The sequence below is a fragment of the Sceloporus occidentalis genome, unplaced genomic scaffold, assembly GCF_023333645.1.
Source record: "Sceloporus occidentalis isolate IW3139 unplaced genomic scaffold, rSceOcc1.0.p SCAF_47, whole genome shotgun sequence".
NCBI classification, from domain to species: Eukaryota; Metazoa; Chordata; class Lepidosauria; order Squamata; family Phrynosomatidae; genus Sceloporus; species Sceloporus occidentalis.
The window spans coordinates 2,688,730-2,760,818 of NW_028317027.1; the positions used below are offsets into that span (position 1 = coordinate 2,688,730).

General features: G+C 39.0%; 2 protein-coding genes and 1 pseudogene across 2 annotated transcripts in view; 1 reads left to right on the forward strand and 2 right to left on the reverse strand.

Annotated features, from left to right (window-relative positions):
* Nucleotides 1–4,629: 4,629 nt before the first annotated feature.
* On the reverse strand, nt 4,630–30,920 carry LOC149289206 (LON peptidase N-terminal domain and RING finger protein 2-like). Its single transcript, XM_089490870.1, has 12 exons — nt 30,155–30,920; nt 17,491–17,609; nt 14,491–14,613; nt 12,106–12,267; nt 11,334–11,529; nt 10,898–11,003; nt 9,440–9,554; nt 7,761–7,882; nt 6,519–6,677; nt 6,180–6,342; nt 5,386–5,535; nt 4,630–4,788 (listed from the first exon to the last, which is right to left on the reverse strand). Exons 1-12 carry the CDS (start codon nt 30,918–30,920, stop codon nt 4,630–4,632), a joined length of 2,340 nt encoding a protein of 779 aa, XP_089346996.1.
* A 632-nt stretch (nt 30,921–31,552) lies between these two features.
* LOC149289207 (transcription factor 15 pseudogene) lies at nt 31,553–50,159 on the reverse strand (annotated as a pseudogene).
* A 4,883-nt stretch (nt 50,160–55,042) lies between these two features.
* The window catches only part of LOC149289208 (transmembrane protein 255B-like), a 22,756-nt gene continuing 5,709 nt past the window's right edge, over nt 55,043–72,089 (forward strand). Inside the window, exons 1-4 of the mRNA XM_089490871.1 lie at nt 55,043–55,085; nt 58,666–58,808; nt 60,711–60,773; nt 67,011–67,100. Coding sequence (XP_089346997.1) covers nt 55,043–55,085; nt 58,666–58,808; nt 60,711–60,773; nt 67,011–67,100 — 339 coding nt within the window. The remainder of the gene's footprint in view (nt 55,086–58,665; nt 58,809–60,710; nt 60,774–67,010; nt 67,101–72,089) is intronic.

Genomic DNA, 72,089 nt, shown 5'->3' on the forward strand with positions numbered 1-72,089 from the left:
ATAGCTTGTCAGTGCCCCAAGCAGCTCTTATGTGCCATCGTTGCCCCAAACAGCTGGTCTGTGCCACCATTTCCCCCCAAACAGCTTGTTTGTGCCATTGTTGCCCCAAACAGCTGGTCTGTGCCACCATTTCCGCCCAAAAACTTGTCTGTGCCCTATTTGCCCCTTGCCCCCCTTCCAACATACACTCTGGCACACATATGTAACCACACATACACAAATTACATACACTTACTTATGCTCACTAACACACACTCCATCTCACCCCACCTACATATCCATGCTCACATACAATTACATATCCATGCTTATATACATACATAAATATAAACATACATACTCCCCCCTCCTGCCCACCCCCACTTACCTCTTACCACTCCTGCAGCTTGCTATCCAGCTGCTCTCAGCTCACCTTAGTTTCACCATGGGGTAACGTGACCCGGAGACATTCCAATGCGGTCCAGGTCAAAGGGCCTTTTCTAAACTATTTTGAATCAGTATGAGGAGACAGGAACAAGGGGTCGCCCTATTTATGCCACTGATACGATTTGATTCCACATGGTTTGATCACGATTAACAAAACTGTAGTCTCTGGTCTCTGTATTCAGCACCATGGTACCATAACTTTCCAAACCCAAATTTACTATCATGGATAAAGTAACGTGTTTGTTTATTTTTTTCTTTTTCTGGCCTCTCTTGTAAAGCCCAGCTGTGGAATGTACATCTCAAAGTGATCATATGGACAGATACCTCAATCTCAGCTGTGGAACTTTGCAGCTCCTTCAGCGTTATCTTTGGTCTTTTTGTTGCCTCTCTGAATAATGCCCACCTTGCCTGGTCTGTGGGTTTTGGTGGGTGGCCATCTCTTGGCAGGTTTGTTGTGGTTTATTTTATTAACTCCCACCTTAGTATGCACAGGGCGAGGGAAGAGCATGGGCAAATATCAATCCCCATTGGTTAATAGGGAACCCTGTGAACTCTAGTTTCTTTTTTATTATTTAAATTATGTTTTACTTATTTTAAATGTGGACGTGGAGGTGTAATCTGTCCATGGCATGGATCCAGTAGGCTCTGTTTACTGGAACATACTTAAGGCCTTTGAGAAAGCTAATTCATCAAAGTATTATGTATAGGTAGGGCTGGTCCTACCATAAAAGCAGCCTAGGATGCCTTGGACACTGACCTGGCAAATGGGGCACCACCTGGATACTCCTATTTTAGGAAAGAGGGTCATGCAGTAGGACACATATGTGAAAACAACTCTTGAATAGCCATCCTTGAAGCTAACACAAGTTATGTATACAAGGCAATTCTGATGCAAAATGCTAAAACTGATTGTTCTTTATACATACTCTAGAGATCAAGATCTCTTTTTTTAAAAAAATGAGTAAACTCAAATAAGCCCCTTACCCTCAATACAACCCGGGTGCATGTACTCATAGCCCTTCGTTCTGTATTCCCTACTTCCTAACAGACGGGCACAAGGACCAGCATTATGAAAAGGTGAACAACTATTGACTTATTTTCAATACAATGTTAAAGTAGAGTTAAAACATGGAAAATCTAAATATTTTATGGCTACCACCTCTTGGAGAAGCAGTACAAAGATTAAATATGTTAATCTTTGGAAACCAGTTGATGCCCAGCAATTCTCTATAGGTCTCTTACCGTTGCCTGATACAAGGGTGTAAAACAAAAATAAAAAGAGGCAATGATCACACCATACTTAGAATGACAACCAATTTATTGTCTCACTGTGGCAAAGACTGACCGACATTTATGTTTCCCTGACAAAAAAATTGCACATTATTATGGTGAAAAACCCACAGATAAGAAAGGCCAGGATTTATTACACGATAGGAAGCAAGACTTGGGGTTTAAAATAGTGAAGGTGAAGACAGAATGGGATGAGGATAGAAAGGAAAAAAGATTGACAAGACAGAAACATGATGCAGAAGTACTGTATAAATTAGAATAGATCACATTTTTAGTGCTAGGAATGCGTCAATTATATAGGCTCAACCAGAATTAATAGAATGTAAACTTCCTGGGTATGCCACTTTAACATACGTCCTAAATGATCACTGGCTAATCTTGGCTAATTTCTACTTTACTGATCAAAGGTAACTGTAATGATTTACATTAAAACAAACACCTACCTTCCAGGTTTCTGACACACACACACCGACGACAAAAATGTGCCTCTTTCAGACACAGCGTTTCCCCTGGAATAAAGGTGTGTATGTATAAATCACAGATCCCCTTTAATCCTGTATACATGGAAGTTTGCTATTCTTTATCAAGTGAGGAATATGTCTGCAAATAATTGGGCTGCTCTTTGGATTGAAAGATTGGATAGTAACTACCTATTTGGTTTAATGCAATCCATCAGTAGGTGCTGCTCTTAAATGTGCTTTGATTTAGGGTTTATATTTCGTAAAGCTGGACTGCAAATTACTTTTGAGCATTTCTTGTAGATTGATATCTCAGTAGTTTTTGTTTAGGCATTTGTAATCCTGTTGGGGCAGTTTATGTTACATATAGAATTACAATATACCATTGTATGGTGCTTTATAAATAATCTATGATCCAACCCTATATCAGACCAGTATCAATATATCACTTTGCATAACCAATATTGATATAGGGTACTCAAAACAGTAGACCTTTTTTATGTCGTCAAAACTATGTGTCACTTTATATGCAGAGGTTATCCCTGGATCTGATATAGGCAGACTGATATATTCACAAAAAAGATGCTCATCTTCTCCCGAAAAAAAGATGAGCAATGTTATTAGTTGTGGCACCCCAAGGACATGACCCTTTCCTTCTGATATGCTTACTTTACCTTGAGCTTTTGTATACCCATTTTGTAGCAAACATAAAACTGCTGCAAAAACTTTTTTCTATCAAAAAACCCAATTCAGGTAATAAGCGCTTGCTCTCCGACACATCCAGTGGGTGTACGGTTTCTACAACCAACTATAGTCCACCTAGCATGACGTGTCCACTCTTCTTCCATAGTCATTCATCATTGCTATAAAATTTATAGATAAGTACAAACTGTAAGCAGTTTCCGTTTGCAGGGTTTATGGCGATAGTAACTCTTAGTCCACTGATGCTGTTTTGGTGATGAAAACGTGCTTTCATAGAACATTAGGTTGCGATGGCAAGCACATGGTGGATTCTCCTCCTTAGTCTTCCAGCTAGTAGTCAGGAAGACAAACTGAGGACCCTCTGAGATTTCCAGAGGGCAATATTCTACAATTCATTTGGAACACAAAAATGATTATAGTCAACATTTACAAAATAAACGTCCACATATTTTCTACTGAATGATAAAGGCTGGTCAGAGTACTCAAATTTATCAGCAGTAAAAAGGATGGAAGTAAAACCATTACATTGCAAGCAGTGGTTTGTGTGTCCATAGTCAGCATTCTGAATGTATGGCTTTGTGTATATATCCTATATCAATACACATGTATAATTTACATATTACATACAAAATATTAATTTCAGACATGGACAGAGGCTTAAGTATTAGAGCAGGCACAGAGTTTGGTAAATTGCTGGTTTTTGACAGAGCACTAGATTTTTAGTAACTCCAATACATGAAAAGACTAATGACTAAAAACTGTCATGTTACACACAACGAGAGAGAGAGATACATGCAACAAGTAACTGCCAACCAATGGAAGCTCAATTAAACTTAGAGGTAAATGTAAGCGGAGAGTTTCTCAAAGAGATTTTTTGTTAATGTGAGCGCAAACTGGGTGTCTCACTAGTCTGAAAGCAATGCAGCATCCAGCATCAGATGTTTCAGAGTGTCAACATTCTTCTTAAACCTGTATAGAACCCAGACATCTTGATATCAATAAGCTAATTGCGCATTTAATAATGTGGCTTCCCTTCAATATTGTAGGTCTGTACAGCATGTCCGTTTCACATAGCAGTTTTTGCTTTGATGTCATTTTAGAGATTACGAAGCAGATTCCAGCCGTTGTTCACATATTTGTAGTACAAATCTGACAACGTAAAATTGCCCTGGCAGTGGTCGAGACCAGCTGCCAACATTTAATTAATCAGTTATTGAAACTACAGCCTCACTAACAGGATCATAACAGCAGGGACAGTTCCACTGAAGTTAATATTGTACTTGCCAACTATTGGCACTATCAAGTCTATTTAAGCACAATGATGTGCCATAGCAGGGCAAAGGGTTGTTGAACAGTTTGATCTCTCCCATATGTGTTTTGCGTCTTTGCTTACATGCATATATCAGTACGTACACATCTGAGATGTATGACAGCTTCTGTAATAAGGCACTTCAGGTTCTTGGTTACCAGCAGTTGATCTGTTAATGGAGAGATACTCTGATGGTAACCAAGCGCCTGTTTAGCGCCAAGAGGCGAGATTATAAACCAGGTAGAAATGTTGCTCATTCATTGACACTGTGTGGTATCTTCAAAAAAAAAAACAAAAAAAAAAACAATAATTAACAAAAATAATAATGTTTTTAAAGTGTGTCTCACTCTAGAGAAAAAAAAAATGTCTTCTTATCAATGGAAAAAATGAAGCAGAAGAAACCCCATCTATGTATGGCATCCAAACTCCAAGTTTAAACCTCTGTCATCTGGGTCTCTTACGGGTGACAAATATTAAGACACGTCTAATTGCTAGTAGGCGATCTTTCAAGGACGTCATGGCCAGGATTGTCAACTGTGCCTTGTTTTCAAGCGGCAAGACTGCAAGCATCCACCAGCACCAGGCTGGACCACTTGGATTGCTCTGGAAAAGAGAATATTGGCATATGAGACAAATTATTGTTGTAGGCAACATTAACCACCTAAGTTATGCCTTAATGTGCCAGTGCAAGACCACAGCATTCATGCATAAAACAGCTGACATAACATACAAGTTAGCAGTGGGTCACACGAGATACAGGTTTTAGGCAGTATAACATTAAAGCTAATATAATAATGAGACAGTATCAATATATACTGAAATGTCTCACAGTTTGAGGGGACTTAGACAGTGATTTCACACTTAACACATGTACAAAATAACATGACGCTGTATGCAAAGTTTCCTACAACTAAAGTCTTTAGCATGAGGATTTCACATGCGTGCGCATTTGTCTATCTTTCCAGCATAACACGGTTATGCGTATAGTGTTCTGAACAGCACCAGAACCCTGGGGACAACTTTGGTTCCTAAAGTTTGCTCACAGTGAAAGTGCGTTTAGTGGTGTGGAAGAGTGTTTCAAACTACTCTTTGCTGAACAGGTTAAGCAATTTTAATCATTTTCTAAGTAGCAATACAGTCACCGAGAAACCTGTGCATCAGAGTTACTAAAACGTAGGTAGACAGAAATGTAGAACTAACCTGCAGCTCAGATTCCTTGCTTGGCATTGGACCAAAATGGTTAAGAATTTGTGCTTTCAGATTGTCCTTAAGGGAGGTAAACCACAGGAGAGCTTGATCATACACAGAGTTGTGAAGCACAAGTAGCTCTTCGTATTCCTGGCCCTCCACCTATGTATGAACAGTAGGACAGGGTGGCTTAGTATACACTTGCACATTTTGTAACTAGCTATGGCAGAATTCCATGGGCAGGGGAAGGTTGCCACTTTTTGGCCTGTAGGCAATAAAAGCCAAGGGACCCTGTGGCCCTTGTTATGCATATTACATGACAGGAATCAGTGTTCATATTCCATCTGTAATATCTGTATGACTTTGTGTTCACTTGACAGTTTAACTTGTGTGTACATTGGAATCATTTAAAGGGGAAGATTCAGTAAATGGACCTTGATGGTATCACAGCACTTGTAACTTCAATGTTGGATCATTAAAATTGCTGTAAACTCACAGGAAAACACAATTTTCTGTCTACTGACAGAGAAACACAAAGCAGCACAAAAATATATGAGGGAAGCAAGTACACACAATGAGGGAGACAAGGCATGTTCAGGGAGACGCACAGAGAAAAGTGTGCGACTTGTTACAACAAGAATCTACTTTCCACGACAGCTTATCATCATTGTAGAAGGCAGCATTAGACAAGATTCATTGTCTTGCAACCTCAAAACTCCCTTGCTTAATTAAGCAAACCAATAGTAATGTACATTTTTAGTTTAATAATGTATATTTAACGGAACTTCCATACTTTAGTTTATTACCTTCTTGTCTTCTAGATATTCTATATTTGCAGTATGGTAACCATCTCTCTGTCCATGGCTAAGAACCTTAAATCGACTCAAGCCAACAGTGTCAACCACTGAACGACCATCAGGGAAAAACTTTACATCTCTGACACGCAACATACACCCATAATCTGCAAACCTGAAATAAGAACGACAAAAATGTTAAACTCAGGGGAGGAAATTATATCATAACAGCGGGTCACTACAGTATGTAGGAAGTGGGATTGATAACCAGCCTCTAACTACATCAACCAAATTGATTTTCTATGATTTGTATAAATCCACAGAAGTGAAACTATAAATCAAGGTACATACCCTTTTAACTCATCAGCAATGCACATGCCAAATTGTTTGGTGCCAGTTTCCATGCTCCTCCTGATCATCAGGCGATAGCGGGGCTCGAATACATGAAGTGGACATGGAATGGTAGGAAAGGCCATTGTGCACACAAATATGGGAACATCCTTATTCAAGCTGTGTTTTGGGTTAAAAAAGACTTTTAATTAAGCAGCAATTCACAGAAAGTTTCATTAAATATTGCCTGATCTCAAAGTAAACGTTAGAGGTTGAAGATGGAAACATAGAATTTGATGGTTTTAAACACCATTCGGTCCATCTAGTGTGCCTTTTCTTGATGTAAAGACTAAAACCTTGATCAGTCCTTGGTCTCAAACTAAATCAATTAACCACAGCAATCAAGCTGAGCAGTGGATTTACTGAAGTGCCATAGCCTCAATGAAGCAGATCGGGAGATATACACTTGACGCCTTAGCACTTATGATTGTGTTGCTGCAGTTCATCGATTTTGTTGGTTTATTGCGGTTGGAGTCTCCGCTGCCATGTGCACTGCTCAGTTGGTTTTGGAGTTGATATCCTGGTTCCTTTAAAGTTTTTCCTCCATCTGAGTTTGCTTATCATGTGGTTTTTTCATAGGACTTCCTATTCATGTTTTTATTCCCTCACTGTATTACCCTCTACCGCTTATGCTGGGGGCTGTTACTTTAATGAGAGGGTGATAAATAAGTGTAAGAAATCCTTACTTTACATTTAAGCCTCTGACACTCTAAAGATACAGGACAAAGCAGTGTACAACAGCTAATTACAATTCTAAATTATAGAACCACATGAGGAAGGTTTTATTTACGGTGTGAAGACCGGTTGTTAGAGTTCCACTGATTTTGTATTGAAATAACGTGTATACCCCCGTGACCTCTTAAAAAAAACAAGTCTCCCCAAAATACACCCACAACTCACTCATGAATAAACCCTATGCGTCTAAAGGGTTAGAAGGGGAGTCGAGGTCAAGTAACATAAGAGGTGATGGGTAAAAAGGCTGACATGATACTGCTAGGAGTATCATTGTGAGAATGATCCCATGTTAAGAACCAGTGCATTGGGCCTTTACCTTTGCTTGTTTGTGTAACATGATGAGTCTCACCAGTAAACGGAGAAGGGAAAATGATTTAAACAGCCATTAAGCATATTATAACCAACGCCAATATGACAGCTGTGAGACCTACAAATGTCAAAGAAAAGCATAACATCACAACAACTTACTTTGATAACTCCTTCATTTCCTCATCGTATATTCTCTTTCGATCACTGTGCTCCTCCTGCAGGTACCGCGTTATCAACTCCTCCGTTAGCTGCGTCTTTTTGTAAGCTCTGTTGGCCAGGTACTAAATCAAATACAGGAACAATCCTTCCATTAAAATGAATGCAAACAAAACTTTGCTTAATGTACCAGTCACTGAATTCTTTGTAGCGAGACTGATAAATAGTGTGCAGCAGCAAAACAAAGATTGTGTGAAGTTGTAGGTGTAGATACATTTATTTCAGGAACACAAAATCTTTAAAATTGTTAAACTTAAAAAAAAATTAAAAACACAACAATGCCGTTCCTAAAAACTATGAATGACCTCAGACTTTTGGAAGTACAAGCGCACACTTTAATTATGAGAACATAGAGCTGCATTATGATTTGACTGGCACGGTACAATTTAACAATGGCAATTCCTGAAAAAAAAAAAAAGTGCAGGTATAATTGTATTTCCCCATAATGTGCGGTTGCCGGACAGGGATGAACTCTTTTGCAAAATGATGTAAATTACACTGTTGCGTATATATAAAAAATTAAGAAACAAGACAAAAACCAAAGACATGTTTGAATTAGTGCAATAGAACGTGTGAATTACACAAACTTGCTCTACTGGTTAAGTTAATATTTAAACTGCAAAGCTATTCTAACAGCTTTCGAACCAGACAGGGAGGAGTGTCAAAGCCAACTACTATGCTACTACCGTGGGCATTCGCTGTTAGTTTTGGCATGGGGATATCCTATGTTATGTCGATGCACGGCCCTTGCTGGGGTCAGCACTCCATGTTCTACCAAGCAGGCCAGAATTAGACCATTCCATATAAGTACAGGTGGCACTAGACATCAGGCTCCATGTCTGTCTAGAGGCTCACTGACCTCCAAGTAAAATTCCGTCCGAGAATAATAAACAGCAAGGTCCTAAGTTGTAGCTACATAGCAAACCTGCCATAAGAACTGCTAGGATAAAGCAGCTGATCGTCTGCTATCTGTAGTCAACATCATTATAATGGATCCTGCCTCTTTCCTGACCTGCAGTTATGGTGGCCCAGTGCAATACCCATTTATTAATAACAACATACTGCCGAATATTGCATTCAAGGAAGCTTAAAATTGATGAATACATGTGTAATACTGTAGAAGCTATGGGTGATCACTCTAAAAAAAACCCCATAAAACAGTGTTTCTAACAAGTAGGTTTTCAGTTGGACAACCGTGTCCAAGCAGAATATATTTGTTTACTGAGGTCTATGACCTCATCCACCACAGAACAGGAAAAAAATAAGAAAATAGTTTGTCTATAGTACAAAATAAGCCCAATGAAATGTAAGAAACTGTAAAAGGGTTGAAGAAAATACCAAAAAATTTAACTTAGTAATAATTGTATTCCCTTGTTAAATATTACTATCCAGTAAACATTCCCACATTTAATTTAAACACATTGAAGATCATTTTTAAGTGCTTTTATTTTTGCTATTAGTGCTGTTTTATGATAACTAAAATAACTAAAAATAACATTTTCTTTATATGCCCTTTTCTACTGTATGTTTCACAGAATACTGCCACCTCTTAGCAAGTCTACCCCCTTAAATGGTGGCAAGTAATCTCTAAATATTATGAATATAACATTTCTTCCACTTACCGGTGATAGATTTTCTTTACAGAGTGGACAATGTGGGTTGTGGTCCAAGCATCTTTCAAGGCATTTGAGGCAGAATGTGTGTCCACAAGGAGTGGTTACAGGCTCATAAAACAGCCTAGAGAAATTAGGAATAAAGGACGGTGAGAATCATTTCAGCAGCATTTTGAAAATTGTGCAAAATTAACATGATCATAATCTGTGCTTGAGACGAACTATATACACAGACAGTAGTAGCTCTTTCTGAGTGTATAGATTATTTCAAGAATGGAGCAAATATAATTTATGCTTTAAAACAGACTTGTTTTAAACAATGCAGGTTTACACATGCCTACATGACCAGAAGATGGCACTCTAGGGTAGTAGAGACAAGCTCAGATGACCAAACTGATTTACCGGTTTCTAATTTGGAGAGCTGAAGCACTATTTCTTCCTCTGTAAACATACATGTGTTGCAATTCCTTTGAACTTGCTCTGTAAAAACCTAACAGAAGTACTTACTGAGGAAGACAGACCTTTATTCTCATTTACAGGACTCCCTTTTTTAACTTCTGTCAAAATATTCCTTTATATTTTCTCCTTCCAATTATATATCTAAAAAGTTTTATCACTTTTTTATTTATTTTTTTTTTACTAATCAGGTAATTTTCTTCTCTGTGTGCATTTAACAACTCCTCCCTAAGCTTAGCTTTGTATTTGCGCTCATCTTCTTAATTCTAATTTTGCATCATACATTACATACACCGGTAAAACATGTGGAAAACTGGATGCAGCTTTCTGTACATCCGTACCTAGTTTGCTCAACAACTTTTTAAGTAGAGTTATTGCACTAGGAAGAGACCTGAAGTAGGTCACGAATGTTGTAACTTTCTCCAAAAAAAACACAGCTCCCACTGTGATGTATATCCATAAAACATTTTAATAAAGCCCGTAATGCATCTGGGTTATAATTATGAAGCCCATAATATTAGGCAATACTGAACCTTTATTAATATCAGTTGTTTTGGTTTTTTTACCTATTACAATTTGCCTTTTTCAACAATTAAATAATATGAAAACAATAGGTAGTAATTACCATTATTTCCTTCAGGACACACAAGACAATGATCAATGTACAGAAAAGTAAATTGGCATATATATTGTGTTTTACTTCAGAAATGTTAAATTATATCCTAGTGCAGGGTTTAAGCAGCTTTTGAGTTTAGAAGCCGGACAGTCCAAAATCCCAGGATTAAAATTGCCTACCACACAGTACAATACAAAATATGTGCCAACATTATCCCTTTTTACCAGTTGTGGCTCTGCCAGCCTACACATGGGTGAAAAGCGCTGTACTAGCCAGCTACAAAAACAAGATGGCGGACAAGATTCACAATGTATAAAATAAGAAGGCACTATTGGACCAATTAAAATTCAATAATTTACATGAAATGCAACAAGTTTTTAAATATATAATCACACCTCATGCAGAGGGAACACTCAAAGTCTGATGCATCCACAAGAGCTACAGGAACCTCACTGATTCTAGGCATCGTGGCAAAAGGTTCACAAGCAGACTCAGCATCTGCTAACAGAAAAAAATGATTAAGAATAGAACAGTAAGAGGACATTATACAGACACTTGTTTGGAGCACCAGTGCATACTACCTCAAAAATGACTTAGAAATCTGTGATAAGCCAAGGGTATTAATCAATGCTCTGTGTTATCCACAGATTTTCACTCCTGTGTCTTTAGTCTTGGTTGTCTCCTTCGATCTCCACTTTCTTTATCTTATAAATCAACAACCAACACTAAACACACTTAAATTGCAGATTGCAATTCATAGCATGCATAATGTATGGACAATGATGCTCATCCATTTCTAGTGCTAAACTAGGTTGAATGGCAGGCGTATACCTTTCTTTATAATCTTGGCAGGGTTTTCTAGACTTTGAAGTTCCTCTGATGAGTTGGTATGTTTTCTCTTGTGTCCAGGACCAGGAAGACAGGAGAGAAACTTCTGTGACTTTTTAGCTGGCAGGTCCAGGAAATCTTTAGATTGAAGCACATCAGATTCCAGGAGAGATGCTTTGGTTAATCTGAAAAGGGAGTCCTGAAGAGCAGACAAAACGGTGACAGTCAATGGCACCAGATTCCTATTTCCCAATGTGGCATTTCAGAATTGGGTCCATTTCAGTGCAGGCGGTTATGTGAAAAAATCTATTGTTTTAAATACACGTTATTTACTTGCCAGTAAAATATACTGGCAGCTAGTTAAAAATATGAATAGAAGGCAACCAGAAGGAAACCAGGTTTTTTTTGTTTTTTTTTTTGTCATTTATGACCCTGGCACAGAAGTGAACCAGTGTATACTTTCTCCAGTACAGCACTGCACACACGTTTCTGTGTAACATCACAGCAAAGGCCCTCCCTTTGTAGAACAACTAGGAGCTTTCCGGCTGAATGAGATATTATAGGATTACCTTCTCTCACATTTCAAACCTATAACTCATTTAGATTTCCTGTGAAGTCATATGGAGGAACTATTAATACAAACACAGTGCAAATCTGTGTTATCAGTGTCAACATGATTAAACAACCTAGCTACACTATTTCTGCTGTAAATTCTTCAATCATACTGTGTAAGGAGTGACATAAAAAGGCTTTGTTCACAATTTTGATTTTGTACCTTTGAACATCCCGCCGGAGGGACATCTTCCACAGATGGTGAACTGCTGGTGCTGTTTAGGAAGGTTGATTTCAGCCTTGTATAAGATGCTGGAAAACAGAATGGCGTTCCTAGACTAGCCTGGACATTTTCAAATGCAGGGCACAGCATGTCACACATAATCTAAGAGAAAGAAATACATATATACATGGTTTAGAGGTTCTGATATACTTTGTTTGAAGTCTAAACACAAAAGAACAAAACTTTCAGAAAGCCTTTTTCCTATGAAAACAGTTTCTATGAAAAACAACCCGTGTGCTGGTTGCTTACGTTGCCTATGCCAAATTCAAAATGAAGTATCCGGACAAAAATTGAGAATAAGGCAAAATGTTACTTGGTTAAATAATTTTTTTTTTTTTAAGCATCTGGGCATTCAACAGTCTTAAAAATTATGTTTATCTCTGCACTTACTTACAAAAGCGTTAACTTTGGCAGACTAGTTGCAAAACTACATTTACAGCGGTACAGAACGTAAACACATCAGCGAAAAATGGTCACGGTATATTGAAAACATTAATAATCTAAAAATAAGCTTTAATTTAACAACCAGTACTTGCTCAGTGGGACAGTTTTAGTTCTGATGAGCATATATGCATTGGGGTTTATCTATGAAAGCTCAGTTTGCAGGAGATATGTTTTCACATCAAAGACTTAACTATACTTACACATACTACCGTAGATAAAAAAGCCTGCGCTACCACGGATGGGATGATAATTCTTACATATCTGAAAATCTCTTTGTAAACAACATTTGGGGTATAAACATATGAGGGTACCAAGTAATCCTGAGTGAGAGTATGAAGAATTTTCAGCCTTTTCAGCTAAAGCGCTAGAAAAATTCACATACACTTCTCCTGGACTAAGTACAGGTTGGGACAAATATATTCCAATCCTACTTAAAGTCTGACCCTAACTTTTGTAAATGTTTCAAAATAAAAGGAAAATCACTTTCTGAGGGTGCCAAACGGACATGGTACCAACAGTCAGGTGAAGGTCCAACAGTCAGTCTGCAGGACGTTCCTGGCTAGCCCTGTATTGTGCATTGTTATATAGTTCAGTTCTTGAAAGCCTCCTCATCGATTTAATTATCCATTACACAGGGACTGCCATCTTTACTTTGGAGGCCTTTCACTATGCATAATGAAAACATTGGGTTGAAATCACAACTGTCTGCAAACTTTGGTTTTTTTTTATTAAGGTTTAATGTTTGATTTAATGTCCTGTCTATGTTTAAGCACGAATATTCTTCCAATAAATATCTCTGTGCGGCAACGGTCATCTACATTTTATCTCCATATAAATAAATATTATTTTTCTGCTGGGTTCTGTACTATTCTAACAAGCTAAGAGGAATAAGAAAGTCTTTAGATCTCTGCTAGAAAATAGAGGGCATATCCTTAAATGTGATGGTATGAATGAAATCTGAAAGCAACCTCAATGCCAAAGGAAATGTGAGACTTTGAATTAAAACCTATCACAGTAAAGGCCCATGGAAAGGGTAAAATTTACATATGCAAGCTCCCCGGGTACAAGAAGCTTTACCATTTAATTTAGAATCCCATACTCTTCTACTTGCAAATGGGAGAAAATGACTCAGAGGGGGTAAAACATACATTATAGACATGCTGCAAATGGTAAAAATGGCACAATCACCATGGTAACAAATAGAATGGTCCATTCTTTACTACTTTGCAGCAGAAATGATCCCTATGTGTCACCCTTCCACGTGCTCAATGGCTATAATCAGAGGGTCATATCTGCAATAGGGTAAGTTATGATTGCTATACACTGTGATTGCTATACATTGTGCTCACACATTGTGTGACGTATAGCAGAGGCGGTTTGCAAGGTCCTGCCTGAAAGAGCTTTTCAGTTAAGAACAAGATTGAATATAAAACAGGATTTTAGCTCCCACACAGCAGGGGGGAATCGCACATGGCTTATCCCAATGCTAGATCTATTCTCTTGCAGGAAGGTATTTTCCTAGAATTCTCCAGTAGGTAGATTAACCCAGAACTGTCAGGATGATTCCACAGGATCTACCGCGATTCTTACCTTGTTTTAGACTGACTGGAGAGGCCTGGTTAAATAACTTGGAATAAAGCCAACGTTTAATGGACCACTAATGAATGGCATGAACAGTATATATCAGCTGTGATAAAATCGTGTGCCCCCCAAAATCTGGAATCTCCAAATCTCAATTTAAGGGTTAATGAGACCTCAGCTGTGTTAAACATCAATAATACAGAGAATACATTGATTAAAATAGGTAATATAAGTGTAGCGTATGATATATTTATATACTTATACATATGTGTATAAGTCTATAAATCTATATTATGTTACCTTTTGTGCTTCAATCTTCATTGAACGCCATTCAGGGTTTAAGGCAACACAATACAGAAACTCCTTCAGCGCATCATCCGTTCTTCCGAGTCCAGAAAGAGCTTGTGCTTTCACGTAATGTCCCTGCATACACAGCAACGTGACATGCTTTAAAAGCGATTAACTAAACATCATGTACCACACTTTCTAAAAATAATCCTCTCTATTAAACTAGCACACAGGATTACATTAACTGCAAAGGACATGATGTTCTTAGGAGACAAAAGAAATGAGAATTAAGATGAAAAAGTATGAACAACGACTTGCTGCGTTGATAAAGGACATGGCAATATACATAGGTATATTTAGAAGGCAGAATGTCTGCCAACTGGTGTATTTATCTTGAGGGCAAATGCAACTTCAGAATGCTAGGAGGCAAAGGGCATTATTATTAAACTTGGTAAAAGCAACACAGGGATTACATTGATTAAGAAGGCATTTGTTTGGCACTCCACCATTAGTGTGTGGGAATGGTGCCATCGGTCTGCGTTAGTCCACTTTAACCATTTGGGCACAAATAAGTGTCACAACAGAAAGCAAATTAGAGTACTGTGAATATTTCTGCCACCAATAGAGAGAAAAGACATTAATGCTCAATTTTTTTTTCTGGCTCTCCTGAGGCCTCATTTGTTCTGGTCTTTTTGGTTAACCAAGCTGTTCACTCAGAATCACTTTTGCACATACTAGGTGGGCCAATGGACTCTAAGGCCAAAAGAGGCAGAGCCAAGAGGATCTGTATGCATATTTCACACAGAAGATAAGGATACTGTGCTAATGCTTAGATCGACCCCTCCCCCCAAAAAATTGGCATGACTGTTCCTTTAGTGGCTTATCTGATACACCTCTGGGTAACAAGTCTTGCATTCCATACCAGTATATACAAATAGATAGCTATATCTGGGTGCAATATCAGTAGTGCTCGCATTAACAGTAGAGCTTTCACTTTGAGCTAGCCTCGTTTGGTGGGTGACCTGGCCTGATGAAGTTGCTGCAGGATGAGCTGGATTAGGTCTACCCTGCAGAGCGGCACCAGTGGTTGAGAGCACTCTGCTATTGTTGACACTGTACCCTACAATTCAAGGAATTAAGGTTTTTCTCCATGGATCAGGACACACCCGTGGTGTGTATATTTTAATCTGTAAGCATCTAACATTTCTTTTCCAAGTTTCCAACCGTCTCTTCATCTCATCGATTCCTGGCAAGTCAAGATGGAGTACCCCAATCGTCTAACTCCGACTCTTATGCTTCAGTTATATTTTAATCAGCTGTCTGGCACACAGAGCAAATGCCTGCACAGCAACACAAACACCTGAGCTGCTGCTCCAGCCGGGTACGGCCAGTCGCACACTACATGAGCATAATAAAGTAACGTGCGGAAGTGCGTATCCAGCCGCGGGCCGCACTTTCATCATCAGGCTACTTTCAAGGTAAATTAATACAGTCAAGCTCATGCAGCTTTTAAAACCACAACTTTAGACACCCTATGTGAAAATTAAGTGATTCCTTAGCAAGCTTTTTTTTGACACACTATATCAAACATAATATGCCAGGGATGGTGTTACTCTTCCAATGGCCTGGATTGCCCATAAAAAGCTGTAATTCACAGTAATTACTAGTATAGGCACACAGTGCAGAGAGGGGAATTGTATCTCAGAGCTGACCTCTAAATTACATTTGTTCCAAGAGGCCCATAAATAATCCTCCTTTAATGACCTCCCTTGCAAGATAATTATTGCCAGAGGAAAGTTTAACACACTCCAGTCTTCTGAGGCCCTTAAATCCTTGAAGTGGACAGGGCAGAAAAAGCCAATAATGCAGATGCACTGATTGCCAGAAGACTACAAACCCTTTGACAAACCTAAAGTAAAAATTCGGGGGGGGGGGGGGGGGGGGGGGTTAACCTTTTTTCTCTAAGGCAATGCTTCCAGTTTTGTCTAGTCTATATGATGGCTCAACGATGCGATCAGGGCCGGCCCAAGGCAAAATGCCGCCTGGGGCGAATTTTAAAATGCCGCCCCCCCTTATCTACCCTTCCTCTCCCTCCGTCCCTGCCGCCCCCCCTTTCTCTACCCTTCCTCCGTCCCTGCCGCCCCCCCTTGTACTTACCTTTCAGCAGTCCTGCGGCAAGTCTCCCTGTTCGGTCTCGGTGCCGGCTTGTAATGCTGAGCGCCGGAAATCTTCCGGCACTCAGCATTACAAGCCGGCACCGAGACCGAACAGGAAGACTCGCCGCAGAGGGGAGAGAGAGAGGGGCGCCGAGCGGGTACTGACAGCTTGGTAAGCGAAAACCACTCGGCACCCCTTTCTCTCTCTTTCGCTTTAAAAAAAAAAAAAAAAAAAAAAAAAAGGGCTTGGTTGCCCCACTCGGCTCCATTGTCGGGCCGGCCCTGGATGCGATACCCCACTAACTTTAGTACTATTGTACAGAAGGTGCTCAACGATTTGCATTTATCAAGACTAAGAACGGCCCAACCCGAACGCCCAAGCGATGCAGCATCCTCAGACGAGCTGGAGGTAGTAATAAAAGAACTGCAGCCCAATGCCTCATATTCACTCTGTTTCAAACCTCTTACCGTTCATACCAGACCTACCTATATTAGGCCTAACTCCAATACGAGAGGTATAATTGAGAAAAAAAAAAAGAGTGGAAGATCAGCATATTTGCCAGCAATATTTTGTTGTCTTTGTAGTTTCGTAGGCAAAATGAAAATATCACTGAAAGGCATCGTAATAAATAGATGTAAAAGTTACTAAACCAAATGTATAATGCCATGTATAAAATTATATCACAAATAAGTAACAATCAAAAAGATCTTATCTGCTCACTAAAAAGATGCAACGGCACATTGCATCTTAATAGATTTTTTAATAAAAGATATTTGACCATTCAAAAGAAATGCCGAATCTGTAAGCAAATGCATTAAGCATTGCACCACCTGAATTTTCCAAAAACTGATTTACCTTAGGCCAGAGCGGATGTTTTTTGCACACAGTGTCTGCGTCGTACAAAGCTTGTTTGAAGTTTTTCATAGCGGAGTGAAGTTCTGCTCGTTGTACGATAAGTAGGGAGTCACAAGGTGCTGATGGGGGAAAAAAATGAATGTTAACATTAAACTTTGATGATCAATACAAAGGCAAGCCTAAGAAGACCCATAGGGCATCTCTAGATTGCAAACCACTTTGTGGATCATGATGGCGATGAGATTTATAATGTTTTCAAAGGATGACTGGTCTACTTTAAATGCCAACTATCAATCTCTTCCATGAGTACCAATGGCACGTTTTGAAAGTTTTACAGAAAACTGATTATTTGACCTTTTAAGTTCCTTGGATCACCAACAATGAAGATATACAAAAAATGCTTTGATTGGGGAGCCTGAAAAGAAACAGTTTCAGAAGTCACAAACTCACACAGTTTCGGACTGGCCAGAAATAGGCACATACTTCCCTATTATGAAGGAAAAACAACGTGCTGATCCTTTCAATCAATAGACTTTGTACAGAGCACACTGCCTTATATTTAGAAAAGCCTGCGGCATACTGGGTACACACAGCAGTGTTACTGTACACCACAGTGTGCCCATTTCTGCTTATGGCGGGCTTTATACTTAAACAATATTAGCATGAATGGGGCACAGCGCAAGATGAAAATAAATAAAACTCATGGTAATACAGGGAGGGGATCCATAGATAAAGTAAATCAAAAGTAATTCAACACTAGACCTGAGCTGGCCCTGTAAAATACATAAGCCAATGAGTGATGAGGTCTTGAAAAGAATTTACTAATTTAATTTAATCCTTGGCTAGCCAAGCTCTTAATGCAACAGGGGCACACATGCATATATACATATACACTATATGGGCAAAAGTATTGGGACACCTGACCATTATACCAGCAGGGACTTTGATGACATCACATTCTAAACACATAGGATGTTAATATGTAGCTGCCCCCCCCCCCTTTGCAGCTGTAACAGCATCCATTCTTCTGGGAAGGCTTTCTACAGAGTTTCGGTGAGACTTTTTGCCCATTCATCCAGTAGAGCATTTTGGAAGGGGGTTTATGTGTGGTGTGTTACTCTCCATCAGGTCAGGAACTACAGGACAGAGACCACTATGGGCAGTACTTGCACTAGGGCTGCAACTAACGATTATTTTAATAATCGATTAGTTGGCCGATTATTTTTTCGATTAATCGGATAAAAAAAAATGCAATTTTTTTTCAATTTAAAATAATGTAATAAAAAACGTACAATTTACACTTTCATCTCTTTATCACAATGGCCTCTCTCTATTCACCTTCTTATTTTACTGACATAATAATAAAAGCTACAAGAACCCAAACACGGTGTTTCTCAAACTAGGTTTTAATACAAAGTTATTAGTAAATATTAATTCATATGTTAACTATTTTTCATATTTAATAAAAACTGAGAAAAAAGCCTTGTTTAAATTTTTTTTATTTACCAAACTGCCCCCGGTTATGCACATCTGACCCCCAGCTTGCCACTCGGGGCAAGAGGAAGGGTAGATAAGGGGGGGCGGCATTTTAAAATTCGCCCCAGGCGGCATTTTGCCTTGGGCCGGCCCTGGGAAGGCAGCAGCATGGCCGATAATAACTGAGAGGTTTAGCAGTCGGAGCAGCGGAGGAAGCCGACTTTAGCAGATATACCGATTCAGGGTACTGAGACCCGTTACACACACACACACACGATAGCTAAATGGGAATAGACCTATACTAGCCTTACAATTGAACACTTTAAACAATTCAACTATAAATTAGTTAATGGAATCCATGTAATATCATTACTCTGTAAAATAATTATATTGCAAATCATACCCCAAAATGTGCCGTATGTATAACATGAGGAGGCTATGTTGAACAAAGGCAATATACAGAACTGCCAGAAATGCCTGTCTGTTTAATCCAGAACAGAGAGAGAGGTTCCGAGCACAGGAGCAAAGCAGCAGATTACAGAAAAGCCTTTACCAATCACTATGCCTCTTCATAAAGCTGTCTCCATGTAACCTCCTCCAGCCTGTGCCGGCGTTCCCTCTTTCTAAGGACACGTGTGGCAGATGGAACGGCAGGATAACAATCACGTTTCCAGGGAAAACGTGAACGCAAAACCGTACCGGAGTGGAAAGGAAAAAAATTTTCTTTATCTAAAATGCCCTTTTCAGATGTCAATTAGGGAAAGAGTAGCCTCCATCTAATCCTTTCCAGAAATAATTATTTTTTGATAATGTAATATTTTCTTCTGGAGATACTTAATTGCCATGTGATGCAAAAGCAGGCACTGATAAGTTTTACGCCATAGAAAGTGTGTTTCTGTGTTTTATTTTAATTTGATAAAATCAAGGTAAACAAAATAACAGTTCATTTGCTTAACATAACAGAGAGCCTACGTTTATTAAAGAATATACTTAATGACAATTTACTTGTTAATGTCAACAATGTCTTAGGTCAATCATATAAATTTGATTCTAGAAGAAGCACTTTTGCAGTGCTGCCAGTGCTTTCAAGATGTCCCCTTCTCATCTCATAGTGACATATAGACATCTAGGATCCAAACAACTATAACAGGTGCATTATACATTTTAGAATTTTATTTATTTATTTATTTATTTTTTTAAAAGCATGAACAAAACATTATAAAGATAATATTGTTTTACAATGTCCATCTCACATTCTGCTCGATAAGAGATGTCAAGTGACCCATTGTTCGGATTCTGAGCAAGAATGGTGAACAACCTATTTAACTTGGTACAGTTAAACATCATCTGTTTTTTTGTTTTTTTTTTGCAGGGCAAAAAAGTGCATTTTCAATTCAGTTAACCCATCCAAGCACATTTGGAAAATAATGCAGAGGACCCAGATAACCATAATGGGTTTTCTCTGTAAATTGTGCCTGCTTAATAATTTCTTATCTGACAAGCCTGTTTTGCAGCATGCTTTAAAGCTGTATTCCAGAATTATTGCCTTTGTGTCAGTCATTAGGACTATTCCAGTAATCCACCAACCTAGAACAACTATGTGTATACTCCATCAATGTTCTGTGGCCTAATCACACATTTAATCCTGAAGGTAGATGGTGTGTGCTGCTATGTTTATTAATAATGCTACAGTGCCCTATGCAACACCACCAACAAAAAAAGTTTAGGATTAAAAAAAAAGTTCTGAAAAATCACGCTGTGCTAGCCAGGTCCATATGAATATTTAACAAACGCACACGCATGATATCTTAACACATCAGCTAGAAGCAAAAAACAAACAATATGGTTAGGATTTTCCAACTGTTTCTCCAACATCCACAATCTTGGTGTGTCTTTTGAAATTTTCAAGGATACAGCAGGACAGCAAGTCTTTACTTAAATGTCCACACACCACTATTGGGGCCTTCTTTAAGGTGGCTACATTCAGCCCCTGGTGGCAAGCTCATCCAAATGACTTTCTCTGTGATATTCAGGAGCTCTGAGAATGCATACGTAGTTAGTAGATCCATGATCATGCAAGAGAAATCCAGACTTTGGCATGTTCGTGCTCTCAAGTATAAAAGGAGTTTAGCCAGGCAGCACCGCTGGGGTTAATTTAAAGATACAGTATAAAAGTAACATTGAAGCGGAACTTGACTGCTCCTGTCTCGCAAAACACTTTTAGGCAACAGTATCATAAATCAATCACCCTCACTTATTTTAGAAACGGTACTTTGTTGAGCGAGGAGTGAGGCACGGGAGGCCATTTCAGAAGCTTACATGGAGGATTGCCAAATTTCACTGCAAGCGTTGTGCCAACTTATGTTTTCTGCAAAACATTCCTCTGATTTAGCGATTACTGTTACAACGTACATGGTAAGACGTAGAATTAACCCCTCCTAAAGGGCAGCAAAGCTCTACTAATCACTGTACTGTTAACCCATTTACTGCTTACTTCAGTAAATGGGTTATCACTATTATTTCTTCTTTACTGAATAACATATTACGGGCTGATTGTAATTGTATTGTCAGGAATAATCAGAAGTAGGTCACTACACCACATGCAGGCAGAAATAAAGACAAATTATAAATAAACCAGGAATAACAAAGTATGTAGGACAAATCTGTCTCAGAAAAGCGTTGTTTTTTTAGTAGAAGCAAAGGGCGATTAAAACACGGAATCGTGATTTAAAAATAAAAACCTCCATCTGCTCTCACTGGTATACAAAAGGCAGGGAAGAAAGACAGAGCCGATGTTTGTAAAAGAGCTGTATCTGGGGCAGACAAAGGGACTGTGGTGGGTGTAATAGCAGTAAGTGAGAAATACTATACCAAGTAGGATTTATTGATAAATCTATCAGACTGCACTACTTGTTCAAATATAAATAAAACATTTGTATCAAATCTGAGTGTATGATTTGGATGCGAATAGCCCATGGACATGGCATAACAGGTATAACAATTCTTTATAAAAAGATAACATTAAAAGTTTTGCTTCTAGACAACATTACAACATTATGTAGCAGAAGTGCTTTTATTCTAGTTGACCACAGAAGCGGTCCCGTAGATCCACTCAAAAGCCACCATAGTCCCAACGCTTCCTCCCTAGAGACCTGCAGGCCTCAGGTGGCGAGCAGCAGGCGGCATGCCAAGGCGTTGGCTTGTCCCCGTAGCTGCACAAAACTCTACCTTCACTCAGGTGCTATTGCGCTTGGGAAGTCAACCAGGTTCTTTATATGCTTAAAGATATAGACTTGTAGATCCCCAATAAATATATTATTGTGCCTCCTAGTGCTGTAGAACACCGATATGTCATTTGTTCCTGGAATCTTAAAATATTCCCTTGTACTATCGTATCCACATATTTCATGAACAATCCCTTTTCTTGTCCAAGACCCATGTGTTAAATATATAAAAATAAATAGTTATGTATCCGTTTGTCTGTCAATTGTCATACCCCCTGGATATATGAAATATTACATATTTATGCAGAAATTTTTTTTTCTAAAGGAACTGCTTGTTGTTTTAATCATCACCAGCACTTTAATATTGAGTCTATGTTGCATGAACTCCAGTTCGTTTTACTGCATGCAAACATTCTTTAGTTATTGGCGTTCAACTCCTCCCCGGGCTGTCGCTACTGAAAGGAGGAAGCATACTGTTGTATGCTTCTTGTGCACCCATTAGAAGTCCTAGTCAATGACAGCTGAATTGAGGGAAGATTTCCAGTCAATATTTCTTAGAAACACAGACTGGTCTTGCGGAATTAACTTTGCAGCAGAACTGTATAGTGGTAACTTTTATTAATGTACCACATGCCGTGATATATAATTTAACTATGAAACACATAAGCAGAAGCTACTGCTATGTTTTTTATAAACTAATTTAGTTCTTTTAATAACACTGACAGATCCTTTTACAAGTCTCAGGACAGACTGGGAGATAAAGTGTTTTAGGCAGAATTAGCCTAGATTACACCTTCAGCACAAAAAAAAAAAAAATCTCATTGAGAAAATGTAATCTTTGCTAAATCACAGCATGTACAGTGTTGTGTAATGCATCTCACCTTTCAGCGGGTTCAGTCTCGGGATGCTAAATGGCTATAATTATAACTGCATGACTCACACTTAATTATAAAACACATTATCAGTCTGCTTTATATAAACACCACGGAACGCTACATTCAGCGGCAATAAAAAACAAAACAGAAACTCTAGAAACCTATAATCCCTCCCCTGTAATTAATACTTTTATTCATTAAAAGTCTAAATGCTAGATATAAATCTTTAATGTTTCATTTTTTCCATTAATGACATTAATAATGAAATAGTTTGCATCCATAATACTGTCTAAAAGAAGGCAACTCGCAAAAAGATGCCAGAAGAGACCTGCACTAGAATTCTACCCAACCAATAAAAAAGTAAGATTCACTGTCACCACTTATCCAGGCATACTAAAAATAATTTTTTGTTAATATCAGACTTGTGCATATGGATTTGCACAAATTTGTATTCACCCCACCCCCCCCCCTTAGCTTTTTTCCAATTTTTTTGCATTCATTACAACCAGGAATTAAAATTGATTTTTATTTGGATTTCATGTAACAGACATACACAAGTCCAAACTGAACGGAAGAAAATATTTTTTAAAGTTAGAAAAAAATAACAAAAAACAAACAGAAAAGATGTGTGTGGATATGTATTCACCCCCTTTGCTATGGAGCCCCTAAATAATATCTGGTGCAACCAACTACCACCACTGAGAAAGAGGCACCATGATACCACGAAGCTCTACAACCAAGGAGCTCTCCAAACAGGTCAGGGCCAAAGTTGTGGAGAAGTACAGATCAGGGTTGAATTATAAAATATAAATTTCTTCCAAGAAATGGCCACCCACCAAAACTCATGGACCAGGCAAACAGGGCATTAATCAGAGAGGTAACAGAGACCAAAGATAACGCTGAAGGAGCTGCAAAGCTTCACAGCAGAGATTGGAGTATCTGTCGATAGGATCACTTTAGATGTACATTCCACAGAGCTGGGCTTCACAAAAGATAGGCCAAAAAAAGCCACTGCTTAAAGAAAAAAAAGAACATGCTCAATTTAAGTGCGTTTTCCATGTAAATCCAGGACAGAAATATGGCTTCCAAGGCATGCAGAAAGCAACAGTTTTCGCTGACCTTAATACCTTAAAACCAGTTCTAACCATCACAGTGAGAACAAAAAGCAGCTGCCGGTGTACTGGAGACCAGTATCTAGCGAGGATACAGAGTTACACCTGCCTGTCACACCTGCCAAAGCTCCCCAAATCCATTACCTGCTCGAAGTTATTTGATTTACTCCTACTGGACGAGTTTCACGACGCAGTGATTTAAAGGTATGCCTATAGTGTGCCAAATACAGGCCTGGCCTTCTATTCTCCACTGCTGTATGAAGCTGGCTGTGGCAGGGAATGAGACTAGTTACAATGTAGAAGAGCAGGCGCTTGTCTGTCACAATTATGACAAATGGACAAAATGCCTAAACATGTATGTTGCTTAACATGCCCCACACCCTTATACAAATACTGGCAGTGCTTTTCCACCTAATACGCTGACACTTGTAATGATAACTTATAATGTGAAAGATTTGGCCTGGAACATTTAGTGAATGTTTGTTGCCATGGAAAGTGAAAAGGGGTGGGGGTGGGGTTACTTCAAATTAAAGGGATAATCTGATTCCCCATAAACAAAGAAATGATATTCAAACAATATGACTTTGTTACCAGTATGGAAAAGCCATTAATGCTGCAGCTCTCCCACCTGTTTTCCAGGGTTGCCTGCTTGAAGCAGCCAATCACTGTCAGGAAAGCTCTCCCCATGAAATCAGAGCTTTCTGGGCATAGGTGGTGGGTCTCGACAGACCCCCTGGAACTCTTTTGCTTAAGCCAGAGCTGGCTAGCACCAGGTATTGGATACATACCGCAAGCGAGAAGTGCATTCTTGTGAAGGACACAGAAAATAATTAGCAAGATATAAGGCGATGCTCAGCTATCATATGCAAAGTGAATATGAAAGCTGGAGTGTCCTTTTAATTATGAGCTCTGATTACAGAGGTGAAGAAAGTTTGTTTCCAGGGTCTGTACTTTTTGAAAAGTATATAAATAACGTGTTTGTGATATATTTGCACTTTATCAGCCCCAGCTGTACACATAGATACTGAGAATCTTACCATGTAGAGAACGCAGACTATAAACAATTAGAGTAAACAATTGATAACACTATTGACATTAACTCCACATATTGCTTTAAACTAGGCTAAAGGTTAAAAAGTGTCATTGCTCCAGAAACCCATAACTCCACAAACACTGGCTAAGAGGTGACTTATTACTTTCATTCCTACAAGGACAGCGACAACACAAAAACAAGATGCAGATAAAGCTGAAATCTAACAGATTTAATTGTGTACGTAAAATCTATTTCAGGATGGAAAAGTAGCATCAATGTCAAAACATGGTCAAGGGTACTAAACTGGCTAGCGATGCGAGTGGGAAACATCAGCACAAGATCTAGGACAAGGGGTAGCTGGAAAGTAGAATTATGGTTCTCGTGGCGCCAAGCCCAACGCAAATTTTTTGGGGTATGATGGCCCACCTACCCACAGGGAAATAATTTGGTTTGGAGATGAATAATAACAAAAAGAAAGAAAACTGTTCAGAAGATTAAAAAATATATTTACATCAGCCAAGAAAATGTTAACATTTCTTGCATGGTGCAAACTATCACTGGCAAAACGACATAATTTGGAGACCTTTAGTAATATTAATACTGCTGCTACTGTAACTAGTGATCAATGTCAAATCTGAAATATAATCTGTAATTTTCCCCAACCGTACATTTGCAGTTTAGGAAATAAACGTATGTGATGGTGTTTACAAATTAAAAGTATACAAACAACCCACACACACAGTCCGCAGTTCACTTACTCCACAAACACTGGCTGAGTTAGACAACAGAGGTAGCTTGTTGCTTACTTTTCTACAAGGACACAGACAACACAAAACATGATGCAGACAAAAACTAAACTTTCTGATATCCCCTTACTGTTGCCTACTGTAACTGGTGAGTAATGTCAAATCTGGATATAATCTGTTGTTTCCCCCCAACCTTACATCTGCAGTTCAGTTCACTAAATAAACCTATGTAATGGTGCTTAACAATTAAAATAAGTAAAGTATAGGCACACACTCAGGGTTTTGTTTGTGCTGCATTGTGAGTAAGAGCCATATGATTGAGCAAAAGCGAGGAGGAGGTTTGGGTGTATTATCGGTTTGTAGGTCAAAGCGTCTTTCTTCCTGTATACATGCAGTCTGCCAGACAGTTTAAATAGTACTGTTCAACAGGACACACCTAACACAGAAAACTAATCAAGAAGAAATATTTTGCGGGGGCAGAAACTCACATTTTATATGGGAGAACTGCTTCCTTTGGGTTTACAAAGGGGGTTCCCATAGGGGACTGAACACTGAGCCAAACTGACACAGATTTATACTTAAAAACTCTCAGCCAAGCAACTTAAACTCAGCCCAACCAATTTCAAATATGCATGGACCACTCTACATGAATGACCGTATGTATGTATGTATATATATACAGAAGGGCTTGACAAATTTGTTTTGAATCTAGGAGCAAGCTAAAAAAAGTTAGGAGCCATGATTTATTTTTTAAACTAACAAAGTTTTATTTTCAACGACAAAAATAACAGATCTTAAATTTACACGTAAAAAAGACTAGAACCAAACATCAAGGGCATTTAAGTTATGCAGTTTTATTCTTATGTGACACACCAAATTTTCTATATATTAGTGTTTTTCACTTGGCTTTTTGTGGCCATGAACATGCCTTTGTCATTGTATTTGTATTTGTCACTGCTTTGTCATTAACCCCTCCCTTGTGTATTATTGCCCAGCCGGGCCCCCTTTAGTATTGATTAATGTGTTCCACCCCACAACCTTGTGTATTGCCCCCCTTTGTGCATTTATGCCCCCACACCCTTGTGTATTGATTTATGTGATGCCCCAGCCAATCCCCTCCTTTGTTTATTGATGACCCCACCCCTTTTATAGGGGTTAATGTGATGCCTTCCCTTTAGTATTAAATTATGTGATGCCCAACCCTTTTGTCTATTGATGCCCCCACTGCCATGTGTATTAGCTCCAGCCACACACACACCCCTGATTTTGTGATTTCAAAACCCGGCCATCCCCCTTTTGTATTATTTAGGTTATAATGATGCTCCAAGGGAATCCCCCCCCCTTAAATATAGGTCCACTTTCCTCGAACCCCTATTTTTTATTTTTAAATTAAAGTGGCCGGCGTGCACACACGGCGGTTTTACCACCTCACCTCGTGGCCGCAATACATGAACGTTGGTCTGCCAGCCCACCCGATGGGCCAATCCGTGGTCCGTCAGACCAACGTTCACGTGGTGGGGCTGCGAGGTGAGAAGACCGCTGTGTGTACATGCCGGCCACTTTAATTGTATTAGGCTCACGTGGGCCACACATTGAAGTCCGGCGGGCCGCACGTTGGACGCCCCTGACCTAGGCGCCAGGACAAAATTCGCAGTCGCCATGGCCACTGGGATTTGTCAAGCCCTGAATACAGTATGTGCGTGCATGCATGCATGAATGTACATCCCTACTTGTTAAGAGGGGAGGGGCCAAGCCAGCAAGAATCCCCCTCCACTTCCTTTTGCGACCAGAAGTACTTTTGTATTGGATTATGGATAATGTATGCAAAGGGAGAGACTACCTTAGCAAGCCAGAGTTGTGGCTCAACCCACTCTAGATGGTACTAAAGAATATAGTTTTGTTTTGAGGCACAAAAATAAAAATGGGCACTCCAGTGTACACCTGCAAATAAATTCTGAATACTGTATAGGTTAATATGCATTTGTATATTGAAAGGAAAAAAACATTAAATATCACTTTTAGAAGAAGCAACACCTCCAGGCCCCCCCCCCGTTGAAGAATTTCCACACCTGTTTTGGCAGCCAATCACTGGCAGGAATGTGGCCTTGATTAAATCAATGAGAGCTATTGTGTGCAGGGATCTCGTTAGATCCTTTGGAACGCTCAACCAATTCAGTGTTGGGGCTAGCTGGCTGGTGTGTAGTATAGTATGCAAGCAGGAGATATCTTTGGCCTAACGCATTTCCTGGAAGCCAAAAAGCTAGGGTGTAGGAAAATTGTCAACGAATTCAGAGGGAATTCTGATTAATACCTTCATGCAGTAACAAGGAGTAAAGTGAAGTAAAGTGCATATAATGGATGGATTGTCCCTTTAAGCTTATTCCACTTAATTGCTACATAATGGTACAGAACTACCAGCATCTACACATATCTATGTGACGCAGCATCTTAGGATGGATGTAGTAGATGCAACACTGCTGTTTAGGATGTGAATTTGGTAAGTTATTTGGCACAAAACCTAATTTATTATACATAATATGTACCAAAGTATTGCAAGGCGCCTTATAAATGGTTGCAAGCACACACAAAAAAATAAAATAAAATAAACGTTGATTCCATGTCTGCATCAAACTACCGTCCAGTTTCCCCCATCTCCTCTTGGCATTCAAATCGCTGGAACTATAAACTTACAGTCAAAGTTTCTCTCTACACACTCTGCTTGACCCTCTCCGATCTGGTTTCTATCCACAGCATTCCACGAAGACCACGCTCATTAAAATTACTAACAACCTCCTAACTGCTAACACAAAACACCACTTCTCACTACTCTTAGACCTCTCTGCAGCCTTTGACAGAGTTAATCACCCGCTCCTTCTACAAATCCTTCATGCCCATGACATCATCAACAACACAGCTCTTTGCTGGTTCAAATCCTACCTCTTGGACTCTAGAGTTTCCACTAGAACTCTCCCCTACAGCTATCTGTTGGTGTTCCTCAGCAATCAGTTCTTGGACCACTACTATTCTCCATCTATACTGCATCCCTTGGACAACTCGTATCTTCTTTGGCTTCCAATACCACCTATATGCAGATGACACTAATCTATTTCTCCTCTCCCGATCTTTCACCATCTTTTTCTAAGCCAACTCACTGTCTTTCTAGAATTGCATCATGGATGGGGTCGCATCTCCATCACTTTTGACAAAGCCACCATCCAACCAACCGACCATGTTCAATGCCTTGGTGTCGCATTTAACTCTGCCCTCTCTTTCATCCCTCACAAAATCCTGTATTCCCCATTACTCACACAAGAAACAAAAACAAGCATATTACTACCTTCCTTTGTGATATCCCGTTTGGATTATTGCAACTCCTTACTAACTGTTCTCCCCTTCTCCCACTTTTCATTGCTTCAATCTGTCCTCAACGCTGCAGCTAAATTAATTTTTCTCCGTTTCTCATCTGCCTAAACACTGTGCCAATCACTCCATTGGCTCTGCATACCCTTCAGAATCAAAATTCTGACGCCTGACCTAAAGAGCCCCTAACAACTATGCACCCCCCTATATTTCTACCCTCCTTTCCAAGTACATGCCTATCCACCCTCTTTGTTCCTCTCATGGCCTGTGTCTCTCTTCTACCATTGTTAATTCTTCTCATTCCCACATTCAGGATTTCACCCATGCTGCACCCATTCTCTAGAATTAACTCCCTTCAATGCCCTTTCAGACTTTCTTCCTCGTACGCTACTGTCCTAAGCAACCTGAAATTTTTGAGAAGCGTACAACCTTTCTTCTTGACACTCTCAGCCAACATCCTAACCGAGCCACCTGAATGACCAACAACCTTTACAGATGATCTTGACTCAACCAACTCATCCAAGCAGCCTTCTGCTGTTTCACCATCCCCGATTCGATTGTAAGCTTGCAAGAGCGGAGCCCTCTTCTCCTTTTGTACTAATGTTTGTCATTTTAATTTTACTTACTCTGTTGTAACAGTGCTATAGAAAGATGCTCTTGCCAACAAATAGAATACATTGTTTAAAACAATGTTATTTAACACACATATACAATGAGCCTGAGCTATTCACCGCTACACACACGGTAAGATTCCAAAGCACTGTTTCTAGTACCATCAACTGAATGAATGAATGGAAATTAACACCTGTAGGCGTTAGTATAACATGACAAAACATACCCAATTCCAAGGCTGTGTTGAATTTCTCCAATGCCCCAACAAAATTCTTCTCCTGTCTCAAGTTATCCCCTTCCAAAGACAACCTTCTTATCCTGGTCCCAGCACCAAGCCATTTCTCCAGCAGGTTACACAACACCACATTCACCTTCAATCCTTCGCATGATGTTGTAAGCCCCTGAACCATATTGTTACACCTGCTACGGCAGCAGCTGCAGTCCAGTGGCTCTTTTTCACACAAGCATCTCTTACAGAAAGTATGTCCACAGTTTAAGGTAACAGGGTCCAGGAGCAGCAAATTGCACATAGGGCATGAGAATAAGTCCATGCCTAGGGATAATCCACATGGATCTTCTTGGGTATTGGAGTTGTGGGGGCATAGGGCTTCTCGGTAATGTTCATTAGGGTTATCATGGCCCCCCTTCACTTTAAAGCCTGGTAATTTAAGCTCTTTCTCTCTGATATTTAGAGCAATGCTACCTACCAACAATTCAAGATCTCCTGGGTGAAGCTGGCCCAACATCGCCGCTTTTGTGTAAGAGTCCAAGGCATCCGCAATTCGGCCAGCCAGAGCCAAGGCATCCCCTTTACGAAGATAAAGAGACCTCTCGGGCTGGGGGAGTTCATCCAGTTGAGAGCCATATATCTCTGCCGCCAGATCAAAATTTCCTGCTCTGAAAGCCTCCTCTGCCACCCCTAGCATCTCAGAACACAGGCCTGGGAGGTCAAGGGGCAAAGGGTCTGAACACTGCATGGATCTCACCTCCATTGTGGGAGACTGGGTCCAGGCCTTTCCCCTACATGATATCAGGACAGTCAGGAGCTTGATGGGAGAACAAAGAGCTCGGGGAGAATTGTCTTACAGCCACACATCACACGAAGCCATGACCGCTGTCACACAGGCTTCATGCTACATTCGTGTTACAGTGACAGAATGGTGCTGCTGTCGGTGGGGTTAGTCTATTGTTGATGAGAGGTGCTACCGGCACGCTGCTTTGTTCCCTGAGAAGTGCATGCTTAAAGTGTCAGAGAGCCAGCCCACGCCACGCTCCCCAGATCGGGTGCCAGCCGCTGCCCGTGCCACCCACAGACTAGGTACTCGCTATACCAAAGTTGGCACATGGTTATCAGAAGAACAGCCAAGCCTTCCCTGACACCCAGGACAGGTGGTGGCTTTTGAAGTGAAGTTTCCCTGGTGTGGCTTCCTCCCCGGAGTGTCCCGTCACTATGTATGGATGCTACACCCAAACATACATGTGCTGGAGTAAACAAAGCAACCCGCACACCGGCTTCACAATGGGGTATCTGTTGCTCCTCTAGTGCCAGCAAGTAGCGGGATGCCCGAAATACTGGGGAGCTGCGTGTGGATAAATTACACGGGCGCTACAGCCCCCACGCGCGTCAGTCCTCGCGGGCTCCACTCAGCGCGTCTTCTCCTCCCATCCCGGTCAGCAGACAGTGCTGTGAGCTCAGCTCGGGAGGCAGGCGGACTTCCTGGGCTCTGCCCGGCCTCTTAAAGAGACAGTAACACACATCGGCTCCCACACTCTGGGAAGAAGCACACGGGGACACGAAGAAAAAGGACACCGAGGAGGGGAGAGTACACCGAAGGCATTTACAATAGCATCAAACCATTTACGTGTATGATATCATATAAACTCCATTAAATGTCATGTATGCACACTGTAAGCATGACATGTACACTATGCTTTCAAATTCATTGCTCTAACGTATTAAGAGTCATGTATCATCTGTTATTATCTACCTGCCATATGTCCATGAAATATACTTCACATAGACATAACTCGACTTCAGTGAAGTCATGAAACTTACCATATTTTCATATTTTATAAATAAGTCTCTGAGCAGGTTCAGCATCCGGCTGTAACCATGTTACAGATTGACTGAGCTGTGCGTCATACACCTATACATGTAAAAAAGGCCAACATTCCTAATTCATAGGGCAGTGGTGTGTGTGTATGGGGGGGGGTACAGTTAACTCTTTGGGAACGGAAACTTAGTCACGTTATTCAGACATACCCATGTACATTCATAGAGAAAACTAGCAGCTGTCGATTTGTCGCCCCCGTGTGGTAATATTGTTACTTAGGCTCTCGGGTGACTTTGAGAACGTCACGTGATGCAGCGCAGGGATTCCCCCCCCGCCTAAGAAGGGGCAGTTTATGTAACCGGCTCTGGGATGTTACACAACGCGTGAGCTCCGGTTCATCCCGTTATCTCAAAATTGTAATAGACTGTGCTAAGTTCTTCGCGGTGGTCACCTGCACTTTAAACTCGTGTGTCACGTTGAAATAACCGTCCCTTTCTTTTAAATGACAAAGATTTTATGCGCCCAGAGCTCTCCCAACATATGCTGACTATGTCTCCTCCACATGCGGTTTAACACACAGTCACCTGCCTGCAGGCTCACACCATAGTCTTACCTCAGGAGCATCCATGTTTGCGAGGGAGCGTCCTTCTCTGAGGCGCAAATCTGTTTTCTCCTCTAATGCTTCTTTTGTAGAACCTCAGAATGTTTGCGGAGCATGAGTGCTCTACAGCCCTAAAAGAGTTACAATACTGTGTGTGAAGCCAGGAAACTTGTGTTTTAAATACATTTTTAATGAATATAGCTAACACTACTTATACTGCAACACAGACAGGCTTATACACTAAAGGGCTTTTCACTCTCACTTCATTATGCTCTTATTTGTAATACTTTTTTCACTAGATACCGTGACACACAAGCAAATTGCACACGGTAATATATTGGAATGCCATGGAGGATCTGGGTCCCTTCCTTGTTTTTTCTGGTTAGGAGGGCGCTAGGTAGCCCCTAAGGGCAGGCACCCCCTCCAAATATATTTCAGTGGACCAAGGAGATCCGGCCCTTCTGTGGCTCTTTTGGCTGGAGAGGAAAGTAAGGGGTCGCATATCCCTTTAGGGAGTGTGACCCCCAAAGAAGGGGATCTGGTGACCACCCTGGCTCTCGTCACATTTTGGTACTTTTTTTTTTCACAGCTGAGCCACTGACTTTGTGGCGTTAATAAAAGAAAACACCAGCAGGTTCCTCCAGCAAAAAGTGCTGAGCTGATTTAGTGAGTAGACAGCTGTCAAGCTGTTTTAGCGAGTAGAGTCTTGGTAAAGCCCTAACCACACCTCTAACTGCACCCCCATATTACATGGAAACTACTCATAAAGTGTCATCCTAAGCCACATTTTTCACCACACCCTCTAAGCCAAAGATGTCCCTCCTCGGCCATTTAAAATATTGGAAGCTATGTATATTATTAATGGACAACATTATTAATGTACCCACCATCCCGTTAGAGACTTTAGGATCCCTATTTAAAAAAAAATTTATCAGCCAGTTGTCATTGTGCATCACAGAGCAATGGGGTGTTATCCTAAAAGCATTTTGTGTTTCTGGCCCTCAGGATTGAATTTAGACACTACATACTTTAAATAAATGTGGCAATGGCAGAGCACGTTCAAAAACAAACCTAGGTTTAATGTACAAGTTTACTATCCAAATGTATTTTCATTATGGGTTTGTTTATTTGGCACCACATAACCTTACGCTTCCTGTTTTCAGTGCCTGGAAGTGATGAGTATACTGCATATGCATATTGGTAAGCAGGAGTTCGACTGAATGGTTCTCCTGCAACTTAAGATACTAGGAGGTTGAGAAGACAATGCAAGTGAATAGATGAATCCTTCTATGCATTTACATGGGGAAAATTTGTAATTTAATTAATTAAAGTGCATATGTTGACTGAGGAGTCCTTTTTGAGACATTAAACTTGACTTATAACATAAGTGAAAATGCTCTATACATATAAATATCTTATGAAAATAAAGTAAAACAGTTTTTCAGTCCGTAGAATCTCATAAATAAATGATCTCCAGCATTTGCAATAATCACAGGTGGATCTCGCTTGTTGTAGATCTGACCATCTAAGTGTTAAAGGAAAGTGACAAGGGTACCAGTACCAACAATATAGTGATATAGTAAGTGTATAATAAGTGTATAAAGGTGACCATCTAAGTGCCAGATCGCTCACCAATGGTAAGTATAGACATTGACAACTGGTTCTGATTCAGGTAGTAGCTGGTGAGGGCTGGGAAACCATGGTTCTCTTTTCCTGTGTTTGTCTAGTTCCAGTGTTAATCCTTGTGTTTCTTTTCAGGTTGCTGTAGATGTTCACCACTTCCTGTTGGTCCTTTCTCTTTGTAGCTCCTATTGACTGAGCCTGTGTCTGGTTACTTGTCTCTTACAGGTAAGAATACCCGGCAACTTCTCAGTAGCTCCTACACTTCACGGAGCTGGTGGATCTTAGAGACCTTGCACTCCCCCACCTTCCGTTTGAGGATGCCCCACAGATGCTTAATATGGTTTAGGTTTGGAGACATGCAGAGTGTCATTTCTTCAGTGTTGTCACATGAAAAAATATAATAAAATATTTACAAAAATGTGAGGGATGTACTCACTTTTGTGAGATACTGTATATATATATATATATATATATATATATATATATATCTGTGGTTTTGGTATTGAGCACTGGTAACTTTCCACTGTTGTTTATACAAATGATTATCTAACCATTTGGCCTGTTATCAAACGTTATCTAATTCAGGAGTTGGCAAAGATTTATAGAATTTACAAGCCAGGAAGACTTAATTAGAAACCAACACAGTTATTTATGCCCCGCCTTGTGTTTTATATAAAGAAAAACAACCCCAAAAAACAAAAGAAGTTGAACAGCAACATTAATATTTTATAAAAGTTATAAGGGGCTGGAGATATTAGTATTTATACATTTGATTTATATTCCATCCTTCTTCGTAGCTTTCCACCAACCACTGTTAATGAGTAATTTATGGGTGGAAGGATATTTATGGTCAATTGTATAGATGAGGAGAGCTTCTGTAATCAATGTTATTAGAATTCCATGCATTATATACATGGATTATAATAGAGTATACCAGCAAATCTTTATTGACAGAGGTCAGCTATCCTGAAAGCATGTCAGATAAATACTGTCCAATGAAGTGAGAACATTTGGTTCTAGAAAGAGGTAGAAAATAGTAGCACCCCTGTTACTGTCAATCATGGGGTTTAAAATACTCCTGATCACAAGTCTAAGTACTGGGAGCCATTAAATTAATTTAGCATAGCTTGTAATTAACACAGTAATGAGGCAATTGTCAGAAAAGAACATAACTACAGACTAGGAGCAAAGGGCCATTTTTGTGGGCATTTGCTTGGCCCTTTCATTGTTACAGTGAAGGCTAAGCCAGGGGTTGTATGGCCATAATACCCATGTGGCAGAAGATGTTGTCAGCCATTGTCTCAAGAGGAGATTTAACACAGATAACTTTTACTGGACCATTGTAACAAAAGGTACGCTTTCGAGACCTCAGAGACTTCTTTTCTTTTTAGGAAGAGACCACTGAGGTCCCAAAAGCTTATGTGACTAAATGGTATCTGTTTTTGGTATCTGTTTGCATGACTAACCGTGTCCCTCTGGCAGCTAGCACCATCCTTGTGCATAGTAAGCTCTGCCCGCTTGCAAAGCTACTCCGTCAGAAGAGAGATCTCTGGGTAGCCTACTCTAGGAAGTTTCTAGCTATGACTTTATGAAAGTTTGACCTTTCTATACTGTGTCTTTTGTTACCCTTTGTACTATCAAAAACATATTCAAGGACACTTAAGAAACATGCATACATGCATATATTGTCAGATTGCTTTCTAAACTACTGTAATTTTGTTCCTGCTATGCTATTTTCCAAGATTGGTTCTTTACTTTTTTGTAACATTCCTCTTTTGAGATGGTTTATTTTATTAAAGTTCTGTATATACAGAATGCCACACTGAGACTCACCTGCCTTTAATTGTTGTTTGAAGCCAGACTGTAAGAGATGGTGACAGATAAAGAAATGAAAACTGAAATGAATCTGAAATCTGATTGGCTTTTTAGTGTTTTGGGTCATTTAGAAGATTGTTATATGTCAAATCTTTCCTAATGACTACAAAAGGCAGACACAGGGTTAAGCCAAACATACAAACCTTACATAGCCCTTGCAATATATTCCAAAAACTCTAAAATTGGCCTTTAATACAGCTTGCATATAATCTGTACAAATTATTATTTCATATGGCTGTGCTAACTGTTATTTAAAGGAACAGTCAGCCCCATTTAAACAAAAAACAATTCCCCTTAGCTGACGTATGTAAGGGGATGGTTTGGAAAAGATACAGTAATTGAAGGGGGAAATTCATTGTAACCTAGTTTACAATGTCTACCCGTAATAATGTGTATCTCAGGAATTTCAATGTGGAGTATAGTTCAGTTGATCTAATATGACAGGGCTGGATTTTAGATGATAGTTAGATAGTTCATAATTTTAATCAAACCTGGGTTTATTTTTGATCCATGCAACAGCATCAATGTTAACTTGTAGGACACCGAATAGTCTCTTAATGCCTAGTTCTAGTATTCATTACATTTCTTAATAGCCCATGTCCACTACATGTTTGTTTCATTTGCATTTTCATTTATATAACTCAAAGTATTGACATAGTTCTCTACGTTGTATGGTTTTGGGGAGGATTGGGGTCAAGAAAACTTTATGCTCCTCTGCCAAAGATTCGAGGAACATTGAAAATCAATATGCCACCGCATTCCCTGCCAAGGGATTACCATCTCTCTAATAACTGCACAGGTGTACTTTGGTCATCTGCAAGATTAATGGTATTAGTGGTCTGCCTGTGCATTCCCCGTTTATGTTTAAGGTACTTTGTTGAAGCAGTCCTAATTGTCATAAACCTGACATATAACTTTTGTCAAAAAATAGACATTGCTTGCTTTGCCAGGCATAGTCTAGTATCTTCCCTGTTGACTGGCAATAGGATCTGCCATAACAAAAAGCATATTTACATTAAGGCCTAGTGTCCCTGGAATCTCACATTGTATGCAAGAATAATTGACATACACAAATAGGAAATGTAATCATTTAACCTTCAAGGTTTTATTCCCTTAAAACATTTTTTTTTGGGGGGGGGGGACCGATTACTGAACCCATTTCCAAGGTTCAAGACACCTTCAGGAACCCTACTGCATCAGCTTGTCAGAATCATTACACTGCCTACATTCGAAATGTGCAGAAGTAACACAACATTCATTTTATTTACCAAAATAATGTTTTTCTTATATACATATCGGTGCTGTATAAATAATTATATGTTAATGCTTATTTGTATGAGGGAAAAAAACTTTGTATTTGGTGATTTCACACATCTTATATTGTGGGTTTTGTTATAAGGTGGAGCTCTTTGCATCAGAGGTTAAATCATTACTGAATACATCATATGAATACCATACCAGAAATTGTGTGAGTCAGTGATTATTTCCATTCTCATAGATGTAAAGCTATTCATATGAGTACATGTGGGATCTCCCACATACAACCCAGCAGCAGAAAATAACTGCGGTATCTCTTACTGTTGCTTGACCAGGTTTCTGACACTTTTCACCCTCCAGCATTCATCTAGCTTTCCTGCAAAGGATAAGAAAGTCTACCCAATTAAAACTTCATGAATACCCATATGCCGATCCCTTACTGCAAAAATGCAAACATTACAGTACCGTAGATGTGTGGGTTGGCAGCAGATAGATTAAAACAAGATTGTCTTTAATTTTTTAAACAGAATTACATTGTTTCTGCTGTCCCATACGTTTATAATCATTTTTCAATACTCCTGTGGCATTTATTAAATCCGCTAATCCCTTTTAGAATTTGAATACAAAATACAATCCCTGTTGTTAGATGAACTTGACACAAATAATAAGTAAAATGATTTTATTAATGTAAAATTTCAGTATGTCCTTATAAAATATACAACTATGCAACTGGCATTAAGGTTTCTAAAAAGATTGACAATAATATGATGTACTCTGCTGTTGCTACATCGTAGCGAGGTTTATAGCTTATCTCTGGAGATTAATTATAATATGGGGAGACATTTGTTGTTAAATCCCTTGTGATATGTAAAGCATGTTTATACTATAAATGCAAGTGAAATATTTTCCCAATTTGAGTTAACTTTGTGACCCAATACAAAAGAAGCAGGCCTCAGTAAAAATATTTATTTTTTTAATTGGATATTCATATATGCTAACTTTATAATGCAGTATGCCATATCAGCTTTGCTATGGTTAAAAAAATATGTAGGGTGAAACAAAAAACAACCTTTTAGCTGGAAAAGGAAAACTTACTTTTTTATTTGAAATATAGTGCTTTAGTATAGGGGAAGTTGAGAGACTTAGAAAACAGAAAAAATAAAATAAAATGTACTTAATTTTGAGTAGACCTTCATCAGAAAAAGAGGGTACCAAATCTACATTTAAAGAAATGCTTTAATATAAACTTCATCTAAGTTCATCAAAAAAATCACGTCTTTAAAATCATGTTTTTATATTGATATGGGAAAAATGGTTATTTCAGCTTTTATGATTTGTATAGTAGACGGTTTCTCTGTGTGCATCTTCTGGTAAGTGCATCATACCTGGGAACTTCCCAGGGCCTTCTACATCAATAAAAAAAAACAGAATAGTCAAATATGATATATATATATATATATATATATATATATATATATATATATATATATATATATATATATATGATAATACTGACTATAATGGTTTACAGCACCAAAGAAACAAAATGTAAGCATTTTAAGAACCATACTATGAAAAAATAATAGCAATTGAAAATGAGTATGATAATTAAAATCAGATACTTTATTTCAGAAAAAAATAATTAAAAATAAATATAATAGTTCACATTATCTGAGTTAAAAGGACAGTCATGTAGTTGTACATTTAGAACATGAGGTATTTGCTTGCTGTATTTCCCTGTAGGTGTTTTTGAGCACCCATATTAACAAGGCCATAATAACACATATAAAGAGAGATTGTGCGTGGCAATTTATAGACATGTTATTACTTCTTGTGATTTTTAAATAGTTATTTTTTCCCAAAGGGCTTATCACAACAATAATTGCACCTTCAGATGTTCCAAATAAAAAGGCCAAGGATCCTCACTTTGAAAAAAATAATTTATAATGTTAGCTCTTAAAAATGCCTAAATATTCACAGGACATGGTTTAACCGGTGGGGGATGTCATCTTGTATTTGGTAAATACAATATTCAACGTTTTGGGGTCAGTAGCTGTTCATGTAAACGTTGGTAATCTAACCCTGATGTGACTATTGTTTTAATTCACATAAGATTAAAATAAACTCCACCCCCAATCTGATTTGGCAAAATGGCCTTTGTCAAAGGTATATCCTTCCTAGAAGGTGATTCAATCCATACCTGGAAATTTTTTAATAAACCATAGGATTGATTTATATATATCATGTTAATTAAATTAAAGCTTGTATGAGTGTGTAATTTTGTTTTTTAATAGCATAATAGTATTAATGCTTTGTGTTTGATTTATGTATAGCAAGGGTGTCCAACCTGCGGCCTTCCAGCTGCTGCAGGACTACATTTCCCATACTCCTCTGCCAGAGCATTAAGACACCCCTGATGTACGGTATGCCTTATCTAAATTCTAATCTGATTTCCATTACGTGCCTATTGTTTCTTGTGGTTTGTGTTATTGAAATCTGGGGGCAGGAGCCAGGGGAGGAGGTTATATCGTTTTCTCAGATTTTTTATAAAATAAAAAAGCACCACATTTGTACCATGGCTATATACAGACTGTACAGTTCATAATGGAGGTATCTCCCATTTAATCATATTCAGTAACTATAAAACCACCTTGTTTTATGGACATCTGTGCTGCAAAGCAGGTGCCTTGTATACATGAACTTGACCCTTTGGGTTCAACATTGTGAAGTGCTAGCCTGTGTAAGATCATTTGTTATTCTACTGCCATCAGTTGTATTGTAACATGTACAAGAGGTATGATAATAATAATCATAATTTACTCATATGAACGAGGTAGGATTCTGCTTTGCAGTTCAGAAGTCTGTGGAGTATACATATAGGGATCTTTGTATATAAAATAATGAATAAACATTGCTTTGCATTATATATAAAATATATGGAGAGGATTTTTCTTACAATTACATAAGGCATTTACAGAGATATGAAAATGTACAAAAATCAAATATGTTTAGCATTCCATAATAACCATCTAATAGAGACACAGATGGAATAAAAAATGTATACTTTCTACTTTTTTCCCACTGTCACTGAAAAAATGCACTGAACACAATAACTTGCCTTCCCCTCCCGCACCCTCTCTCCACATTCTTTAAAGGGCCAGCTGCTTGTCACTTTATCTACAGTCTTGAACTGGGTGACAGTAAAGCTGGTGGGATTGTAGGAAGGGTTAGTGGTGAAAAGCACAGGTGAAAGCATGTTGTGACAACACATACTGATGTACCCAGTGCGTGTCCAGGGTCAGGTTTCATCATGTGTCGTTTCTGTAACCACCATCTGTATCATGCTCAGGTTTAACATTTCTTGCGCAAAAAATAGCAGCAACACCAGGTGCGAATTTCCTGTCTTAATTAAATTTCAACGGCAAAGCATCCTAAATAGTTTAGTTTCAATGTAAAACAAAGTGCACATCAGCTTTCTTTTTGCTTCTTCTTCTTCTTGTAATTATTTGCTTTACCCTGCTCCCTGTTAAAGTACTTTAGCGGTTTAGCTGCTCTAGATAAGTTCAATGTAAACAAAAGAGTGCGGAGTGGATATTTTTAGAACAGTTCTATATTCAGTGCAAGTGTTGTACACGCTGCTCTTCTGAGTCCATATCCACATGGACCTTAAATAGGCAAGTGCTTCTCCCCTTCCCTGTGCTGAAAGAGGTGGGCAAGAAAACACAGATTACGACATATCCTTCATAGGGTCACACTTCAGCAAATAATACATCAAAACTACACCACAAGAGGGAAAAGGTTAGGATGTTCACTGATCAGGTCTCTACCCTCAACTATTTTCGCTGCCACAGGCCAAATGTGATGCTTTCCCCTTTGAAATAGTATTGGACACACTATGGGAATGCGCTGGTATCCACCATACAGATTTATTTTGTAAAGTTATTGTTTTTTTCTTAGTAACCATAGCAATATTAGCATACATTACATCCTTAGCTCTTTGGTTCAACCCCTAGTTGGACGGTCCTCTTACAGTAGAATCAGTAAACAAAGTACCTTTGAAAGCAACATTTATAGTATCTAGCCATTCTTTGTACACATAGTAGCTATGTATCATGAAAAAAATCGAGTAATAACTATAGCATTTGGTTTCCTTTTTTATATATGTAACCTTAATAATGTAATACATTTTGTAATTATCAGTAATCCAAACGACATTAGGGCATTACCCTAATTTCCCTAGCCTGCAGCTTATGATTTATTCTAGAGAGAGAGAAAGAGTATATATATATATATATATATATATATATATATATACAACGTGTGTGTTTTCACAAATTGGTATGCAATTTGCTAGACCATCTATCCCCCAAAGCTTAGCAAAGCAATTACATAATATGCGGCCTTGCCATCTCTGCACAAACCTAGGATAAAGCAGGTGTCGAATCAATACCACAATTTATATCAACTTGGTATATGACCTATTTGCCCTTCATGTTAATCAGGACTGGTAATAACCTTAGTGTATATATATACATTACTGGAAACTTCCTAAATGAAGTGACCATTCCCCAAAACAAGGCACTTTAATGCACCCTATATATATTTTGTATGTAAATGCATCATCAGTTCCTTGGCTTGGGGGAGATGCAGCTCCTGTTTACAAATGTGCATGATCCACCAACCAGTTTCAGTGCTGGCTCATGTGAGTTTTCCTGCTTTATTGTCAGTTATTGGCTGTTTCTAGCAAATCTCAGCGCTGCGGTGTCTTCACCAGGTAGGTTGTGTTTTATGTTGGGGGGGGGCATAAAGAGAATGCTAAGTACTTTAATATACATTCAGAGAATATATGTAATTAATCTCCTTAACCTAGAATTTATGTTCCTCATTAATTTTAAGTAGCATATGGTCTAGTAAATAGAGACAAGCATGTCATGGCCTGTTAATGATTACATAGGACAACATCATTCACTGACAAGAGGTAGACAGTTATATCACAATAGTTGTAGACTGACCTCAGAAGGATCACTGCTTGAACTCATGTACCTTATGACTTGTAAGTACATTACACTCAAGTTGAACCTGAGATGCACCAAAACCCTCTCTGTGTTTTAATACCTAAAGTTAGATTTTAAGACTTGCTCAGTTTAAGGCTACCTATTTTTTATACCATGCTTACTGTTATGTCATAGGAGAAATCCTTAGTGGATCATGTATGATTCAGTCAGAGATACTTGTAACCATAACTTTAGCCTCTAAATGTTTGTTCCTACTCTGTATTTACCTTAATTGTTTTTTCTACATTTCTTATATATTATACTATATAAAATATTTTATATAGGCAAACTTCCTGCTTAGGGTCAACGCAAGGAGGAATAGTGAATAATGCTGGCCCACGCAAAATTATACTTGCATGCAGCCTGGCAGAATGTAGTTGTCGTGAAGCATGAAATCCTTCTTACCCCGCTTGCCTTCTTATTTTTATTACTTGTGTTTTTGTGCACCCTAACCTAGAAAAATATTACATACAAATATGAACAACCTTACCGGACTAGTTCTCTAAAAAGAGTATTTAAAGTTGAAAATAAATGAATGGGCATGAAACGTGAAAATAATTCAGTTGTGTTCAAACTGTCTAACACCCTTTGAGGTTGTGTTGGATGCACTACCTTATTATGTCTCTTACCTGTTTCCTCTGATTGCTGAGGCAAAAAGTACAGATGGGTCTAGGAGAAGCACTAGCCACTGAAGCTCTATATTGCAGGCACGGCTGTCCATCCAAGCAGTCCTCCCCCAGCAGCAGGATGTTGGCTAAGTGCGAAATGTAACTAGAAGCCAGCCGTAGAGTTTCTATTTTAGACAGTTTGCGATCAGCAGGCTCTGTGGGAATGAGTGTCCTGAGGGCTGTGAAGGCTGTGTTCACACTGTGTGTACGGTCTCTTTCCCTGGCATTGGCAGCTTGTCGCTGCTTGCTGACTCCAGATAGCCTGCCTTTCCTCTTCATTTTTCCCCTGTATTCCTCAGCTGGGCTACAGTAGCCTCCTTCATCGCCACCACCCAGAGATTTGTCTGAACTGTCGCTCACGCTCTCCAGATCTTCTGCATCAGAGAGAAAACCACTGGTACAGTCTCCAGGTTGTCCAATACCGCTCCCCACACACTTCATGGCCCTGCAGTCCTCCCCAGCAGCCTGTGTTGTCTCAGTTCTGAGCAGCACTAACCCCCAGGCCCCCATCACTTTTTATGCACCACAGGCAAACAGCACCTGTTGATAGCAAGCAGCTCCACTTGATCCACTGACACCTCAGCAAGTCATTTTTTGAATGGTTGCTCCTTTTAGCCTGAACATGTGGTTGCTCCTAAAGGCAAGAAAGGTGGGGTTGGAGCAGAGAGTTGTGGGCGTTGGGGCAATAGCACCATCCTAAGCAGTGCACCTGTTTGTGTTGTCATGTTGTGGGTAACATCTACAGACAGGAGCCTTGCCTCACCCCCTGCAAGAGAGTGAGGGGGACAAGCAGCACACTAACTAGGGTCACAACTGCCTGTCACCTTAATGAAATAGAGCAGCCTCTTACTACCAACCTTCTCTCCTCCAAATCTGCTACTGTTATCAAGCTGCCAGTACAAGAGAATTCCTATCAACAGTCACGATGCTATGCTTCTTGAACTAATCATTCTAAATAGGAATGCAAGTAACATATTCTGTAAGCTCTTCGGAGCAACAGCCTCTTTTCTAGTGTAATCTAATTTATTGTACCCTGTTCATAAGGTCTTTGGCCACTGTACTGTTCAGTACTGTACCGGTGTAAATGACTGCACTTATTTTACCTCCCCTTCAGGGGAGGACTGGCAGCCTAAGGCCTAGAAAGTTTTGTCCTCTGAAGTGACTACAAATTCAGGAGGGCATTTTATCTCTGGATAAGTAAAAATTAACTAGTTCAATTTATCCCTACAGTAAGTAAAGTACCAGGAAACATATGACCAAATACACACCAGGACAGGCTGTGCCACACCGACCCTCAAACACACACACACACCCGGACAGGCTCTGCCACACCGACTCCCAAACATACACACCAGGACAGGCTCTGCCACACCGACACACCAAACACACACACACACCAGGACAAGCTCTACCACAGCGACGCCCTAACACACACACACCAGGACAGGCTCTGCCACACCGACACCCAAACACAAATACGCCAGGACAGGCTCTGCCACACCGACACCCAAACATACACACCAGGACAGGCTCAGCCACACTGACACCCACATCAGTACAGGTTAATAATTTGATTTACACAAGATACCTACCACATTGAGGATGCAAGATATTTTTTTTTTACACAATACTTTGTAGTGCCACCTTTTGCAGGAATTACAGCTGCAAATCTCTTAGGGTACATCTCTGTAAGCTTGGAAAATGTAGCCACTGAAATTTTTGCCCATTCTTCAAGGGAAAACTACTCCAGTTCTCTCAAGTTGGATGGGTTCCGCTGGTGTACAGCAATCTTTATTTCATACCACAGATTCTCATTTGGATTGAGGTCTGGGTTTGGACTAGGCTGTTTCCAAGACATTTAAATGTTTCCCCTTAAACCACTCGAGTGTTGCTTTAGCAGCATGCTTAGGGTCATTGTCCTGCTGGAAGATAAACCTCCGTCCCAGTCTCAAATCGCTGGAAGACTGAAATAGGTTTCCCTCAAGAATTTTCCTGCATTTAGTGTCATTCATCATTCCTTCAATCCTGACCACTTTCCCAGCCCCTACTGAAAAATATCCCCATAGCATAATGCTGCCACCACCATGCTTCACTGTGGGGATGGTGTTTTCAGGGTGATGAGAGGTGTGGGGTTTGCACCAGACATAAAGTTTTCCTTGATGGTCAAAAATCTCAGTTTTATTCTCATCTGATCAGAGTACTAATCATGTTTGAGAAATCTCCCACAAAGGCTTTTTGGCAAACAGCAAACCTGTTTGCTTATGTTTTTCTTTAAGCAATGGCCTTTTTTCTGGCCACTCTTCAGAGTTATCTTTGGTCTCTTTGTTGCCTTTCTGACTGATTCCCTCCTTGCCTGGTCTGTAAGGTGGATGGCCCTCTCTTTGCAGGTTTGTTGTGGTGCCATATTCTTTGCATTTCTTAATAATGCATTTAATGTTGCTCCATGGGATGTTCTGTACTTCACCACAACTTTGTCCCTGACCTGTTTGGAGAGCATCTTGGTCTTCATGGTGCCCCTTGCTCAGTGGTGTAGCAGACTCTGTGTCCTTTCAGAACAGGTGCAAATATATACTAAGATCATGTGACAGATCATGTGACACTTAGATTGCCCACAGCTGGACTTTATTTAACCCCTTCAATCCCAGGGGTTTTTGGTACCTCAAAGCCCAGAGCAATTTTGCCATTTTTGGGGTATGTCAGTTTAGCGATGATTCTCTTTTCCTGTGAATAGTGTACCCATGTAAACTTATATTGTTTTTTCAAGGAGAGATAGAGCTTTCGTTTGATACCATAGTTGGATGATTAGCTGAAAATTTAGAATGAAAAATTTAGTAAAAACTAGCGAAGATTAGAAAAATAAACTAATTTTTTTTCCATTTTCCCTCTGAATCCTCACAAAATTAGGTAAAGTGATGGAAAATCCCCTCCAAGTTTATTAATTCAGGTGTCCTGATTTCAGAAATACCTAATTTATATAGATTTTCCAGACTTTCCCAGCACCAGGGAGCATACTATAAGGTGTACAATTTTGTATAATTTTTATGCCTATGGCTTAACGGGTTTGGGGGTTGTGAACGGGGGCAGAAGGGTTATACTGGCTAGATGTTATGCTAGGGCAATGGGAAGTAAGGTTTTTTAATAATTTTTTTATTATCTTTTTTTGTATTTTTTTTTAATTTTTTTTTAATTTCATTTATTTTTTATTTTTTATATATTATTTTTACACAGAAATGGTTAGAGGTCCTCCTAGGGACCTCCTGAACATGCCAGTGATGTCACAATGACATCACAGCTCACATTATAATTTTTTTTATTATTATTTATATTATTATTTTAATGATTTATTTAATATTATTTTTTAAATGAATTAACTTTTTTTTTTCCTGCTTTTCTCTTTCAGGACAGGAGGGGGAGTGAGAGAGATGGTTTCTCACTCCCCTCCCCGCGATCCCCCTGCACCGATCACACTGTGATCACTATGCAGGTCCTTACAGACCTGCATAGAGATCGCAGCGTCTCTGTGCCTCATCGGAGGGCAGGATATCCCTGCAGGGGATATCCTGTCCTCCGATGACCTTCCAGGTTACGTCAGCAGTGACGCAACCCGGAAGGGAATGCCCGATCGCGCGTTTGCAACTGCACTTTCAACTGTAACAGTTTACCGGCTTTCATGCCGGAAGCTGTTACGGGAGATCGGGCAGCAGAAAGCTGGCGAGACGGGAAACGGGGGGTCTCCCGTGCAGCGGCAGGGATGTGTCCCTGACGCTGCACGAAGGGCTGGACGTACCGGGATTTCCATAGGGGTTTCTTTGTGGGCGTTTTTTGGACGTCCCGGTACGTCTATAGGGGAATGAAGGGGTTAACTAATTATGTGACTTCTGAAGGTAATTGTCTGCACCAGATTGTATTTAGGGGCTTCATAGCAACGGGGGTGAATACATATGCACGCACCACTTTTCCATTTTTTAGAATTTTTTGAAAAAGTTATTTTCTTTATTTCACTTTACCAATTTGGACTATTTTATTTATTTCCATTACATGAAATCCCTCAAAAATCAATTTTAATTCCATGTTGTTGCGACAGTGTCAGTCTCCGGGTCCAACACCTACCTTTCTGAGGCATCCTCCGGCTACCTACTGCACGGCACTGTCCCTTTTGTATCCCTATTTATCATTTGACCACCTGGCTTCTGACCTTGGCTTGTTCCTGGACTTCGTGAAACTCTATTTGACCCGACCTTGGTTTGTTCCTGGACTTCGTGAAACTCTATTTGACCCGACCTTGGCTAAGTACCTGGACTCTGTGTTACTTTTTTACCCTGACCTTGGCTACCATCTGGACTTTGCTTTTACGTTACCTGTCCTACCTTGGTGCTATTTGCCCATTAAACCACTGCTTGCTTTTTGTCATTCCTGCGCTACGCTCCACTGAACCCACCACGACAGACAGAGACCCATGCTCGGAATGCGTAGCTCCGCAGTAGAAATCCTCCTTGCCATGAACGCTCAATTGCTTGAGGGATTAACCGTTCATATTCTGCCAAGCACGAGCTGAGACTGAGCGTGTAGGGGTAAAACAGAACTCTGTTTATTGAAGACAGAATAGACATTTATACACCAAACATCAACTACCAGACAGCCCTGTGCCTTCGTACAGTTCTATGGCCAGCAATACCCATCTGAAAAAGAGTCACTATTTCAGGGTGATCCCAAGGGAGCGGTGTCAATCCCAGGGTACCAATGGAGAGCTCAGGGTTCGAAGACGTTATGGTCCAAAAAGCATTATAATCCGACGTCGGGACCCTGAGCAACAGCGTCGGAAACTTCCCCGGGAATCGTCCGCACAGTAGCCGGGCCAGAGTTCCATAGCCGCAGCTTCTGCAGCCCGGTCCTAAAGATTGGTAATAAAAGCAGGGTTCCCAAATGAGCGCCCTTTCTGTAACTACCACCGATTACCCACCACGAGCTTAATGTAACCTCAAAAGGGCTACAAGGTGGGACAAAGGGTGTCCGTAGAGTCGTTGTTCCAATTGTCGGCATCGCCGTGGTTCCTAGCCGCTGTACAGTTCCATGAATTTGTGACTAGGTCACGGTCAGGCACATTTAGCGTTTACTGGCTTGTACAGCCCCCATAGCCGACTAGTTCATGGGAGTCTGGTTCTGGCAGACCAGAAGGGGTTTCCTGGTCACCCTGTGTCCCCCAATGAGCACAGGGTTACTTAGACATAAGAGGGGACTGGGCAGGCAGGTAAGAATTCTCCCCAGGAATCTACCAGTGCCCCCTTCCCAAACTTACCCCCATGTGTCCACAGCCTCAGGGGATTACCATGACAGTTGTGATGGAACATAATAGGGAAAAGGATGAATACTTTTGCAAGGCGCTTTGTAAGCTTATTCACACCTGTTCGCCCAATTGGAGGAATGGGCGAACAGTCTGTCCCTGTGGTGTGCGCCGAGGCTTTGCTGTTGTGTAAGTACTACACTAGGCCAGAAAAATGCCGACGGATATGCATAGAAAGAGAAGCATTTCCGTCTGCATTATTCTGGCCTAGTGTAGTAGTTAGCTACAGGGCACTTTTGCGGAAATACAAGGAAGAAGACTAAGCTTAATATGTACGTGACCTTGATATTGGTAGAAGAAAACCACCAATCTCACTGCTTTTTTCAAACTACAAGTGTGCCATTGCAAGAGGTGATACCCTTTTCTGTACCCGCGGTCTCTGATTGACTGAGGAGGTGCACCTGCTGTAACTGATCAACTATACTAGCACCTGCTCTTCCCTTACGAGTCTATATATTACTGCTGAGCACTTACCTCAGTGCTAAGGCATTACAGATAATTGTCACATAGGACAACTACAGCAGATCAGAAAATTATCTCCTTGCTGGATAGGGTTCAATTGTTCCCTTGTTACTTGTTATTACTTGGGTCTGTCAGGTGTACAAATTTGCATCCCTGATAGTGGGCATGTAAACTTCAAAAGAGACAGCTTCCTCAAATGTCAGCTTTGTGGATAAAGTCAAGTGGACTTGGTGGTCCACTGTGGCTCTTCCTTGAATAAAGACCAAATAAGAATTCTGATAAAACTCCTCTGTACTTCTGGATTAAAAAATGTTAACTGTATATTAACATTCAGCGGTCATATACATTAAAGTGCATATTAGGGGTGGCCCCTTTCCATGGTCCTTAGATAAGGGCTTGGGGGCGTTGCTGAAGGACATCAAGGGGGTAGATGTTTATTTTCCACTACTGTTTCTTGGAGTTTAATATCATAAAGTTGCAGCCCAAGTCTCTTAATATGATTTTTTTCTAAAACAATCTATATTCTAAAAACAAGAAACAAACACTTGAGTTTGTATTGTTTTTACAATTAGCCGTAGCTTCAATAACTTTTCAAAAAGTAAACATTTATAAAATATATTCATTTAAAAGATATATTTCCTTTTATTATTTTATTTTTAATTAGATATATAATTACTTAAATCTCCTATAGCGCTTTTGGACATCAGAATCTGGGATTATGAGTACAAGCGGGTTATGACACCCTTTGGGTTATAAAACTTTCATGTCTTAACAGCCTTCAGTGCAATTTGTCTCTTTAATTTGAAGAGACTCTCAGCTGTTGTGCTCTTGCTAAAGTTGGACTTAGTACTTACAGCCTCTTCAGGCTTTTCCTTAACACAGCAAAAATAGAGGACATGGGCTCAGAGTACCTTGTTTATATACTGCGCATAGAATTAGGGAAAAGGAAAAGTACAAAAACCAAGGAGTCAGGTAACTAAAGTATGAGCTTTCACCTGAGCGTTCTGTGTCATATTTTAACCTAGGTTAAGTAGCATTTGGTATCTGCGTGCATGTCCACATATGATGTCATTTATTTCCTGGGAGTCAGCAGGGAAATATGGGTGGCAGAGGTAACAGACAGCCTGGGACACTGCCTTGAGTCAGGTCTAGGGGAGACGAAAATACAGCCTTAACGCACCATAGCAAGTATTATTGGAAACTCTAATATACTTGACTGTGAACCCAATAAAAGCTAGGAAAAGTTCAACTAGATAGAAACCCTAAAATGCACCCAATGCACCCTGATGCTCTCATGTCTTCAACCATTTGAATCAGAGCTGTAAAAAAAACCCTTAATAATAAAGAAATGGTGGCACTTCTCTTCACACCCCATGTAGATATTAACGTGGGAGTTATTTAATTATAATTATTGATTGGGACATAATCCCATGGGACCCTAATTATTAAGTTTGGAGACCCCCCTGAAGTATATGATTTCTTCTTTTTATCAGGCAGCTGACCTTCATTGGTTGATGCCCGAGGAGGCCCCTTCCAGTGGTTTGTAAGGACCTTTAACTCCTGATGCCGAAACTTGGACTGGGGATTAACTAATGGAGCCACCCCAGGCCATGTTTTGGCATCAGGAGTTAAAGGTCCATATAAGGGACTTTATTGGTCGCCGGAACTGAGCTCCTCTGCATGAACCAATAACGGGCAGCTGTCCTTCATTGGTTCATGCCAGAGGAGGCCCTTGCAGGCGACCAATAGTGTCGCTTGTACGGACCTTTAACTCCTGGAACCTCCCCAGGCCAAGTTTTGCCGTCAGGCATCAACAAATGAAGGGCAGCTACAACTGCAGGGGAAAGTACAGCTCGCAGCAACCATGTCTGTTGGTTGAGTTGAGAACAGCATGCAATGCACTGCTGTAGAAATAAGCTTCGGTCACAAATATACATGATAGAAGGTGGTTGAAAAATGATATGGTTGTCGCTCGTAAGGGAACATGATATAATTGACAGTTGTTATCTATTTATTCATGTTCCATGGATCATACTGCGCATCTGATACATCCCCCAGCTCAATGAAAGAACAATACTGCTTTCATATCCTTTTGCAGTGGACTTTACCAAGCTATTGGGCACGGCTGTTGGATAGCACTGACATATCCGCAAAGCCGAGTGCATGTTTCTATACTGTTATGACAGCTGCTACATCTATGGATTTTACAGAAAACAAATCTCACTCAAATTAACAAGCAATACCAGCTGGTTACAGGCAATATTGAGGAAAGGAATTTGTGCCTAGTAAAGAAAACCAAGAATTGAAAAAAGAACAGAAAGAAAACACAAAGATACTGGCACATGGATATGCGTTACAGCGCAACATTTCTGTTCTGGTGGCAAATACAGTATATAACAATATAAAGTTATTAAAAAAGCAACAATATAACATTACTGTTAAAATAAAAACCTAATTCCATATTTCTTGAAGTATCCATGGAGTACTACCACTCCCCTGTTGAACTGGGGCACTCTAGAGTGAAAATAAATATAGTGGGCATGTTACCCGAAAAACCCACAACATTATAACCTTTTAAGCTAGAGGCCTTGGCGACCCAAGGTCCCCATACTTTGGGATATGAAATTACATTCTCATCTCTGGCCACATTTTTTCTTCTTTTCACCTGCTTAGTAGTTTCTTCATATCTTCAGGTGGATGTTAACACCTTTTTCTAGGCCCTAGCTGTCACTAATTAGTAAGTCCCTATTTGGGACCCAAGTTACTTAGAAAACACATAAAAAGCCTTACATTTTGTGATGTATTGCATTTAAATTAATCTTCTATTGTCTACCTGCTCTATACTGCCATGTACCCCTAGTGCTGTAAAGCTATACATGAACCAAGTGTGGAAACCCATTTTAACATCATGAGCTATGAATTCTAGTGCTCTGTTTCAACACAGCTGATGCACATACATGGTATCTTGGCTGCCACTACACAAGTCCAGCTGTTGGGATGACCTTGCACCTGTAAGTGACCGGTGTACCAAAAATAGTGACCAAGTGGCTCCGGATTAAAAGACAGCAAGCATGTCAACAGTCTCTGAAACTTACTATCTAGTTCATGGATGGTGGGTTTTTTCCAACCCTTGTAAAGAGTAAGCAGAATCTAGGGTATTTATGTATTGTGATAAGATTTATTCTTAATAGGGAGCTGTTTTTTTTAATGCAATACTAAATATTCCTAGTATAATATAAAGAAGTAGAATATGGTAGAGAAAGATTATATAATGAAGTTAGTAAACAGAATACTCTGGCCTAAGTATTGTTCAAGGTCATTTAATGTTTTACAATATCAGGATCATTACATGATTGTGGCCTATTCTTCCATTAGTGCTCTGATTGTATTCAAACAGCGTCTAAAGTAAGTTTCCTGGGAATAGTGGCAGTGTTTGTCATATTGTGAGCAAACACGTGTTTTCCACTAAGCAAATATTTACATTCCCTTTATTTTATAACCTGGCATTAGAACAAGGAAGGCATTGAAATAAACATTCATTTAAAATTAGTTTAGTATAAATGTGCACAAATGTTACTTTGTGATTTGTGTTTGTCCATTTACTATATAGTATTTAAACATGCATTCCTCAATTTAGATTTGCATATTTGTTTTGGTCCCCCTAAAACCACTGGTTTGGAAAATACAGATTTTACATCAATCTATAATTACTGTATTAGACAGGTGCAAATGAGCCAAAAACAATTTCGTTTTTGCCCATTCCTTTTTCAGGCAACTGATGATGTGTTCTGCCCATTCAGTTTGGATGAAAGTGGGGGAGCATTTTTAATTTTCAATTTGGGAACAAAATTTGTTGCCGAGTGCCCACATTCACTCTTATTCACTCATTCTCATACTCTCATTCTCTCACACTCTTGTTTTGCCAAATTTCTGGTGACGTCCTCTTCCCGATCCTTCAATCATTTTACCCTAAGGTGAACTTCTGCCAAAATGGCGATGCTTTCGGTGACACCCCCCCAATTGTAGGATCGCAGGAGAGGACATCAATGGAAGCACTGCCTTTTTGGTTGAAGTTTGCACCAGTTTGTGTTCGCTTGGAAGCGGACGAAGACAGAATATGAAATAGAGATGATAGAAGAGAGAAGATAAAGAACAGGTATATGCGGAAGTGGAAGCAGAAGGGGAAGTGGTTGGCAGAGAAGGTAGGGAAACATTTTAGAGAGTGTGAGAGAGTGAACAAGAATGAGAGTGTGAGTGAATAGCCCATGCATATCGGACGAAAAGTTGGAGCTTTTTACTTCATTTTTGTCTGCTTCGTGGGGGTCTACCATTGTTTTTGTGGCTTAGGACAAATCGCAGAATTTGCCAAAATTCAGTACATTTGCATTTCGTACAAATCCGAATGCACAAGTCTAATAATTATGCCTTTTGTGGATGTGCACTCTTAGCATCGTGGTTACCTTAGAGACCACTGAGCCTATCGTACAGTAAAGTCACATGTTGCATATCATCCATTAAATATAACTCAAATACTGTGAATATTTATAGATGAAATATTATTGTATTTAAGCATCTTGGGGCACAGCCAACTCAGTGACAGGAATATATAATCTGTTGCACCACTAGAGTGCGCCATACATTAACCATTTACAAATCAGTAACTAGTCTAATGCTGAAATTCTCAAACTTTTAGGCCTCTTTTGACTATTGATTTATTTGCATGTATATTCACTAACGTACAAATGGGGTCACTTAGAAATGTCCTTGAAAGAAAAGCAAATTAAAATTAACGTTGTTAATGTTGTAAATGACTATTGTAGCTGAAAACGGCTGTTTTTTAATGGAATATCTTCATAGGCATATAGAGGCTCTTTATCATGCCCATCACTCCTGTGTTCCAATGGCACATTGTGTTGGCTAATCCAGGTTTAAGTTTAAAAGGCTAATTGATCATTAGAAAACCATTTTGCCCTTATGTTAGCACAGCTTCAAATTTCTTAGTTTTCTATGAAAACAGCTCAGTGTTTCCAAACCTTTGAATGCTAGTGTAACTTTTTTTTTTGTATCTGTTGTTATCTACAAATAAATGTAACTATAAAGAAACATATATCTATATGATTTAATAAGTGATGTTTTTGTTTTTTTTAAAAGCAAATGTAATTTAATATAGAAACACAGGTAGAACCCCTGACACTGGTTGTTAGATGGATTTTGGAAATCTATCATTAAAAAGTAAGGAGTTGCTAAATATTCTAAGGAAAGATACCCACATATTAACTATAATGAAAAGGGTTATGAAATGCCAAATCTAATTTATTAGCAGCTGTAAGCTCCCAAAACTTTACAGGAGTCAATAAATGAGAGGATTCTACTGTATTCATACCAAGTGCTTGTGGTCCAGGAGGTTGTCCTAGTCTAGCAATGTCACACTGATCACTGTGCTCTAATTCCATTTTATTGCTTACTGGTCCATGCGCAGAGCGTGAAGAATGGAAAAGACATGTTCAAGTACAAAGAGGAGAAAAGTAATTAAATATAGGAGGGATGTGAGATATATATCCACAATGTATGCTTTAACTAGAAATGTATTGTAAGATCAATGGGTCAGCTAGGCAGCAGTGACAGCTTGCAGGAAATACTATCGTTTGGGCACCACTAGATATATATACCTAATTTCATTACAGAGTAAATAATTGCAACATGTCTATGTGCTGTGCATTATAATACTACACAGTAAATATATTATCACAACCAGAAATGCCTGTAAGGGTGCCTTCCTTATTTAACCAATTTTACATGTTAATAAAACTGAATGAAAAAGCAGAAATAACGGTAACTGGGGATGAGACTAAGTTAAAGATGCACGATTCATATCCATCTCTGGACATGTGCAAAGTGCACTTTTTTGGGCCTTAATAATATAAATGGATAGATACAGTGTAGAGGTAAGATTAGGACAGGAGATCTCTGAAGGGAGAGGAGAAAGAGGAGGAGCAGCCACTAACCTCTCTCTGAGCATCCTGTGTCTCCTGTACTGGTGCAGCAACACATCACACCTGTCTGCCCAGTAGGTCACATGAAGAGAGATGCTGGGTATATGAACTGAACCATATTACAGGCAACAGGCAGGTGCAGTCTGCTGAGCTGTTACCCCTGTAGTTCACCTGTTTGACCCCAGGATGCAGTCAGTGCCTGCTCCCACAACACCCCTGGATGCTGCAGGTAAGCTTCTTGATCCCCCACTCATTTCCTTCTGATAATTTATACTTCTTTCTCTCCAGCACTTCATGGCATGATGCCTTTTCCATGTCCAGTGATTTTCAGTTTCCATGAGATGTCAGGATTGATGAAACTGGCCATCTTTTACTAAAATGAGATACTAGATAAAATTCTATTTCACACGTTAAGATTAATTTCCCCTTTTCACTCCTTTAATTATCTTTTCTAAACTGGAAGGGTTCCTCTCTATACAGACCTATACATACAGTATATAATGGACTGTCTGGCTTTGAGAGGGTTCTTATTAAGCCGTATGAAAATTATTAGGCTATATCTGAAGTGTTTATTATACATTATACATATATATTTACATTGCAAGCAGGGTTTGTGATTATATACCTATTTCTATTTATTACCCCAATTTTCAACTTTTTTTTTTAGATATTGACTACTGTGCACAATTTTTTTGCTAAATCTGACTCCTTTTCCATTAATTGTGCTGTAAGCTAAAAATGTATTGACATAAATCTAGCACCTATACAATTGTCAGTGCAGAGTGCCTCGCAAACTCCAATTGTAAGAAACTACATATCATATTATAAACTACATATCATCTTATATTCATGTTTTATGGTATGAAATTAGCATTTGAAAGGAAAAAAAAACATCTTTGAATGGAGTAACTGAGCACAGATTAGTGAGCTTTTCAAGAAATACATACTACAGGGTTATACTAAATTCACTACTGCCCAGCAATATGCATCTTTTTAATTGCCTCAATTTAAAGAGATATTTTGGTCCCAATATGTATAGTACATGTGCCGTTTATTAACTACTTGTTTGAATATAAAATTGAACTGCTTTGTCCATTGACAAGTAACACTATACTGATATTGCAATGCACATAAAAAAAAACAATACATCTAGAATATATTTTGAAAATGCTTGGGGAAATATTTTTTTATACTTTACAATGTTTCTTTTTGGAAAATTTCTATTTATATATAGATACCTAAAATTATGTGATGATATTAGGATCTTATTTTCTATCTATCTCATAATTTGTAATCAATTGATAGTGTCATAGCACTCATACATCCCCATGTTTTATAATGCTTTGCAGGTGTTTTTCCCCATATAAATATATAAAAGATTAACAAGCCGGGTTTACTTAATACCTTTAGAACTGGGTATATGTGTGTATAGAATGTACAGTGGTAACTGAGTTTAGTAAGATATAAATAGTAATTTTATTAGATTGTCTGTAATGTCCTATTAAGCTGGAGACAGTATAGTCATTGAGAATGTATTCGTTGTATCAGTTTCAACAGATAGATGTGCGCCTAATGGGCAAGTATCTGCTCCTGATCTGGTTCTCCATACTCTTACGCCCACAAGCACTATTACAATTAAAATTATTAAAAAAGTGAATCAATGTCTTTACAGTTATTACACAATTTTAAGCATCAATTTCAAACAAACTCTTATTTAGATTCTACACTGTTGCCGCTCAAAGTCACAGTCTAGGATGTAGCCAGGTACTTAGTAATGTAATAAAATTAAAGGGCACTAATGCCCCTGTTACAGTTACATATATCCTTTAATTACATGTTTATTTTATGGAATGCAGTGTTTTGTTATCTCTAAAAAGCTTTGCGTTCAAATATGGCTAGATCAGATAGCTAATGAATGATTTATTTCTAAAACAATGATAGCTCCTCACACTTTGACTATTACATTTCAACTTAGTATCAATTACAGGCCTGCTCCGTTTAGGTTAGTTCCATAAAAAAACTGTAAATATGTATATATATCTTACAAGAATTGATACATGTTGCAACTTTTATCTCAATTGATTCTCATTCTCCCAGAAATTCTGCACTGAAATATAAATGTGATTTGGGTGCCATGGGAATGACATCTACTGAATCAAAAGTGTGTCCAGAGCTTAGTAAATATTATAAAATGTTAACCCTTTCAGTAGAAGACGGGTGACTGACACTTTCTATTCATCCCAACTCTGCCTCGCTGATCATTTTCCTCTGTAATAGCACAAGTGAGCTATTGGCCCACAGGCCAAACCATTAAACCTTTAGCCTTGTCCTTGGTTGAGCATCTTTTGCACTTAAAACCAGTGGAAGATTTAAAAAAAAAAATATATATTGAAATTGTATCAGAAATATTTATGTAAAAATTTGAAAAAAATAAGGGTTTGTTTTGCACATTCTCAAGAGGCAATGGTGAGAATCATCAGTAACAGTGAAAGTGGTATCTGCACATTGTGCTGCTTTGCAATAGAGCGGTTACAATCCTTGTATGAAACATTTAACTCTTAACAGTGCAAGTGCACACACGCCAGTTTAATACACATTTGGAACAGAGAGTTCACGAAAGGTTCCTACTACTTTGCTCTTGTGTATAATATTCACTTTGGGTTCGAGGTGTCCTAAAAGGGGGAAAATGCAAATATTATATCGGAGATTTTACAGTAAATCTCATTGCTAGATCATATAGTTTGTGATGCCATGCCAGATGTTATCAGTTAAGCTTATATTATCTGTATTTTACTTAGGTGGTAATTTAACAACCATAATATATTTTCTGAAACCAAGTTAAACGTTCATGATATACCCCCCGAAGAATTATTCATGCCAACCAGCCATGTCTGTTCTCATGGGCCTAAAATTATGGTGTTTCGATTTCGATTATATAAATTAAATCAAACAACCTTTGTCTAATATCTGCAATGAATGTGTCTGCAGCTTAAATCTGTATTTAAGTTACTTTAAACGTGCCACTCTTTGTATAAAGACACTAGCAATTTATTACAGCTTCCAATTAGCTTGCCCAATTCCATATAATTGAAAGGTAAATCTAATTTCAATCTTCTTTAGAAAATAAATCACACTTTGTTCAACACAACCTTTATATTTCATGCAAAACCACCCATCTTTATTGTACTTGCCATACAAGAGATTACATTGGACTACAGGAGAATACGTTTGATTTATAGATAAACAGAACATAATATAATAAATAATGTGCATCCATGCCATTGAAATTCCTATTAGAACTACATGTAGTTGTTTTATTGTAAGATTTCATTTATTTCAATGATTGGCATAAGTGTAGCTTTCTTAAACATGTTATGTTTCTTACCCTCACCAGCATAGAAGAAACAGAAGGGACATAGGATTGGATCTTATATACAGAGAAGATAGGTCATTTTAGAAGACAAGAAGTCTAAAAGTTATGTTGTTCCAAATTACACAACGTTTAGTTGTGATAATAAATAATAGATCTAATGTTAATCTAAGGATTAAACATATAGTCAAAATAAAACATACCAAGCCTTTCGAAACTCTACGTAAACAAGAATATATTAAATTAATCTCAGAAAATGGGTTTAAAGTAAGTCACCTGAGAGTTTGGCCTCATTATAGTAATAAGAAGGGCTCTTTGTTACAAAATCTTTAGGAGAAATAATATTTTATCTGTTCAATCTTCGTAAACATTTCAATGCATCACAAAAAGTGTGGATTCTTCTAAGTAGTGAACTAATGTACTATTTATTTTCTGTTAGGTCAGTTTACTAAAAGGAAGAGGACTTCTTTGTGGTTCACAATTTCCCTCCTTCTAGTGTCTTTTTTAATACTGACCATAGGCTTGATTGCAACTACAAGAACAGAAAATATAACAGTTGGAGGTTATTACCCAGGCATAATTGTGAGTATTCTACATGATCATATACATCATACATCTATTATTTTATAATCTACAGGTGTTCTTACTATCTTTTGAATTATGTTTGGCTCCTCTAGATAGCTTACTGGTTTTATATGTCCAAGGAAGGACAGTAGCAGCAGCTGAGAAACACTAGAGTTGGGGAGCTTGGGAAGTTGGCCTTCACCTCCATCATTTTTCACATGGTTCCACACACATCTCATCCAGTTTTAAACCATTCCCTGTTCTAGTAATGACACCAGCCACTGGAAGATCAAATTAGGGGCACAAAATTCTTACCTCTATATTGGGAACAATTCATCCCTTGACCACATGATGGACAGTGCCTATAATGTCTATATACTGGAGTCCCAATTTGCACCTGCTAAGAGTATAAACAATTGAAATAAACATTTGTCTTGTGTTGTCCAATTAAGGACATTGTTAGGGTGGGTTCTATCTCCATTATACAGACCATCAAGTAAATTCCATTAAATTGCTAGCTCCGTCTACTCTGCCAATTGTCTAAATTTACCACATTTTCTGTCAATCCAGAGCCATGTCCGACCTACCGGTAAATATATTTTTAACTTCTTGTTGTTTGGGAACATGCACAGTCCAAAGTTGGTAAAAAATTTTTAAAGAGCTTAGGTTTGCTGATAATACACTATTTTTAAATAAAGTATTTATTATCTGTTATTAACAATTCATGTTTTATGGGTATTTAAAGGAATACTAGTGGCATAAATCATGCAAGGTCATGTCTTTATGATTCTGTTTTATTTTACCCATTATTCTAAACCAGCAAAAGTATTAGACAAACTTAAGTGGTTTATAAATCACCAGTCCATTCAAAGGAGTATGCTTGAGTTCAGTAATAAGCCATTTAAATGGAAAAGCTTTTATTGTCAGGTTGTGTATCACTCAATGTAGGAAACAGCAAGTGTCAAACCAAGCAATAAAGATGCAATCTCTTGGTTTAGCATGAACAGTGAAATATTGTCCAAAAAACCTGATTTTCCCAGGTTCTACTTTGAGGCCCTAAATATTGGCTTGCACATTAGAAAGTTAACTGCAGAAGAGACAGCATCTGCTGCAGAGAAAGAAGAGCTGGAGACTGGCAGTGAATGGAATGTAGAATAGGTAATGCAAAATGATGAGAAAAATAACTAGAGAATTAGAAATGAAGGCTAAAAGCTGTAAACCTCAGCAACCACCTCTGAAATTGAAAAAAAAAGAATATGGAAATGAGCATTTCTCAAATTGATGAACATGTTTGATCACAGGATCAATTTCTGGTCCAGAAAAAACTAGGGAAAACTTTATTGTAAACTTAGCTAAGGCTAAGTGGTCCAGGAAGAGAAGAAAGCTGGCAAAATAAGTGGGAAAAATGTATGCTCTGCAAAGAAACACCACATTACAAGGCAAGGGGATCATGAAAGAGTAGTGATGGAAGCCCTCAACATTTTAAACCATTAATTGAAAGTAAAGGAGGTCTGACTTAACTGCAAACTACTATAATTACAAATCCCCATACTGGGTCTTCTCTACACAATTATACTCCATACAATTTCCATATTTGTCAGCCCTCAAGAATTTCAATAAGGCTGACTAGGCAGTGGCAAGTGTCATTTTTGCTGAAATGGATATTATGCATGTGATAGGTAGAATGCGGGCAAATGGAGGTTGAGAGTTGAGACATTTATGTATTCTAATGGTGTTTAACACCTTCTACATTAGGAACATTTATGGTTGGATGATCTTCATAAACCTGAAAAGGCATAATTGTGCTAGGTAATAAACACTATTGTAAAGATTACTTGATGCCCAAAACAATATTGTAATAAAAATCTGCGTTTTTTTTTTCTGCTTAACTATATTTTCTCTCTTATCATGCGGCTCCAGCTTGGTTTTGGATCCTTTCTTGGCATAATAGGAATTCATCTGGTAGAGAACAGGAAGCAAATGGTATGTAATTCTGTTTATTTTACTTGGTATTATTGACAGTTTTAGGAGGTGCACCTGGAGTCTTGGACTGCTTACTCCTTATAATGCCATTAACAACATAGTAGTCCGTTGGATAAATACAGCCTAATGAACCAAGCTTAGTGTGAGAAAAATGTGTCATTGTTACGTGTTCCATCATTAAGCTTGGCGAACAGCTTGAGGCATCTTACATTTTTAGGTAGCTAAACTGGCTTCAAGTTGCAGGATCTATGAGACAAACTTAGTTTCCATTTGTTCACAGTGCTAACTGGAGAAATAACTTTACGATGAGCAAACAGGCTAGTAGGGTTATTTTCTCTTTTAGATGGGTGCTGAGTTACAGCTTGCTTTTAGACATTTAGTCTTATGCTTGCCTTTACTATACAGACTAAAACCCTGCTGTGTTCCCTTTTATTAAATCTCTGTATCCAGTCTAAACCAACACAAACATAGCTCTATGTATACATGTTAACCCCTTAATGACAAAGCCTGTACACGTACGTGCTCAAAATGCATTGTTTTCAATGGGTTTAGGGACCGCCCATTGTCCTTAAGGGGTTAAATGATACAGTACTTGTTGAGGATATAACTGTATACAAACTAAGAAATTGGCCTTCTATTTTTAAATGGAACTTAAGATATTTTTCTCACATTTATTGTGAACAATGTTTTACACTTAGATTAGCACATTTATTCTATTTATGTTATATATAACATAATGCTTATAATTTCTTCATTCTAGAATAGTGCAGATGGTTTGTTTTTCTAAATATTATGAAGCAACGGAACACAAATTGACCTGCAAATTTCATTTATTCTACATTTCAGCAATCTTTTTTAATATCACATGCTTCCTCTGGGGCATTACATTATTATTTTGTCTTGATACGAGTGTACAGAATAGCATAATTTAATTTCCGAAGAATTAAGTATATCCATTTTCCCTTTTAAGGGTAAAGTCCAACAGAAGTGGCATAGTTTAAAGATACGGTTAATGCTTAATGATCCAAAAATGATTGCAAATTGTTTATAAAGAGAGGTTGATGGCTTTAAAAACAAATTGTGCTTGACATGTAGTAAAAAAAAAGTGTGTATTTATTTTCTAATGTGTGTTTGACTTTTCATCACTAGAGGGAATGAAGTCCTACAAACAGTGCTTTGTAAAAAAAAATAACAAAAAAAAACTTCTAGAGAACTCATCCAACAGTCAGTAATAATACTTACAGTTGGATTGAACTGTTACCATACCAGAACCTGGCAGTTTTGCAATCTCTAAGTGTAGTGCTGCATAAATTGGACCAGGTCCACAGTGGCCATCTGGCACACACTGGCAAAGGATAATGTGCGACTGTATATATCCAGCTGTCAGCTGCTCTTACATCATCACGGCTACCAGCCCAAAAGTGCCACTACATGGAACTAACCCTGTCCTGAACAAAGTCACTAACCAGAAGAGAAGGAGCTACATGTACCCTACTACGGAAAGTTCCCAGGTATAACTAGTCCTCACTTAACTTCACCTATAGTTTCTTGGAACCTGCGACTTTAGATGAAACGAAGTAGAACCAAATTCCAAAGGCTCCCTACTTTCTCCTGATTACATGTCCATGTCCTTTATCGCAGCTACGCTTCTGATCAGGCCCGGACTGGGACAAAAAATAGGCCCGGGCATTTAAGCCTGAGCAGCCCATTTTTATTTATTTATTTATTTATTGTTAAAGCCCACCCTTTATGTACCATCTTTGCATTTACTCAATCATTCATACAAATCATTAACACATACTCATTAATGCAGTCTCAAAAATCATTTAAGCAATTAATCCACACATGAATTCATTAATTCTCATACGCATTCACACAATCCATCCACACATTTATTCATTCATTCTCATACGCAGTCACACTACCCCCTCTCCCCATCTTATCTGCCCCTTCTCTGTTCCCCCTTTTCACTATGTACCCCCTTCCCCACTTCTCAATATGTACCCCCTCTCACTATCCATCCCCTCTCCCCATTTCTAACTATCTAACCCCTCTCTGCACCCCCCTCCTCACCCTACTTACCTTGTTCCCGGAGCAAGCAGCAACTGCGACCGGGCCCGCGGCAGGGCCGGATTGATTTAGGGGCTGATGGAGCTGCAGCTCCAGGCCCCTACCTTAAAATAAGCCCAGTCAGGACCGGACTGACTGGGCCTATGCGGCCTCTACGGCCGCATTAACGTAGGGCCCCTTAAGCCCGGCGCAACTGCGACCGGGTCCGCCACTCTAAGGGGCCGGGAAGCCCCCACCAGGGCCGGCCTTAGGGGTCTGCGGCCGCACAGGGCTTAAATTAAAACATCGGGGGGGGGTTAACTTTATTTAACATCCTCCATGTTAAATAAAGTTAACAAAAAGTTTATTTAACATGGAGGATGTTAAATAAAGTAAAAAAAAAAAACAAAACAACAAAAAACCCCCCCGATGTTTTAATTTAAACCCTGTGTGGCACACCCGTAAGGCCGGCCCTGGTGGGGGCTTCCCGGCCCCTTAGAGTGGCGTACCCGGTTGCAGTTGCGGCGGGCTTAAGGGGCATGTGCCCCTTATGCCCTGCGTTAATGCGGCCGTAGAGGCCCAGGCAGCCCGGTCATGACTGGGCCTATTTTAAGGTAGGGGCCTGGAGCTGCAGCTCCATCAGCCCCTAAGTCAACCCGGCCCGACCCACCGGGTAAATGCCCGGTGTGCCCGATGGCCAGTCCGGGCCTGCTTCTGATGTTCCATCTTCTTGTTCTTCTGTCTTTGTCTTATTTCTTGGTTCGTGTGTCCGTGAATCAGGCCTCTGAGTGCACTTCTTCAAAAAGGGGGCGCTTCAGCGAACATCCTCTCTCCTGTTGAACATACCCCCCCGTTTCTCCTGGAGAAACGGGGGCTATGTTCCCAGAAATTCTGCCACACGGTCAGTAAGACACAGGGAGAAAAAGACAAAGACAGAAGATAGAAGAACAAGAAGATACAAGATCAGGGGCAGAGCTGGGGGAGACAGGGACACAGATGCGGTCACGAAGAAGGTAAAGAGACTGACAGAGAGCATGAGAGCGTGAGTATCAACATTATAATGAAATGATGTTGAACTAAACAATGGTTTTTGAGGACCATCTGTATGACTGTTACACTACGCAAGGTTGAATTAAGGCACTGATCAGCCATTTTATCAATTCCACTCCCTCTCTTATTAGACCCGTAGTTACAGGTATAAATTACCTGTCAGAAAGAAAGACAGAATAGATGGCCCTGTATGAGTTATAGTTACATCAGACAGAAGAGATATCATCAATTTTGTTGTCTATTGGTGCATGTCCTGTATACTTAGCATACTCCATAACTAGAATTTTCATCAGAGTTGGGACTAATTTAGTTGAAAAACACATTTACAGAAAATGTAACTAACTGTCTAACTGTTGTTCGGCACCGATAAGCATACTTTTCATCATTGGATTTTATACACAGAGTACTCCATATTAACCAGCTGCAGACCATCTGAGCAAATGATGTTGTTTTTGCTAAAAGCAGACATGATGCAATAAAAGTCAGTGAATAACGTGGATAAATGCAGTCCTATGGGGATCATATGTCTGTATATATCCAGAGAGTGGCGCCAGAATTCTTAATAAAAGATTGTTGGTTATTATTGATTCCACAAGCTAATGCTTCATCTTAGATAATACTAATTTATACCATTGCCCCCATAAAGTATGTGGTTTACATTTTAATTTACAAGCACATGTTCTGCTGTTTATACACTTACTTTTCTGACCTATAGGGCTGCAAAACACTGCTCTATAGGTCACACCCAGCAAACATTTTGACCTCATAGAAAAAAAAGACATCAGGGGTCAAAAGAGGGGCTCATGGAATTGGGTCTCAAAGAGAGACTATTTCAAATTTTTGGGTGCCCATGTGATGAATATACTGTTTACTACTTTTCAAGAGTGAAGAACAAAGTATGAGCACATTTGTAGTAACTGCATCGTGTGTTGGGACCTTGAAAGTTCCCCAACAATGCATGGATAAAGACCTGTGTATCTGTAGGATGATCCGACTTGGTGCAGTCATGAGGCCGGTGAAGTCTGGCCCAAGCTTGGTTCATGTCTACCTCCATGGCAAGCTCTCTTACTTTACTCTGTATGTATCGTATTTGCTTGATTATAAGACGACCTCCAACAATTTGAATATTAATTAAGGAAAAAAAGAAAAAGTCTGAATATAAGACTACCCTATAGGAAAAATGTTTCCTATTAGCATATCTGCCCCCAGGCTTGCCACTCTGCCCCCCAGATATGCCACTCTTCCCCAGATATGCCTTATACCCCTGTATGCCACTCTGTCTCCCTGATATGCCACTGTTCCCCCCGAAATGCCCTAAACCCCCATATATGCCACTCTGTCCCCAGAAATGCCATATACCACCCTATATGCCACTCTGCCTCCCTTATATGCTACTCTGCCCCCCCAGAAATGCTTTATACCCCCTATATGCCACTCTGCCTCCCTGATATGCCACTCTGCCCCCCAGAAATGCCTTATTACTCCCTAAATGGCACTCTGTATGTCTCCCCCCTTACTTACCAATGTGCTCCAGACTCCCTGGTGTCTAGTGGGGGGCAGCCGCAGACATCTGTATGATGCAGGTAGACAACTGCTGCTGCCGGCACTTCCGCTGGGGCTTCTATGATGGAGCACTGGAAGATCATGCCTGCGGTCCAAAATAGAAGCCCCAGAGGAAGTGCTGGCAGCGGCGGATGCCAGAGAGGAGGATCCAGGGCCCTTTGCAGCGCAGCGTGGGATCTGGAACTTAGTCTTATAGTCAGACCTCTATTTGAGGTCTGATTATAAGACGACCTTGAATATAAGATGAGGGTTTTTTTTCAGAGCATTAGCTCTAAGAAAAATATTGTCTTATATTCGAGCAAATACAGTAATTGGCAAAATATTGTCCTTTACTAGTATATGTGTACAGTGAATTATGGGTGATATTTGACTCCAGTTTCATTGTCCTTGTCCCTTGTTTGTAATTCAGGTGTGATTGCGATATGGTCATTGCTGATGATATTTCAGTGTTAGTACCATTATACCTTGATTGCTTTTTTGTCTTAGATCTTTTCTGTTTAAATGATTTAGTAAGGTCTTGCCTTTCTTCAAGGTTAGAATGAACACAGAGATCAAGTTCCATTTGTGCATGAGATTTAGGACTCAGGCTGTATCTCTCTGGATCAGTCATTTATACTCTTTGATCAGTAGCCCATTTCACCTGTGTGGTAATGAGTTCTATAGATGATATAAGCTTTGGTCATATTTTCTGTCATATTTCTTTTCATTTAACAATATTTAAATATATTTATGTTTTGTATGTCAGATAAGGGGTATTACAAATGCCCCTGTGGCACAGTTCCATGGAAGTGGCCCATATGAAACTGGCTGTTATAACATCTGTTGCTAATGACTTCTGAGATTATTTATTAACAAGTCTTTCTTATCATATCACTGATGTATTTATGTGCATGTTGGCACCTTCCATTTATTTTTTCCATAATAAAACTGCACTTAAGTGAGCATGCCCATATGGCCACCCCCCAAATGTGGCTACAGGCTTTGAGAGTGTAAGAGCATTGTGTGCGGTTGCATATATCCATCATGTGTACATCATTTATTCGGTGCTGGCCCTAAAGTGCCAGAGCACATTTTAATCCCCAATCCAGCACTGGACTCCAGTGACTTTTACTAACACACTCACTATATTCGTTATAGTGACAACAACCTCGTTCTGGGTCAGGGCTTGGTGTTTAGGAGGTCGGCTGCCTTGCTGTAATCTATTGAAAGTAATCCTGCGAGACCAATCACTTTTCCTTCCTCTGCACCATTGTACCTTAACTCATGTTAATGTAAATTCTGTACTTTGTTAATTTTAATCTCATTGTCAATTTTGTATTCTCACTCATTGTAATAGTGCTATGAAATCTGATGGTGCTATATAAATAAAAGAAATAACAATAATAACAAAAAGTGCTATATTATAGACACTCAGTCTTAGGCGTATTACTTAATACTTACTTATTACTTAAAAATTTGCACATATCACAAGATCAACACAAGTTACATTTTCCTCTACATGTTTGTACGTTGTTCTTCAAGGGTAGTTCTATGTAGTTCAACCTAACCAATGAAATATTTCTTTTCATTTTCTAGCTAGTAGCCTCCATAGTGTTTATCAGCTTTGGAGTGGTAGCATCTTTCTGCTGTGCTATAGTCGATGGGGTGTTTGCTGCTCGTTATATTGTAAGTATTCCTATTTACTGATCTTTTACATCTTTGGCAAAGAGCAAAGGTTTTGGGACCCTAATTATTATTATTATTATTATTATTATCTTTTATTTATATAGCGCCAACAGTTTACAGGCAAAATATACGTGTGACAAAAACCAACTCTAAAGTTGTATTTAAAAAAAAGAGCCACAATATCTAGTTGATTATCTCTGTTTTTTTTAACTGAAGTTAATGAATCATTTCACAGTTATAACATTTTAGTCCACAAAAAAAAAATTGAACACTTTAGGGTCTTTGCAGCATGTTGAATGAATATTGTAGCCTGACACAGTTTGCTACAGAGAATTCTTAAGTCTTTACAGTCCAGTATGAAATTGAAACGATGATAACACTGAAAAGCAGGAACAATTTTATGTATGTCATCGAGCGGGTCAGTTGGGAAATATACGTTAATCAGAAAGGTACCACTAGGTGGAACATGTATTGTGCAGTCTCCTTATCTGAAAGCCAGATGCTCTGTGCAGATGCCAAAATGTCCCTGCTGACAATTGGCTGTAATATAGCTCATCAGGTTACCATTCTTAGGTAGCAATAAATAATGAAATTCCTTTTCTGTAAAGTAATCAGGTTTGTTTTCTAGTTCTTGCATTCCTTATAAAGTCAGCCTAGTGTCTGTGCTGAGGGTTATGTTTTGACAGAAGCATTACATTAAATGTAATAGCCAAAGACAGCATGTCCAGGAGGGCCGGTAGTTCTCTGCTGCAAAATAAGGGGCACATCGCCATATTAGATGATCAGGCTCTCTGGTGCCCCACTGCTCTATGGAGGATTGTTTGTACTAAGAACAGAATGCTTTACCTTGTGTCATGCCTTCTGGGGGCATCTGGATCAGGTCAGGCTTAGGGCAGTGCTCTTAGCTTCCACATGCCAACTGGTATAACTAAAAGGTATAAAATCATCACTATATAGAGGTTGAATCCCTAATCCCAGCACGTTACTCCAATGATACAGTTGGAGTTGGTTCAATAACCTTTTTAGGTTCAGTTTTGAACAAGTGCCACTGATTTAAACAGGCAAAGTCAGTAGCTCTTCTTGCAGGGTTGGTGAGATAAAATGGTATGTTTCACCTCAATTCACAGGTTAATGAACAAGCCCCATGGACAAACGGAAAGATTTTCTAGCAGCCTTTATAGCAATGGTGGATTTAGATTACAAATAAGTAATTTGTAAACAAGGTGAGGATAATAGCTAATGGCTTAAATTGAATCATCTAATCAGTGTCTAGTGTAAAGTTTATATTATAAACACAAGCAAATAGGGACAATTCCAGATATCTGGTGTGAAGACCAGGGAACATTTTTATCCACAATTGCACAAATGCACAATTCTGAAGTGTCCCTGCGTATATTACAATGTTCTACAGCCCTTAATCCTATGAGTGCCAACTACATAGAAGATACAAAGCAGACAAAGTGGGATCAGATGGCCAGCTACATATCTCTTATGCGCAGTAGTGGTGTGTTGGAGTGAGCACTAGTTTAACTAATGGACAGTGGTAGTAAAAAAAAACAATGTGCATAAATTTATCTCCATTTTTATTTTTAATTTTTTATTTATTTATTTATTTTTTGGGGGGCGGGTTATCTGGATGAAATACTCTGTAATATCAATCATGCTAATATAACTACCTATGTATAGAAGATGACATGCCCATAACTTTTTATTTGGTTTATATATTTATGTATGAATACTTGTGTGTTTTTTTTTTGTTGAAAAAAAAAAAAAAAGTAGAAAAGGAAATAAAGATTATTAAAAAAAAAAAAAACAACAATGATAGTGGCATCCTTAACAACCTACTTGCAGAAAATTTGAGCTGAATTTGAGTAATTCACTTATCCAGCCCTCATCTCCATGGAATCATCATCCACAATATTCCACCAAGAAGTTTTGTAACATCAGAACCAACAACTATCGGGCTTGCTTCCCATAGCCAGCTGAAAAATTTCAATCGTATTGGGCGTATCCTGGGGAAGCACCTGCTGTTACTCACACAGCGATAGACATATCTATTAAACAAGACTCTCCATATCCAATTTCACAACCACTTACTTCTGAAGAAGCCAGTATTGGCAAAACACATCAGGTTCTCAACAACACACGTTTGTTGTTGTCAGTACATAAATTCAGAGACAAAGTGTCATATATTTTAACAAAATTGTACAATTCTTAATTTTTTTACATTTTTTATTATTTCATGTTCTTACAACAATACTGAAATTTTTGTTTTTATACAACCACTGACCATTAGTTAAACTCGCACTCACTCCCACAAACCACTATTGTACATTCTATCATTCGGAGAATCAGGGAACTGCTGTCTTGAGTTGGTAGCAGTTATGGAACTTCTATTATTTCTCCAATTCTCTGATCTCATTTTTTCTTTTCCCTTTCTCCTGGTGTATACAGAATGCCATATATCTCCAATGCAGCGGCACTCAGAGCACTACAATAAGTGACCACATAAAGCAATGTATAAAAACTACTTATCAGCTAACAGGCAACCTTCTGTTACCACCCCCAGTGTTTAGTACACCTGAAAGTAAACATATAAAAAAAATAAAATCTTTTGGCTGGTCCGATCCATGGACCAGGTAGTCGATACGGCTGCTTGCTACTGTGGTAACAACAATAATGCTAAATCGTAATTAAGTAAAACAAATCTTAAATGACCACCATGTAGTTAGCTAACATATTATGAGATCTGCTGGCTGATATGCTAGAAAAAGAACTGTTACCATGCAGGGATATGTCTCAGGTTCCCCCCACACCCCCATCTGGGCAAGAATACATTTATTTAAATATAGTTTTTATTTCAAATTTCACTACAAATAAGCTTTGTGGTGCTATCACCCTCAGATATATGACCGAAGGGCATATTGAACATACAAGACAAATACAGTAGTGCAAATAAGAAAATGAAAAGACATATACAGGAGTGTGCTGTTTAAGACACTTGGATATCTTCCAATATATACATTTACAAGCTGTCAGTAATTGATCAAGCCTTTAAAATCAGGCATATGGATATACGGTTCCTAGTGGAGAAACAAACATAAATGCAGCAATAGTCGAGTATCTAAAATGTATATACAGGGGAAGACAAACTCTCACAAGATAAAATGAATAAACAAGGCATATCTGGATATAAATGGTACCGTTCCGCACCTGCAGCATACAGTTTGTTCTTCTAAAATGCATTGAAGCAGAATACATTCTTTGGCGAGAAAAAGGATGGCTTACTTTTGGACATGTGCATTTTCTATCTAGAATTTGTTTCTTTAGCACAATTATAAAATTCAACTCCTTTATCTTTACATTGTGTATTGCCACCTGCATGGGCTGTGTGTGTGTTCTGCATATAAGTGTAACCAAAGCTATTGTATACATTTACTAAGGTGGGATGGATTCATTTTGGTTCCATCACTTTTACTATTTGGCTTGGATTTGGGGGGGTTCATTGGGAAAAATTATGCTTTTGGTGATTTTGACTATTTTCCCATGAATAGCTTAACATGTCTTGTAAACCAAAGTGTATAAGATTTTCACTTAACTATACCTATTGCAAACTAAGAAAAAAAGCCTGGCCTCCTATGGGAAAAGTTATGCACCGATCACAAGAACTCAAGGCAGTCAAGTCACAATAAGGTGTATAGAAGAAAACAGATAATTGATGTCTAAATTACATTTTGCACACATACAGTATTCTGTTCCTAAATTAGTTACATGCAGCTATCATATGGTCACAATGTCACATTAAAGCCCCTAGCTGTATTTCTAATCACACTACTAAAATACTAAAAGCAAATTTGCTTCTTTGCCCATGAGAAATGTTATGACATATAGAAATTTAAAAGAAGAAAACACAAGTTATTAAATGGTTACATGTTATATTTTAGTGCTGTATTTTTATTAAACAGTAGATGGCACCCCAAGATTTGTGATTTTATGTTCCTCTTTGGTTTGGCTCTTTTTTTCTATGTGATTCTATCCGATTAGAAGGCATAGACTTTAATATTGAATTTGATATACTTGACTAATTAAGAATCATATGGTCTTACTTGATGCAATTGGGGGATTTACATTTTTTTATGTAAATGTCTTTAAAAATGTGGGTAACTTGTTATGTCCAAGACTTTTTTTCTACTACAGGACATTAGCGATTTTCATATTTTTACCATGTCTCTGTTAAACCGTAATGTCGCTCTTTCTCAGTGCACTACCCCTTAAAACCATATGTTAATGAAAAGAAGACACCTCATGGCATTTTACTAGGACCAGTTTGACACCTTTTAGGAAACCACAAATCTCTTTCAAAGTTGGCAGTAATTCCCCAACCCCCCGGTTTTTATTCATTCTTTGTAATTTTGCTTTTTATTTGTGGCCCAGAAATTGGGGAACCACATAAAAAAACAACCTGTTTTGTGTTCAATTATTTCACAGTGTATATTTTTTTATTATTATTTTCTTTAAGGTAACTTCCGTTCAGGGCATGTAAATCCCTGCTCAATCCGACAGCTCGAGGCTGCAAGTTTTGTTATGATTTCAACTCACCAAATCCATAATGAATTGTGGAGGATCATTTCTGGTTATTTTCAACTTAAAGAATTGTTGCATTGGCTTTGATACTACATTGTTTTATAGTACAATGACGTCATATTATTATCACTCTGTATAAATTATGTATAGCAAATTCTGAGAGTAGAAACCACAACTTCTCAGCTAACTACCCTAACATGTGATTTAGTGAAGTGTCACTTAAAGTGAAGCACTACCTTTTTTTACTTATCAGTGCGTGTACCACACTGCAAATGGCATGTCATTTCCACAACGAAACACAAAAAATGCTTGAAAGATGAACTGACGTGCTAGCTCCATGCTGTTATGTGTCCCTTCTTGTGAAGCAAGTGTACATAAATAGGGGAATGGTTGTGCTGCAACTAG

Excerpts from the sequence above, each read along its gene's own strand:
- LOC149289206 (XM_089490870.1), bottom strand. The coding sequence starts at position 30,920 with ATGGAGGTGAGATCCATGCAGTGTTCAGACCCTTTGCCCCTTGACCTC. Across the intron at positions 11,004-11,333 it reads TGCCAAGATTATAAAGAAAG|CAGATGCTGAGTCTGCTTGT; the intron begins GTATACGCCTGC and ends TTTTTCTGTTAG. Across the intron at positions 5,536-6,179 it reads AATATCTAGAAGACAAGAAG|GTGGAGGGCCAGGAATACGA; the intron begins GTAATAAACTAA and ends GTTCATACATAG.